The sequence below is a fragment of the Pleurodeles waltl genome, chromosome 2_1 (genome assembly GCF_031143425.1).
Source record: "Pleurodeles waltl isolate 20211129_DDA chromosome 2_1, aPleWal1.hap1.20221129, whole genome shotgun sequence".
Lineage (NCBI taxonomy): Eukaryota > Metazoa > Chordata > Amphibia > Caudata > Salamandridae > Pleurodeles > Pleurodeles waltl.
The window spans coordinates 886,785,632-886,857,720 of NC_090438.1; positions in this window are offsets into that span (position 1 = coordinate 886,785,632).

Below are 72,089 nucleotides of genomic sequence, written 5' to 3' on the forward strand. Positions count from 1 at the left end.
GAGAACAGAATTATGAGCTGATTAGTGAAATATGCAGATAATTTTATTAGGCTTCAAGAGCTGGGAGAATTCCACTCAAAAATTCCTAAAATGCTTTATTGATGGTAAAAAGGCCTGTCATACTTAGCTCCCCCTTGATCTAACCGGAATGTAGCGGAAAGGCTTGGGGCAAGTTATTAATCAGCACAATATAGTCTCTCAGACTGAAGAAGCTAGTATCTAAAGTAGTTGTTGACGTGCTCCTAATAGAATCGGTAGGTCACACAGGCCAGGGGGAATCCCATCAGAATCTAGGGAGTCACAGGCAAAGGAATAAAGTGCAGAGTGCAATCACATCAGATTAGAGAGGTCCAATGATAATGGCCGGAGAAATGGCAAACACTGTGCAAGCTCATTAAACTTGTGAAGCAGATCTATTAACTTAAAATGCATTTTACAACATTGTGTGGCCTATTGGTTTTGGCTCAAACTAATCCTAGCTGTCCTAAAGCAACTAGTTCAAAAGACAGTTGATAATGTATCTAAAACCATTTAATATGATTTCAAGAGCAAGGATGATTCCCAGTCAGACCACAGAGTACTAGTGAGATAGCAATGGGCCAGGCATGTCTAGTCCCGTCTGATCTTAGCCAGACAATAGCAGCTGGGCTGCATGCCATTAGTGGGAGTGGGATTGCATTGGGCAGTGTTTTGGCTTCAGGTAAAGCATGCAGACTATCACTTTTAACTGCCTGCAGGGCTCAAGTTCAGTACTTTATCTCTTCCCTAAAAGCACATGAAGTAATGGTATTGTTACGTTGTTTCATGCCCAAGTGTCAAAATATCAGCTTTAACCAGTAGCAGGTTGGACTTTTCAAACAGGGGGAAATGCAGACAACATGCATCAATGATTCCTGCCTAAAATCGCACAATCTGTAGTATTGTTCAGAAGTGCCTTGTAAGTGCCCACATTTAAATGCTTAGAAAGAAATGAGTCCACATTTCAGCCTCATGAGTTATTTTTTGAAGGCTGGTTTCATATGACTGGCTAGATATAAGACTTTTCCCTGGTCTTGGTGAAAAGTTGCGCAAAATTCTACATGGGCTTTTTACACTAGCCCTTGCCTGTCTTTGTCTCCTGATTTTGTTTTTGCTATTATAACTAGCATTTTGCAGGTTAGCTTTGGAGGCAGGTTTTGATCAAAAATGTTCTGTGTTCCCAAACCTTTGATTGAGTTCCTCACATAGATTTCCCATTGGAGCTTCTTGTCCTGGATGCCATGCCCTGTCAGTTCTTTGAGGTATCCTGTGGGGGCCACCTTGACCTTAGCATAGTAGACCAGAAACTGAGCCTTGAGTATAACTGATTGTTTGCAAAGACCAAAGTCCCTTTGTACTTGAGATGATGAAGTGGCATTAGGAAGATTGAACAGATGTCTGCAGCATTGGTTTGGGTTTATCTAGCCATGTGGTGATATGATGTTTAATATCAATGAGCCCTAAGCCAGGGTTGACATAAATGTGGCCTCAACTACTTTGCAAATGCATGTAAGATCTGGTCCACACATCTTTGCCAATTTATTGAAGCTTATGGTCATCGACAAAGCAATCTCTTTTAGGCTAGTGGGCTGTAGTAAGTGAAAGCCAGGCTGTTTGAAATAAATGCCCAAATACCGGAGGCCCGAAACTTGCTCCAAGTACACATCATTCATTGAAAATGTGAAGTTGTGGGCAGCATTGTTGTTCCTAACTCCACAGACCATGATTTATGTTTTTGAATGATTGACTGCTAATTTGTTTTCCTTGCAATGCATTGTGAGTGCTTCCAAGGATCACTGAAGGCCTATTGCAGTGTGCTCAAATAATATGTTGTCTGCGTACTGGAGGCAATGAATGTGTGTGCCTGCAATTTTGGGAGGAAAGTCATGAGCTGAATCTAGTTTGTCATTTGTATCCACGAGATAAATGTTATACAAAAGTGGGGCTAAGATGCATCCTTGTTTTACACCAATATTGGTCGAAATCTTATGGGTTGTTACTCTGTTTGTTGATATTTTCACATTCATCCATGTCCTGATGTAAAGGCTCGTGATGGCTCTCAATAGGTTTCCCGGGATGCCCCAGTTAGACAACTTCTGCCAAAGTCTTGGTCTACCAACTTTATCAAAAGCAGTGGTAAAATAAATGATGCTACATACAGAGAAGGGGCTCTTTGATGTTAGCGGTCTTGATTATTAAGAAAAAAATGATCAGATTATCCTCAGTGCCATGGCCAAGCCTAAAGCATGACTGAGTAGGGTGGATGAAAGGTTCCAAATTAGCCCAGTCCTCTAGCTCGTTTTTCAAGATTTTTGTGAAACATTTAACCTCAATTTCAAGAAGGACAATTAGCCCAAAATCAGCTGTTTGGAAGCTTACACATGTTTTATGAATTGGAATGAATATAGAGCCTCTCCAACTGTCCAGCACTTCTTTCAACAGGATGCAGTTCTTGAAGAGAGGGCTTAACAGAGAGGCCCATTCCTCTGATGCTGATTTTATTATTCTGGTTGGAATAGTGTTTGGTCCCCGTGCCCCTGCTGATTAATAAAAATCCAGTATTGAGATGATCTTGTCTTTGCTGGACAGTGTTTTGCCCCATTACTCATGGTTTTCATGATAAAGGCCAACTTTGTCAGCCAGAGGGATGTCAAGACCAGACCCTTCTTCTACTGTGTTATACAGATTGGAGATATATCCTGTCCACTTGTCGGCTGAGATTGAAGGGGTAACCTTCAAGCTGTTCTTGCTTGATCTTTTCTGGACTAATCTCCAAAATTTTGCAGAGTTCTTTGTTTCGAGGCCTCATGGAGTTCAATCCACAGTGTTTCTTTGTTTTGCCGAGCAGTTTCCCATACCTTTGCTTTGTGGGTCTTCCTTACATTCTGAACCTCAGCTGCTCTTGGGGGGTGGTGCCTCTGATGTTGTGAACTGTTATCAGGAGCTTGTTCAGTTTAAGTTTGAGAGCTCTCAGTGCCGGGGTGCAGTTACTTGTTTGCTTACTTTCCGCAGTGCTCACCTTCTCAATGAACTTGTTGAGTACGTTTTCCAAGAGCTGGGTCAAATTTGTGGTTGACAGTGCCTGCTCCCTAGCCCGTAGTTTTAAGGTTTCCATCAGTTCTTCCATTTTTATGTCTGTTGGTGTTGTCAACCATTTTATTTTTCACAGTCCCATAGACGCTCTCCTCATCGCAAATTGTTTTAGTTTGTGGGAGTCTGGTAGTTACCCAAGAGAAAATGCAAATTAACCTTGCATGATCACTGGCCAGATTGTCCTGGACTTGAAATTTATTTTCCTGAGGAAAGTTCTGCGTGGATATTCAGATGTAATCAATTAATGAGGCGCTCAAGGTCAGGATGAGAGATGATCCAATATGCCTCTTCCATTTAGGGTTTTACGACCCAGTGAATTGAGAGTGGTGGTAATTCCTTATCTGGCCTCGTCCTTCTTTATTTTTCCCAAAACAATGTCCAGATTATGCCAAGCAATGTCTTCTTCTGGTTGCCATATGAAGGTCTCTGCTGTTCTAAGTAAAGCATGTTGAAGTCTCCCACCAATACCCACATGTCTGCCTGGTATTGTTGCGTTAGAATGTTAATGATTTTAAAAATTTCTCTGGTGTCTATTTTTTTTGGATGTTTACGATTAATGTAGGTACTTCTAGTGATGATTGGAGGTGCCTTCCTACTATGCACTTTATTTGTATATGTTACTTTCACGAAGATATACACCCCCAGGCAACTGGCAAGCACTTCTGCGTCGAGCTTCAAGGATTTATGTGTCAGTATGGAGACTGCTCCGGAAGAGTGTCCCCTTTTAGTGGAGGGTTGAGCTGCTGCTAAAAATTCAAGGTTATCCTGCCAAGTGGTAACCAACTACCACGTTTCTTGGAGACAGATTATGGGCCCTACTACAAGTCTAGGGGTTTCAAGACAGCCAGACTTCCAACGGCGGTAGGACCACTGCGGCTTTGGAGGTCCGACTGCCACATTTTGACCCTGGCAGTCAGACCGCCAAAAGACTGCTGTCTCCGCCAGGATCTTTTATCCCAATGGGAAGACATCAGTTGTGGTTGTAATCAGCCAAGGCAGCGCTGAAATCAGTGCCATTGTGCTGATTACAACCATGTTCTCAACTAGCCTTTGCATGGCAGTTCAACCACCATGAAAAGGCTGGGGGCCCACTTCCCAAGCACCATCGGAATGCACACTGTTTGCTCAGAAGTCAATGCAAATTTTGCGGGTGATAGGGAGGCACCCTGTGCGACGGCATTTGACTCGGCTCCATTAGAGGAGTCCAGTACTCTCACATGTTTTCCACTGGGCTGACTGGCGGAAACCTTGACTTCCACTGGTCAGCCCAGTGTAAAACTGACAATTGGGCTGCTGGGGAGCCCGCCAGCACCGCAGCAGTCTCTTCATCTGGAGTTTAGCGGTCAGGTTTTTCCAACCGCCAATCTCGTAATCAGCCTCTATGGTGGTCATTACAACATTGGCAGTAAAAGCCGCTTACCGCCGTTCAGAAGACCGCCAACATACCGCAGCGGCCGCGGAATTCCGCCACAGCTATTATGACCCACATCTCGAAATCCGACAAAATCCAGACGCCCACACAAGGCCGCCACACCAAAGGTCAGTGATAAACTGCCGAAAACAAAACCTCCACCGTCACACCAACAGAAATATGCCCACGCTATCACGACCCACGAATCCACGCGGCGGTCTTTCAACTGCGGTATTCCATTGGCAGTTGGCCGCGCTCAAAATACACACACTTCTACAAAACTCTGCCACATTGGACAATTCCAAATACACACACCTGATACACATACATACCACTCCCACACACCCATTACAATATAAAACACACACCCACATTACCCAGAAACCCCTACGACCAATATTACAGAGAGAAGGCCAGAGAGAGACACCACCATCCACAAACTAGCATCCACAGGCACTCAACACCATCACCCACACAACTTCCACGCACAAAAAAACCACACACCACTACATATCACCACACTTATCACCACACACACCACCTCACACATCACCTACACCACACCATGGCACGGCAAAGACACCCCAGGTTCTCGGAGGAGGAGCTCAGGGTCATGGTGGAGGAAATCGTCCGGGTAGAGCCACAGCTATTTGGAGCACAGGTGCAGCACACTGCCTCCTCCAAAAACACAAGTAAAAAGCCTCGGCTTTCTGCTTGACCCACGCTTACCTATGGAGCCACAAGCTAAAAGAATCTCCTCGATCTGCTTCGGCTTAATTAGAAGTGTCAGGAAGATTCTTGGACTTCTGCCATTCGCTGCCAGAAGAATTCTTGTACAAGCCCTAGTTCTCTCCCGCCTGGACTACGGGAACTCTCTATATCTTAGTTCTCCAGATTATGTAATAAAGAGGCTGCAGGTTACGCAGAACGCGGCAGCTAGACTTCTCATGAATACCCCAAGGCACCTTTCCGCTAAACCAGCACTTGCAGCTCTTCATTGGCTCCCGATTAAGCAGCGCATTCAGTTTAAAGCTCTGTGTCTTGTTCACAGAGCCTTACACAATAAGGGTCCCCTTTCCCTTAGAAAACGGATCTTTCTTTACTCGCCCCTTAGACCTCTTAGATCTCGTTCTTCTCGACAGGTTTACATCCCTTCGTTCAAGAGATCATGGGGAGGTAATTCGTTCTCCATCAGGGCTGCTCGGCTCTGGAATGCCATGCCCTTTGAATGCCGTCAGGAATCCTCTGAACTTCTCTTTAGGAGGAAGTTGAAAACCATTCTCTTTCCCAGATAATCTGCTTCCCCAAGAAATCGGGACGACATCATGAAGAGGTGGAACGACCTACGGGGGAAGGTGCGTTCTGTGGTCTCCAGACACCACCTGGCGGTTCAGCGGACTGGCGGCGGACCCCCACCTCCTCACCCACAACTAACAGCATGGGAGGAGCAGGTCTTGGCGATTCTGCATCCTGAGGGCCTCGCAGAAGTCGGTGGAGGAATGGACTCTGGTAAGTCAAACCTTTAACTACCATATCCCCCACACTACCTGCATGCTATCACATACCCCCACCCTCGCCCCCTCCCCTATCACTCCAACTCCTCACAAATTTACCAGTATCACAAACCACACTTCCCAACACCAAGCCCTGCATGCAACACCAATGCATGGACACCCATCACTAAAGCATGCCCACTGCACATACCCATACACCCCCCTAAACCAGCATCACACAAGTCCCCACATAGGAATGCAAGCACTGGGGTACACGGTCACCCACCCATTGCCCACCATGATACACACAGATGCAATAATTATGCTTTTCCACCCCTGCAGGACCTATACGCAGCGTCACCAGACAGGAGGGTCCAGACATCTCCACCCCACCCACAGAAGAGGCCCACAGTGATGACAGCAGCTCTGTCCAACTGGATCCAGATGACCAGCTCGGCCCATCGTGGGCCTCGGGACAGTCGGTTCCCCTCACACAGGCACAGGCCACCACAGACCTTCCACCGTCTGGTAACACCAGCACAGCACCCACCCAGCGGGCTCATACCTCCGTCCCCAGGACACGTCAATCAGCTGTGTGTCCACCACTACAGGGAACCCAGGATAACCCACCACCCCAACAACAACAGGGACCTGGGGGCAGTGGCAGTAGGCACACGGTCCAGGGGACGGACGCCCAGGAACACGGGGAACTGGGAGGGCTGCTGTGCGACAGGGGGCGGACAGGCCAAGGGAACCCACTCTCCACGAGGCCCTCTCCTCCATCATGGGAGCATACCACCACTCCCAGGAGATGATGGCAACGGTCCTGGCAAAGTTTCAGGAGACCCAGCGCATGCAGGAGGAGGAACATTATTTGGGGTTCAGGGAGGAACTCAGAACCATCAGCTCCGCCCTGGACACCATCGAAGGGGTGCTGAAGGAAATACTCAACACCAGGAGGGACACTGTGGCACTACAAGGGGCCCCTGACACTAGCATGGATGATGAACTGCCCACCACCTCCGCCGGCGCTAGTGGACAGGAGGCACTGCCACAGGACCACCACACCAGCACCCCACCCCCTGCAGAGGGAGAACCACCCCGCAAGCGGTCCCTGAGAACCAGGAACAAGACAGAGCACGATGCTAAGACCCCCGCCAAGAAATGAGACCACCCTGAATGTCAACCCACTGTCCCACTTTGTCACCCTGTCCATATTGGAACTGCCCCAGCTCCACTTCCTATGCCCATATGGGCAATGCACCTATGAGACAAATAGACTGGACTCTGCCATGGACACTCCTCTGCCATCACCCCTCACCATTTAACTTCCCCCTCCAATATTTTGTATGTCAATAAACACACCTAAAGCACCAAAAGATCTGGAGTCTGTCTGTGATTTTGAAATAGTGTATTTGCAATTACAGTCACAAAATTTCCAGGAAAGAGTAATGTCAACATACCTATGTCACACAGCTCTAGTCCATGAGGAATCTAAGCAGATGACACACGTTGGAATCCACACCTGTGAAACCGTAAGGGAAAGTGACAACTCAGTGACCCTAAACTGGGTGAAATCGACAGACAGGATAGAGGTAGAAGTGTAAAAGTACTTGTAGTAGGCAGGAATGTATTCTCACCTGTGTTTCACTGGAAATATTGCTGGATGACTGAGTCCCTTTTGTCAATGTCTTCTTCCTCTGCTTTCTCCTCATCACTGTCCACAGGCTCCACAGCTGCCACAACACCGCCATCTGGACCATCCTCCTGCAGAAAAGGCACCTGTCGTCGCAAAGCCAAATTATGAAGCATACAGCAGGCCACGATGATCTGACACACCTTCTTTGGTGAGTAGAATAGGGATCCCCCTGTCATATGGAGGCACCTAAACCTGGCCTTCAGGAGGCCGAAGGTGCGTTCGATCACCCTCCTAGTCCGCCCATGGGCCTCATTGTAGCGTTCCTCAGTAGCCATGACAGGTTGGGGTAACCAGAGTCCCCTAATAGCCACACCCGGTGCCTCTGTAGTTGACCCATCACATAAGGGATGCTGCTATTCCGCATGATGTAGGCGTCATGCACTGAGCCAGGGTACATGGCATTCACATGGGAGATGTACTGGTCTGCCAAACATACCATCTGTACATTCATGGAATGATAACTCTTCTGGTTCCTGTACACCTGTTCACTCCTGTGGGGGGGGACCAGAGCCACATGGGTCCCATCAATGAGACCTATGATGTTGGGGATATGTCCAATGGCATAGAAGTCACCTTTCACTGTAGGCAAGTCCTCCACCTGAAGGAAAACGATGTAGCTCCGCATGTGTTTCAGAAGGGCAGACAACACTCTGGACAACACGTTGGAAAACATCGGCTGGGACATCCCTGATGCCATGGCCACAGTTGTTTGAAATGACCCACTTGCAAGGAAAAGGAGCACTGATAGCACCTGCACTTGAGGGGGGATTCCTGTGGGATGGCGGATTGCTGACATCAGGTCTGGCTCCAACTGGGTACACAGTTCCTGGATTGTGGCACGGTCAAACCTGTAGGTGATGATCAAATTTCTCTTCTCCATTGTCGACAGGTCCATCAGCGGTCGGTACACCGGAGGGTTCCGCCATCTCCTCACATGTCCCAGCGGACGGTGCCTATGAAGGACAACAGCGAGCACAGAGTCAAACAACTCAGAGGTATGTACCCACAGTCTACACAGAACACCAATCATACACAAAATCTGGCCTGTATGTGTTTTGAGAGTAGGCCTAGGTATGTGCGACGCAGTTGGTAATTAGGCCATGTGGGCCCCTGAAATGGCGGCTGCCTGACCTCTAAAATGGGACAATGGGATGTGAGGTAACTGCGCTGGCGTTGTACACCATCGCGGTAGGCGGTCGAAGACCGCGGCGCAATGCTGCATTGGTTAACATTGGACCCTATGGGTCCCAGGAGCCAATGTCGATGTACACCGGCGGTGATGGTACGCACTGCCGCGGACGTGACTGCCATTTTCTAACTGTTTAATCACTCGATACCTGATCTTCGACAGGAGGGGACCTACACTGCAAGTGCTGCTGTGACCTCGGTCTGGAAGAGACAATGGCTCGTGCGTCTGGGGAAAGGGCCCTTGCCTTCACTGCAGAGGAGTTGGAGAAGCTCGTCGACAGGGTCTTCCCCCAGTACACGCTACTCTACGGTCCTCCAGACCAACAGGTAAGTACACAGGGAGCATGTTGTATGGGCTATGCCTGTGTGGAGAGGGCTGGTTGTAAGAAGGAAGGGGGCAGAGTTCTGCGTGCATGAAAGACGGTGAATGCATGTGCCACATGGCAAGGGTAGGGATGGGGGCCACTCACTTTGACGGTGCAGTTGGTAATGACTTCTCTTCTTCCCCTGTACATTTCATGTAGGTCAGCGCCCACCAGAAGAAGGATATTTGGCGTACCATCGCCAAGGACGTCCGGACCCTGGGGGTCCACCAAAGACGGAGCACCCACTGCCGGAAGAGATGGGAGGACATTCGCCGCTGGAGCAAGAAGACGGCGAGGCTCAGCTGGGGATGGCCTCCCAACGTGGGAGGGGTGTCTGTCGAACCATGACCCCCCTGATGTTCAGGATCCTGGCAGTGGCCTACCCTGAGTTGGATGGGCGCTTGAGGGCATCACAGCAGACACAAGGGGGTGAGTACACTATCATTCAGCTGACTTTGCGCGCAGTGAAGGCGTCTGGGTGGGGGAGGAGGGCTGTGGGTTCCCCTAGGCCAGTTCCGTAGGCTAGGCCCATTCGTAAGGCATGGCCCTGTGGCCCCCCACACCACCTCTGTAGAGTGCCAAGTACAGCTATTCATGCCCCTGTGTCATCTATGTGTGCAGATGTCGTCCATAGCCTTGTAGGCCATTTCCCAGGATTGCACTGTAGAGCCCAACAGCGCGACGTAGTGCAGGGGGCCGCTGTGTCTGTATTGTCCGCCAACAGTAGCGGTAAGCCATGCACTCAACCTGTCTATCTTCTGTCCCCCCCCCTTTTTTTGCGGTCTCCCTGTTCTTGTGTGCATAAGCATCATCAGGCGGAAGTACAGTGGCACCGAAGCACGAGGGAGCTGCATCCCACATGGGCATGGAGGCCCACACTATGGGCTCTGAATACACCAGTGGGATGGAGGGCGAGGGGAGCACCACGGCAGTCCCAGGATCTGCAACCAGCGAGACAGACTCGTCCTCCGATGGGAGCTCCCTTGTGGTGGCGGCAATATCTGTGCCCCCCACTTCAACAGGTACAGCCGCCACCCCCCCTACCAGCACCACCCTCCCAGCAGCACCTCAGCCTTCGCCCCGTGCCCGCTCACCCAGGAGGGTGGGCATCACCTTCGCTCCAGGCACCTCAGCCCCTGCCCCTGTCTCCTCTGCTGCCCTCAGTGAGGATGCCATTGACCTCCTCAGGTCACTCACTGTTGGGCAGTCTACCATTTTGAATGCCATCCAGAGTGTAGAAAGGGAGTTGCAACACACAAATGCATTCCTGGAGGGCATTCATTCTGGTCAGGCTGCCCTTCATCAAACCCTTCAAACTCCTGCCTCAGCACTGATGGCAGCCATTGTCCCTGTGTCCAGCCTCCCCCCTCCAACTTCCTCCACCCAGACCCAATCCCCTGTACCTCTGCCTATCCCAAGCACACCATCAGACCAGCCTGCACACACCTCACCACACAAGGGAAGCTCAGGCAAACATAAGCACCACACATCCCACAGGCACTCACGCAAGCATCACACACATACAGACACACCAACATCCACTGCTTCCACTGTGCCCCACCCTCGTCGTCTCCCTCCTCCCTCCCAGTCTCATCTACATTCACACCTGCATGCACTACCACTACAGCCACTACATTCCGCACCAGCACACCCACCTCCACAACCCGCTCACGTGCACTCACCATCCCAACTACCATTTACACGTCCGCTGTGTCCTCTCCCAGTGTGTCTTTGACGCCCCCTCCGAAGATACACAAACGCAGGCACACACCCACCCAACAGCCATCCACCTCACGACAGCCTCCAGCGCATGCACCTATACCCAAATCCACAAATGTTACACCTCCTGCAACCACCACCTCTTCCTCCACTCCCAAACCCCCTCCAGCTACCCGTCCCAGTGTGTCTAAACAACTTTTCCTGTCCCCCCTTAACCTATTTCCCACCACCCCCCCGTCCAACTCATAGGTCCCGTACTAGCACCTCAGCCAAAAAATCTCCGGGACCAGTGGTGCCTGTTGTTACAGGTATGTGGAGTGCACCGGCCGCCAGGCCAGCCAGTCTGTCACGGAGCCACAGCACAGCCAGTCCCCACCCTGTGAAGCACCAGAAGTTGGCCAGTGCCCGGCGAGAGGGGGAAGACTCCAGCCAGCCAAGCCGCTCACAGGGGTCCCGGGGGGAGTGTGGACTGAGCTGTGACTCCTCCCAAGGTGGGGAAGGGGCAGAAGAAACCTGCAAAGTCTGGGAGGAGCAGCACGGCGGAGAAGACTGCCATCATCCCCGCTGGCCAGGAGGGCCCTGCCAGCCCCATCGTCGCTGCCCAGGAGGCCACCGCCAGCCCCATCGTCGCTGCCCAGGAGGCCACCACCAGCCCCATCTTTGCTGCCCAGGAGGGCCCCGCAAGCCACAGCCCAGCTGCCCAGGAGGGCCCCGCAAGCCACAGCCTAGCTGCCCAGGAGGGCCCCGCAAGCCACAACCAAGCTGCCCAGGAGGGCCCCACAAGCCACAGCCCAGCTGACCCATGAAGGACCGCCAGCCACAGCCCAGCTGGGCAATGACGGACCGCCAGGGCAAGGACCGCTGAACAGGGCAAGCACCGCTGAACAGGGCAAGGACTGCTGAACAGGGCAAAGACCGCCATGGCAAGCACCACTGAACAGGGCAAGGACCGCCGAACAGGGCAAAGACCGCCAACTCAAGCACCACTGAACAGGGCAAGGACCGCTGAACAGGTCAGAGACCACCAACTCAAGCACGGCTGAACAGGGCAAGGACCGCTGAACAGGGCAAAGACCGCCATGGCAAGCACCGCTGAACAGGGCAAGGACCGCCGAACAGGGCAAAGACCGCCAAGGCGAGCACCGCTAGCCCATGAGCGGCAGCGGCAGTGACGCAACAGGGACCGTCACGGGGTGAGTGCTGCACTCTGGGCACCAGTCCCCCTCCAGAACCAGTGGAGAACAGCATCCACTCTGTCTGTCCTTGGCAGGATGAAGCACTCTGGGAACCAGTCCCCCTCCAGAACCAGTGGAGAACAGCATCCACTCTGTCTGTCCTGCACAGGATGAAGCACACTGGGCACCAGTCCCCCTCCAGAACCAGTGGAGAACAGCATCCACTCCGTCTGCCCTTGGCAGGATGAAGCACTCTGGGCACCAGTCCCCCGCCAGAACCAGTGGAGAACAGCATCCACTCCGTCTGTCCTGCACAGGATGAAGCACTCTGGGCACCAGTCCCCCTCCAGAGCCAGTGGAGAACAGCATCCACTCCGTCTGTCCTGCACAGGATGAAGCACTCTGGCCACCAGTCCCCCTCCAGAACCAGTGGAGAACAGCATCCACTCCGTCTGTCCTTGGCAGGATGAAGCACTCTGGGCACCAGTCCCCCTCCAGAACCAGTGGAGAACAGCATCCACTCCGTCTGTCCTGCACAGGATGAAGCACTCTGGGCACCAGTCCCCCTCCAGAACCAGTGGAGAACAGCATCCAGTCCGTCTGTCCTGCACAGGATGAAGCACTCTGGGCACCAGTCCCCCTCCAGAACCAGTGGAGAACAGCATCCGCTCCGTCTGTCCTTGGCAGGACGAAGCACTCTGGGCACCAGTCCCCCTCCAGAACCAGTGGAGAACAGCATCCGCTCCGTCTGTCCTTGGCAGGACGAAGCACTCTGGGCACCAGTCCCCCTCCAGAACCAGTGGAGAACAGCATCCACTCCGTCTGTCCTTGGCAGGACGAAGCACTCTGGGCACCAGTCCCCCTCCAGAACCAGTGGAGAACAGCATCCACTCCGTCTGTCCTTGGCAGGACGAAGCACTCTGGGCACCAGTCCCCCTCCAGAACCAGTGGAGAACAGCATCCACTCCGTCTGTCCTTGGCAGGATGAAGCACTCTGGGCACCAGTCCCCCTCCAGAACCAGTGGAGAACAGCATCCACTCCGTCTGTCCTTGGCAGGATGAAGCACTCTGGGCACCAGTCCCCCTCCAGAACCAGTGGAGAACAGCATCCACTTGAGAGACTGTGGCTTTGCACTCCCCAGGATGGTACAGTGGGCAAGCCACCCACTGTAGAGACTTGAGAGACTGTGGCTTTGCACTCCCCAGGATGGTACAGTGGGCAAGCCACCCACTGTAGAGACTTGAGAGACTGTGGCTTTGCACTCCCCAGGATTGATCAGTGGACAAGCCACCCACTGTAGAGACTTGAGGGACTGTGGCTTTGCACTCCCCAGGATTGATCAGTGGGCAAGCCACCCACTGTAGAGACTTGAGAGACTGTGGCTTTGCACTCCCCAGGATTGAACAGTGGGCAAGCCATCCACTGTAGAGACTTGAGAGACCGTGGCTTTGGACTCCCCAGGATACAGCAATGGGCATGGTGCCCCCTCGTGGATCTGGCGTTGTGCACTCATCCGGCTGAGGTGCCCCCCCTTCCCTTCCCCCTGAGGTGCCTGTTGTGTTTCTATCTGATGCCCCTGCAGTGTTCTCTCTGTCATGTTCGGGTATCTTGTGTGGGCCTCGCCCATGCATTTTGGGCCCAGTGGGCCACGGACTACGAATGTTGCTTAACCTGGACTACTAATCGTGGTGTATATTTTGTTTATAGTGTATATATATATATATGTATATTTTTGCTTACTGAATTTTGATATATTACAATAGTTACACTAATTTCCTTTTGTCTTTGCATTCTTCCGGGGGGACTCGGGGGTGTTACTGTAATGTATAGATATGCATTGGTGTGTGTGTTGTAGTGGGTGAGGGTCGGGTGGGGGTTGGGGTGTTGAGTGTGTGTGTCCCTGTTTTTTGCCTCCCCCTCCCCTATGTCGTAGGTGCAGTACTCACCGTGGTCTTCGCCGCCGGCGTTGGTGCTCCTCGTAGAGCAGCAGGAAGACTAGCGCTGGGAGAATATGAAGTTCCGGCTCCATGCTGTCCTCCTTCCTCGTGGAGTGTGTAGAGGTGAGCGTTTTCCCTTTGAAATTCCTGTTTCCGCTGTGTTTTTATCTGCGTTGAATCCACCCCGGAAAAGGTGGCGGATTGGCCTGTCATAATAGTGTGGGCGGTATATTGTCTCCCGCCTGTCTGTTGGTGGTGATCGCCGCGCTGTTTGTCTGTACCGCCATGGCGGTCTGAGTGTTAAAGTGGCTGTCTTTGTTGGCAGTTTCCGCCACGGTCGTAATTGCAACATTTTTACCACTGGCCTGTTGGCGTTCTTACCGCCGCTTTAACACCGTCCGCCAGGGTTGTAATGACCACCTATGTCTTTTCTACAGATTTCCTCCATCGGATTGTTGTTGGCCAAAAGGTTGTTTAGGCCTCCAATGTTCCTTGAGCAAAATTGCAGCTCACTGTTATGAATGGGGCAAATGAAAATTGTGTTGCTTTGTGCTGTGATTTGTTGACTTTTAATGGGTGGTGGAAGCAACCAGTCCACTCTTTCGTTAGTCACATGTTTCATTGTGATTAAGATCAGCTTGACTACAGACTGTGGATTTTGTGAGCCTTTGAAGCAGCAAAGGACAGCGTCCTCCAAATGTCAGGTTATCAGCTGTTCTTAACAGAGATATTTCAAAGCTGTTTTTTTTTACAAAATCACACAAAGCATGCATAATGAAAAGGCCAGTCTTGTATTTTTGGGGTCATCACTTTTGCCCCCTCTTTAAAGTGCCCATAAAGGCTCATAAAGTACTCTGTATACAACCATCCTGTCATGTCCCTTAATATTATGGTTTATTCCCAGGTGCTTGAGCAACAGCCATTTCAGTTTTATTAATTCTTCCTTAAAAGAAAAGATGCATTCTGTCTACTGCTTACAATTTTCAACATACTTTGATTACTAGGTGATTTATCATGATGCTGATGACTGAAAGAGAAAGATATAGATGGCTGGTTTAACATTTCATTTTTAAATACTTTTATTACCCACATGCATAGCCTTATAGCCCATATCTGCATTCAAATCTTCCATTCTATTGGTAAATTGTTAACTTTCAAGCGTCTCTTGCAATACATATTCACTCCCCGTCTTCTATCTACAATAAAGGTCCACTCATAGATGCATCTAAGCTCTCAACCACACCCATGTTGCTTTACCAACACTGAAGCCCAACTTAATAGTCATATTCAAGCCATTATCTGTCTCAGATGCCACACTGGGAAAAATCTGTTGAAAGCACCTCTCATGCATGAATGCACAACTTGTGTCCTGAAAGAGTATTCCTGTGCCCCAAAATGTATTCTTGTATATGTACAGTAATAATCTCATTTCTTGTTTGGAGCAGCTTGTGTCCTCTCTGAGAGATACTGGGCAGGGATGAAAGTTATCTGTGTGTGCCCCAGCCTAAAGGGAAAATAACTTGTTATGGCTTAGTTCTGCTCTGACTCACCAACACAACTTCCAGAAACATATCTGCCAGAGCCACTAATGATGCTGTTGTGTAGCTAATCTATGATAAGATCTGCATTCAGAATGTAATCTAACATTTCTCAAAGGGGAGTGTGCAAAATAGTAACATATGTCAGCCCTGCTGATCCTGACTGTATCCCCTGACTAAAATTAATTCTAAAGAACCCACAAACTAAGGGCTAAATGTCAGATGTGAGTCAGGAATAGACAGATTTCTTCATAATGCCTGGGCTTTATCTTTGACCTCTCTACTGAGGACTGGGTGGCCTTCTTGTAAGTCAGTCTTAGTTTTAATTAAGATTTAGACTGCAGCCTTTTGTGTCTGGTGAAGTTTCTGTGGACTTGTGGGTACGACAGGTGCAGTGGACTAAGTTAAATCTTCTAGGCCGATGCAAGGGTTTTCACCATAAGTGCAGAAAAAACTCCAATAGCACTGACTAAAGAGTTGTTGTAACACAATTACACTACTAGTAAGCTATGATGCCATTTGTCTGGGTGATTGTCCAAAAACATCTTAAATATTGTTCAAGGGATTGGTTGACTCATTCTGTTCGTCCACCAATCTGTGGATGATACCTGGTCAAAACAGTTTCCAAAGTGAGATATGAACTGAGCCATACTATCAGATTTTTTAACCTCTGGAACAAATTAAACTGTAAATGTAATTTAATGGGATTATGGGCTATTCAGGAGATTTTAAGATTTTGGTGAGAGACATAAAGGCCCTCATTACAACCCTAGCGGTAAATGCCGCTTACCGCCATGCAGAAGACTGCCAACATACTGCTGCGGCCTCGGAATTCCGCTACAGCTATTACGACCCACAGCTCGGAATCCACCATAATCCAGACACCCACACAAGTCCGCCACACCAAAGGTCAGTGATAAACTGGCAATAACAAAACCTCCACCGTCACGCCAACAGGAATCCACCCACACTATCACAACCCACGAATCCACGCGGCGGTCTTTCAACCGCGGTATTCCATTGGCGGTACACACCGCCGTGCTCACAATACACACACATTTACAAAACACAACCACATTGGACAATGCAAAATACACATACCTGACACACATACACACACCACACCCACACACCCAATCCAATATAAAGCACACACCCACATCACCCACAAACCCTTACTACCAGATTTCTGAAACCAGGCCAGAGAGAGACACTACCATAAACGACACTAGCATCCACAGACACACAACACCATCACTTACACAACATCCATGCACCTCAAACAACACACACCAACACATCACAACACACACCACCTCACACATCACCCACACCACATCATGGCACCTCAACAACACTCCAGGTTCTCTGAGGAGGAGCTCAGGGTCATGGTGGAGGAAATCGTCCGGGTAGAGCCACCGCTATTTGGATCACAGGTGCAGCACACCTCCATTGCAAGGAAGATGGAGCTATGGCGCAGAATTGTTGACAGGGTCAACGCAGTGGGACAGCATCCAAGAACTAGGGATGACATCGGGAAGAGGTGGAATAACCTACGGGGGAAGGTGCGTTCCGTGGTCTCCAGACACCAGATTGCTGTACAGAGGACTGGCGGTGGACCCCCACCTCCTCCCCCACAACTAACAACATGGGAGGAGCAGGTCTTGGCAATACTGCACCCTGAGGGCCTCGCAGGAGTAGCAGGAGGACTGGACTCTGGTAAGTCAAATCTTTACTACCTCATCCCCCCCCTACCTGCATGGCATAACATACTCCCACCCTCACCCTCACCCCATCACTCAAACACCTCACATATGCCCCACTATCACAACCCACCCATCCCAATACCAAGCCCTGCATGCAACACCAAAGCATGGACACCCATCACCAAAGCATGTCCACTACAGATACCCACAGAGACCCCAAACCAAATATCACACAAGGACCAAGACAAGAATGCAAGCACTGGAGTACAGGATCACTCACCCATTGCACACAATGGCACACACAGATGGAATAATCATGCCTTTACACCCCTACAGGGCCCCAACCCAACGTCACCGGACAGGAGGTACAAGACATATCCAGTCCCCCTACAGAAGAGACCCACAGTGATGACAGCAGCTCTGCACAACTGGATCAAGATGATCAGCCCGGCCCATTAGGGACCTCGGGACAGTCGGTTCCCCTGACACTGTCACAAGCCATCACAGAGCCTCCCCCCTCAGGAAACACCAGCACAGCACCCACCCAGAGGGCCCATCCCTCTGTCCCCAGGACACGTCAATCAGCAGTGTGTCCACCACTACAGGGAACCCAGGCAAACCCACCAACCCAAGAAAATCAGGGACCTGGGTGGAGTGACAGTGGGCACACGGTTCAGGGAACAGAGGCTCAGGAAAACGGGGAAGCTGGGAGGACTGCTGTGCGACAGGGGGAGGACAGGCCCAGGGAACCCACTCTCCACAAGGCCCTCTCCAACATCATGGGAGCTTACCATAATTCCCAGGAGACTATGGCAACGGTACTGGCCAAGTTTCAGGAGACCCAGCGGCTGCAGGAGGAACACTATCTGGGAATCAGGGAGGGCCTGAAGTCCATAAACAATACCCTGGTCACCATTGCAGGGGTGCTGCAAGACCTTGTCAACACCAGGAGGGACACTGTGGCACAACTATGGGCCCCTGACACTAGCCTGGACGATGAACAGCCCACCACCTCCACCCGGCGCTAGTGGACAGGAGGCACCTCCACAGGAACACAACACCAGCACCCCACCCCCTGCAGATGGAGAACCACCACGCAAACGGTCCCTGCGATCCAGGAACAAGACAGAGAACATTGCCAAGACCCCGCCAGGAAATGAGACTCCCCTGAATGTCACCTTTTTGTCCCACTTTGTCACCCTGTCCATCCTTCAACTGCCATTGCTCCACTTCCTATGCCCCTTTGTACAATGCACCTATGAAACAAATAGACTGGACCCTGCCATGGACATTCCTCCACCATCCCCCCTGGCCATTTTACAACCCACTCCACTTATTTGCACAGAAATAAACACACTTCAATTACAAAACAATCTGGAGTCAGTCTGTGCTTTCACAAACGTGTAATTGCAATAACCATGGAATATAGCAATGTCAATTTACTTGTGCACATACCGATGTAACACAGCTGTAGGCCAGGAGGAAATATAGCAGAGGGCACAAAGTGGGACCCACATCTGTGAAAAGGAAAGGCAAAGTAACAAGTCAGGGTCCATACACTGAGTGAAAATGACAGACTTATGCTAGCTCCAATCATAGTATGAGATATGGGAGGCAGTGACATCTTACCTGTGTCTCACTGGAAGTATTGCATGATGATGTTGTTCCTGTTGTTGATATCCTCTTCTGCTGCCTCCTCTTCTTCACTGTCCACAGGCTCCACAGTGCCACAAGACCACCATCTGGCCCAACCTCCTGCAGAAAAGGCACCTGGCGTTGTAAAGCCAGGTTGTGCAGCATAGAGCAGGCCACGATGATCTGGCACACCTTCTTTGGTGAGTATTAGAGAGAACCACCTGTCATATGGAGGCATCGGAATCTGGCCTTCAGGAGGCCAAAGGTGCAGTCAATCACCCTTATAGTTCACCCATGTGCCTCATTGTAGCGTTCCTCTACCCTTGTCCTGGGATTTCTCACTGGGGTCAGTAGCCATGACAGGCTGGGGTAACCAGAGTCACCTGCAAATATGGAGGGACAACTGTTAGACACACACTAACCCGTAGGGACAACCCATACCCAGACACCTATTCACACTGTATAGGGTCCTTGTCCTCACCTATTAGCCACACACAGTGCCTCTGGAGTTGTCCCATCACATAAGGGATGCTGCTATTCCTCAAAATGTAAGCATCATACACTGAGCCAGGAAATTTGGCATTCACATGGGAGATGTACTGGTCTGCCAAACACACCATCTGCACATTCATAGAATGGTAGCTCTTCCGGTTTCTGTACACCTGTTCACTCCTGCGGGGAGTACCAAGGCCACATGTGTCCCATCAATGGCACCAATGATGTTGGGGGTATGTCCCAGGGCATAGAGGTCACCTTTCACTGTTGGCAAATCCTCCACCTGAGGAAACACGATGTAGCTTTGCATGTGTTTCAGCAGGGCAGACAACACTCTGGACAACACGTTAGAGCACATTGGCTGGGACATCCCTGATGCAATGGCCACTGTTGTTTGAAAGGAACCACTTGCCAGGAAATGGAGTACTGACAGGACCTGCACTAGAGCGGGGATTCCTGTGGGATGTCGGATAGCTGACATCAGGTCTGGCTCCAACTGGGCATACAGTTCATGGATTGTTGCACGATCAAGTCTGTAGGTGACTATTATGTGTCTCTATTCCAATGTTGACAGGTCCGCCAGGGGTCTGTACACCGGAGGATGCCGCCATCTCATCACCTGCCCAGCAGAAGTGCCCTATGGACGAGAACAGCGAGCAGAGAGTCAGCCAACACTGAGGTATCACAAAATGTCATTTGCACACATTTATTAATCCGCAATGTGCCTGTAACTGTGTGTATTCAAGGCCTACATTGGTGTGACTCAGATAATATTAATGCCATGTGGCCCCCAGAAATAGCGGCTGCCTGACCTGTAAGGTGGAACAAGGGGATATGAGGTAACTGTGCTGGCGTTGTACACCGTTGCGGTGGGAAGTCGAAGACCGCGGCGCAATCCAGCACTGGTTAACATGGGACCCTATGGGTCCGAGGAGCCAATGACGATGTACGGCGGCGGTGACGGTACGCACCGCCGCGGATGTGACCGCCATTTTCTGTCTGTTCACTCACTTGATACCTGACCTTCAACAGGAGAGGACCTACACTGCAAGTGCTGCTGTGACCTGTGTCTGGAAGCGACAATGGCTCATGTGTCTGGGGAAAGGGCCCCTGCCTTCACTTCGGAGGAGTTGTGGAGACTAGTGGATGGGGTCCTCCCCCAGTACACACAACTGTACGGTCCTCCAGACAAACAGGTGAGTACACTGTGAGCATGCTGCATGGGCAATGCCTGTTTGGAGTGGTGTGGATGGAAGATAAATGGGGGGCTGAGGCCTGCATGTGCGAACGGTGAGTGTATGTGCATCAGGGCAAGGGTGGGAACGTGAGTCAATGAGCATGATGCTCCGGACGGGTAATGATATTCCTTTCCCCCTGTACTATTCCTTTAGGTCAGCACCCACCAGAAGAAGGCTATTTGGCGTGCCATCGCTAGGGACGTCCAGACCCCGATGGGTCCACCACAGACGGAGCACCCACTGCCTTAAAAGATGGGAGGACCCACACCGCTGGAGCAAGAAGACGGCGGAGGCCCAGCTTGGGATGGCCTCCGAACGTGGGAGGGGTGCCCGTCACACTATGACCCCCCTGATGTTCTGGATCCTGGCGGTGGCGTATCCGGAGTTGGATGGGCGCTTGAGGGCATCACAGCAGCCACAAGGAGGTGAGTACACTCTCATTCAGCTGACTCTGCGCACATTACGAGGTGTCTGGGTGGGGGAGGTGGGCAGTGGGTTCCCCTAGGCCAGGGCGATCTTGGTAGGCAAGGTCCCTTGTGAGGCAGGCTCTGTGGCACCCCAACCCCACTAGTGGTTAGTGCCATCTACACCTAGTCAGGCTCCTGTGACTTCCAGGTGTGCAGCAATCGGGATTAGGCCTTGTGCCCCATGGGCATGTGATTCATCTAGGAACTATAAGTGCATGGCGAAGTGCAGAGGGCTGCTGTGTCTGTTGTGTCCGCCAACTGTAGTGGTGTTGCATGCACTGAACATGTCTTTCTCCTGTCTCCCCCCACCCTTTTTGTGGTCTCCCTGTTTTTGTGTGCAATAGCATCATCAGGTGGAGGAGCATTGGCACCGGAGCAGGAGGGAGCTGCATCCCACTTGGCCCTGGAGGGTGAAACAACGGAATCTGAAGCCACCAGTGGGATGGAGGGCAAGATGAGCTCCACGGCAGGGACAGGAGCAGAGGCTAGCTAGAGCAACTCCTCCTCTGATGGGAGCTCCCTTGCAGTGGCACCACCCCCCTTCCAGCACCGCCCTCCCAGCAGCCCCTCAGCGTGTGTCCTGTGCCCGCTCACCCAGGAGGGTGGGCATCTCCTTCGCCCCAGGCACCTCAGGCCCTGCCCCAGTCAGCCCTGCTGCCCTCAGTGAGGAGGCTATTGACCTCCTGAGATCCCACACTGTTGGGCAGTCTACCATTCTGAATGCCATCCAGGGTGTTGAGAGGCATTTGCAACAAACAAATGCATACCTGGTGGGCATTCATTCTGGCCAGGCAGCCCAACAGAGAGCATTTCAGGCTCTGGCCTCAGCACTGATGGCAGCCATTGTCCCTGTGTCCAGCCTCCCTCCTCCAACTTCCTCCACCTAGACCCAATCCCCTGTACCTCAGCGTATCCCAAGGACACCATTAGCCCAGCATGCACACACATCAACACACAAGAGTGGCTCAGGCAAACATAAGCACCACGCATCTCACAGGCACTCACACAAGCATCATACACATGCACACATACCAACATCCACTGCCTCCACTGTGTCCCCCTCCTCCACGTCTCCCTCCTCCCTCCCAGTCTCGTCTCCACTCACACCTGCATGCACTACATACTCAGCCACTACCTCCATCACCAGCACGCCCATCACCACACACCGCTCACGTGCACTCACCACCCCACTACCATTCACACATCCCCAGTGTCCTCTCCCAGTGTGTCAGTGAGTCCTCCTCCCAAAGTACACAAACGCAGGCACACACCCACCCAACAGCCATCCACCTCACAACAGCCTCCAGCCCATACACCTTCACCCAAATTCAGCAGACGTACACCTCCTACAACCATTACCTCTACCTCCACTCCCAAACCACCTCCATCTACCCGTCCCAGTGTGTCTAAAAACTTTTCCTGGCTAACATTGACCTCTTCCCTACACCTCCCCCCCGTCCTTCCCCTAGGGCCAGGCTTTTTAGGTCCCAGCCCAGCACCTCAGCCACCACATCCCCAGGCACAGTGGTGCCAGCAACTGCAGGGTCATGGAGTGCGCCAACTATCAGGGCTGCCAGTGTGCCACAGAGCGAGGTCAAGGACATTCCGCCACCTCCCAAGGTGAAAAAGGTGCCCACATCCCAGAGGGAGAAGCCGAAAACACCTGCCACCAAGGGGTCAGGGAAAATGAAAGGGGATAGTGGCAAGACAGCTGCGCCACCATCAAAGTGGGGCAGGGGCAAAAACTGAAGGGCAGGTCAGGAGAGGGCATGGTGGCACTGACTGAGGGACCAGTGTCACACCTTCAGTCCACGTCGACGCCAACCTGTACTGCGGAGAACACCGCCACCAGCACCGCCACAGACCCCGCCGCCAGCACTGCCGCCACAGACCCCGCCACCAGCACCGCCGCCTCAGACCCCGCAGCCAGCACCGCCGCCACAGACTCCGCCGCAAGCACTGCCACGACTGACACCGCCGCAAGCACCGCCAGTGGCCCTGCGATGTCCTCAGACAGTGGCACCACCGCTGACATGGCTACCATCCCCAGTGGTCAGTCGCCCGAGGCTGGTGGTGAGTTCCAGGACCCTGGGTAGCTTCCATGAAGCATCACTGTCATCACAGTTGTCACCTGCATATGGAATGCGAAGCCGCAGTAGTGTGGGGTATGTCTCTGCCTCCATGGCGTATCATGCTACCTGTACCTCGGGAATCTCGTGGCACACACACACAGGCGAGTGTATTGTTCCTGCCACACTGTATGTGGAGCACTCTGGGCACCAAGCACCCACCAGAACCAGTGGAGAGATACATCCACTACCTCAGTCCTTGGCAAGATGAAGCACTCTGGGCACCATGCCCCCTCCGGAACCAGTGGAGAGATACATCCACTACCTCAGTCCTTGGCAGGATGAAGCACTCTGGGCACCATGCCCCCTCCAGAACCAGTGGAGAAATACATCCACTACCTCTGTCCTTGGCAAGATGAAGCACTCTGGGCACCATGCCCCCTCCAGAACCAGTGGAGTACCACATCCACTACCTCAGTCCTTGGCAGGATGAAGCACTATGGGCACCATGCCCCCTCCAGAACCAGTGGAGAGATATATCCACTACATCAGTCCTTGGAAGGATGAAGCACTCTGGGCACCATGCCACCTCCAGAACCAGTGTAGACTGTTATCCACTAGAGAGACTGTGGCTTTGCACTCACCAGGATAAAGCAGTGGGCAAACCACCCACTGGAGAGACTTGAGAGGCTGTGGCTTTGCACTCCCCAGGATAAAGCAGTGGGCAAACCACCCACTGGAGAGACTTGAGAGGCTGTGGCTTTGCACTCCCCAGGATAAAGCAGTGAGCAAACCACCCACTGGAAAGACTTGAGAGTCTGTGGCTTTGCACTCCCCAGGACCAAGCAGAAGCGTTGTGCGTTCATCAGGCTGAGGTGTCCCACCTCCCCTGAGGTGCCAGTATATTTTCTATGTGATGCCCCTCCAGTGTTCTCTCCGTTTGGAGTCAGGTATCTAGTATAGGCCTCGCCCATGCATTTTGGGCCCAGTGGTCCACGGACAATGATTGGTGCATTATCCAGACTTGTGTATTTGGTGTACATAATTGTATATACTGGATTTTTCATTTTGATAATGATATTTCACATAATTACATTTGTTCAAACCATTCCTTTTTTCCTTGCGCTCTTCCAGGGAATTGGGGGGGTGTATATGTAACGTTGCAGCATGTGTTTGTGTGTATGGTGTTGTGGGTGAGGGTGGGGGTGTTGCGTGATGCGTGTGTGTGTCACTCTCTTTTCCCTCCCCCTCCCCTGTGTTGTAGGTGCAGTACTCACCGTGGTCATCGCCGCCATCGTTGGAGCTCCTGATAGAGGAGCAGGAAGACCATTGCGGGCAGTATCTGCAATTCGGGCTCCATGGCGTCCTGGTTCCTCGTGGGGTGTGGAGGGGTAAGTGTTTTCCCTTCTGTGTACTGTTTCTGCCGTGTTTTTATTTGCGTTGGTTCCGCCCAAGAAAAGGTGGCGGATAGGCCTGTTGTGATAGGGTGGGCGGTACATTGTCTCCTGCCTGTCTGTTGCCGGTGTCCTCCACGCTGTTTGTTTGTACCGCCGTGGTGGTCGGAGTATTAAAGTGGCTGTCTATGTTGGCGGTTTCCGCCACGGTCGTAATCCCATTTTTTTCCGCTGGCCTGTTGGTGGTATTACCCCCGCTTTAACACCGACCGCCAGGGTTGTAATGAGGGCCAAAGTGTACAGACTTTGCCAGACAGTACACCTACCTCAAATATGGTAATGTTTTCATTGAATTTGGGAAGGTCTACAATAAAGCCTGTAATGTGTCAAGACCAGGGATCCTTTGCCATGGGTAGGGAAATTAGTAGTCCTACTGGTTTGATATGCATGACTTTTAGTTTGCACAGGTGGCAAACTTGTCAATAACATCTTTCATGGCTTGATTTATCTGAGGGCACCAGATGTCTTTTTTCACAAATTCACATGTCTTTTATATTTCTGATGACCTGGCATTAACTTGGTCAACTAGTAGGAAAAAATCTACCACTTTAATTCATACACAATGGGGTCATGAATACACCCTTGGTAATGAAATTCAATTTCAACATTTATTTATTCATTTGAAAAAAGGACGAAAAATCATTAAAAGCAAGCATCCTCAATTCCAAATCACTGAACAAAAATTCAAACATATATTATCAAAATCCTGAATATCACAAGAGTTATGTACAACATTGCTCTCCCGAATTTACAAACAATGTGGTTGTATCCTCCCATTAATCAATAAGCCACATATTTACGATGGTTTGTACTCTGAGAGACACACATCTCACAATCTGTAGACTCTCCTTCTGAGTCATAAGGAAATGTATGATACAGCCCTTAAAGCTTCAATAAGTCTTTCTTACAACCTCGTAATCTAACACAGATGTCGACGCGTTTCGACCCCTTCATATTTGGCATCATCAGTACAAATGGAGACAGGAATGCCTTTTGTTCTCAGTTTTAATTGCTTCCACACTCTTTAGTCTGAACTTTAGTCAGCAAGTGTGTCTTGGAAAAGTTGTGCAAATTATCATTCAACTACCGTGCATGCATAATGCACTCTGGCGTACTCGCTCCCAAATATCGAAGTTAAATAGTTCACAAAGGATCTAATCCATGTCCAGTCCTTGCCGGCACTGGCAGAAGAGCAGCATGGTAACAAAAGAAAAGTTCTCTCTATAGATCTCTTGCTGAGATGTATGGCTTATCAGTATGTCACAACAAACTTCCAACATTTCATCTGTTCTTCAAATTCCTAGCAATCCATTTTTTATTTAGAAGTGGGTTGCTGCACTTTGCCTTTGTCCATAAAGATGGTTGTCTCATTAAAATAACAATGATCTTTGGTTGCTGTGAAGGGGTTTTTCATTCATTTGTTTGGCGGTGTTATGCATCAGCTTTATTGTGCTGATTGCCACGACAAAGGGCCATGTGGTAATGGAAATGGGAAAAAATATTGAGCAATAGGCATGCTAAGGTTATTCATAGATGCCAGTGCTTTTATGATCTGTCCGACAGTTCTCTGGAGCTCAGCTCTTTCTACATGATTGTTTTCCATGCACTGAATGACTCATTCATGGACAGCAGTTCCTGATCACATATTGGGTAATTCTTCTCTGCTGCATTCCTGTGTGGAAGTGGTATGCAATGAATGTAAAGCAAAATGGAAAGCAGTTATGATTGGATGGCAGTCTGATAGAACAGATCCAGTAGCAAATAAGAACGCTTCTGTCTCTACAATGAAAGGACAGCTATGATCCAGATGTTGCAATAGCTGAAGTATATACATATTTAAGGTTCATAGAGGCTTGTTCTTGAGGAAGTCCCCAGGGAAAAGGGTCCAATTTCATGCTTAACTGAGTCAGTGGAAGAACAGTTTGAGAGAAGTCTTTAACAAAATGCCTGTGAGAGTTAGAGAATCCCAAAAATTACTGGATGCTATGATTGGTAATTTGAAATCTATTAAGCTAGCCTTGTGTTCCACAAATTTACTTTTCTTTGCTGTAGAATTAGGAGAGTGTTTTTAAGTTTTTGCACAACCTCCATCACATGTTAGAAACGGTCCTCTAGAGAGGCAGAGCATATCCAGATGTTTCCAAGATAGATGACTAAAAAAGTCTAAATCTAGGAGGATTAAGATCAAAGATAGAGGATATCTATCCTGTATCTTAATCTGATTCAACTCTAGGAAGTCAACACTTCTATGAAATTCACCTCTTGATTTTGATACAAAGAACATAGGGGCTTTGGGTGAAGAATTTGAGTGAGGAATACAGCCTATACATAGACTTTCTTTAATGCAGCTTCTGAACAAGTGATTTACTTTTAGATTCAAGGAATACATTCTTCTATTTCGTATCTAGGGGCCAGATTTAAGAAAAGTGAGTGGCGCTGCATTTTTGCGCCCTTTAGAGACCCCTAATGCCACCATGTGTGCGTCATATCTAAGATATGGTGCACCATGGAGGTAGTTAGGGAACTAGCATCAGAATTGTTTATGCTAATTCGGAGCTTTGCAGGATTAGTGTCAGAAATGTTGATGGTAATCCTGCAAAGCCCATTGAGGCCCATTGTAAACAATGGTGTGACTCCTTTTAAAGCCTACTCTGAGCAGGCGTTAAAAGTGTTGAAACAAATGACAAAAAGAAATCTTTTAGATTTCTGTCCACCATTTTTTGGTCCTCCTAATGGGGGAATGCCCCCTCTGAATACATTTTGCCTGGTGCAGGCATAATGTAGTACAAAGAATCACAAACTGGCTCAATGCATGCATTGCATCACTTTATACATTTGACACAGCAATTCTAGCCTCGTTGGTCCACATCAGTAAAAAAATAATTATGCTAATATGGTACAAGGAGGCGCTAGGGGCTCTTAAGTCTTCCCCTAATTTCTAGGCACCCCTTCAACTGCACAGTCCCAGGATTGGTGACGGTGCAAGATATCAACTCCTTTCTTAGTGAACATGTCCAAATAGGCCCAAACGCAGTTGGAATTGAAGGTGAATGTTCCCGTTTGCAGGGTTATAAAAGAGGTTGGTGAAAAACAACCCCTTTATAGGTAAATAAGTGGTTGTGGCAATATTGGCTTGAGAAGGTGTTGGTTTATTTGGCCCAATTATTACACAAATTACATAGTCTTGGGAATTCGTAGAACCAGTAAAAAAGCAAAAGCATCAATAATGGGACACATTACTGATTCTACCTTCTCTGTATGGACAGCAATGATTAAAGGGCTAGTTTCTCCTACTACATATCCTAAAGAGTTGTACCATCTATTGCCTAACAACCTTTGCACCTGCTTTCTTATAATGGGGGCATACCAGATCTCTCTTTAAATTCCCAGTCTATAAAGCAAACACAGACCTCACAATGCAATAGACCCACGAGAGAATGAGGAGTATGAGGATTGGACAATGGCAATGAGAGGTATCGAAGTTTTTAGGAAGTGGTGAACCACTATCAACAGGAAGAACACTTCCTGAGTTTACCATTTAAGGCTGAGTATTTTTGCTTCCCAGATGAGAAAGGCAGTTTCCCAAGTAAAGACCAGCTTCAACACAATACATTCCCAAGCCCTCTATGCACTGGCATTCTCATTATTCCTTTGTCAAAAGTTTCCATACATGAATCTATCTGCATAGGTTCTTTGGAACAGAATGCAAACGCTCTTCTGGAGTTATCATTTCAGATCTTCTCTCTGAGATTTTCCACCAGCCTGGCATTGTCTTTGTTGGATGTTAATCTGAAGAGTTAAATCAATTAGGTTAACTCTAAATGCAGGTCCCCTGACCACAGTTGGAAAGGCATTTTAGGATTCCACCTTAAACCCTGGATAAAGGCAGTCATTGCTGCTTTGATGGCCTATTGGGCCTCCAATGTTAATTGATAAGACTAGTATAGATAACTAAGTCAAGTGAACTAGTATAAGCATCTTGTTTTGTCATCTACCATAGATTCAATACAATTGATTCACAAAAGCTGTGCATAATTGGACAGGCAAGAATTGTAAATATTAATTCAAGGGTGTGGGCCAAGTTAGACAGCATATAAGTGGCCTTTGAGTGATCAAAGGTGAAGGCCAGAGATTTTGATATCAAAATGTAATTTGTACTGTGTGAGAATATCTGTACATGTCAGGGTTCACCTAAGAATTTCTCAGGTGGCATCATGTATATGTGTTGTGGAATATAATGCCTAGCATTATCAGCCATTAATGGTTCCATATACCATTGCAGGACCTTGCTACCATTAGGGCCTGTTGAATCAAAAACGGTGTACAATTGGTCAACCAGGGACTCTGATTATTGCTCAAAAGTGAAGCTCAAACTATGTATCCATCATAAGATAGAAAAACATGAATATGATCTTTGAGTGCTCAGAGATCTTTCCATAAGATGAAAAATTGTGCTGTGCTAAAAATGCCTGAAAATGATATAGATCACCTGGAAATTTCTCAGGTGGCACCATGTTTGTCTGTTGTGGAATATAATGCATAGCAACATTAGCTATTTCTTCACCTCGCGGGATGAAATAATGGTTCTCTCTACCATAGAGGGAATTGTGTTACCATTAGGGCCTGCAGATGTCACAGGAGAAAGAAAATAGACCTTAAATCTGAAGAAGACAAATAGGGGGTCAACGGCTTGACCCTTTGGGAGCAGTTCCAATCAAGAGTTCTTGAGTCCTTGAGTGACTCATCTTCTTCCTGCGAGAGTCGGTAATCAGAAGTCATGAGTCTTCTTTCAGCAGGACCTTCTTCTTCATATGGAGTCGTTCTAGAGCAAGGAGTGTTCGGAGGAGCTCGTGGTTGCAGAACCAGGTTTATTGTGTGCACTATCCAGAGATGGAAGATGTTTAACCACATAATCCTAACTATTTACTTTCTCACATCTCCTACCTTTTGCAGTATTTCCTCTTTGCTTTAATGTAAAAATACCTAAGAGGCACTGCTTAAAGATGATACATCCCTGCTGCTACCTGACTGGCATCTCTTCATGTCCTTACCCAGACCTCTGTTTAGAAGAGTATTCCTCCAATCTACCAAGTTGGAGCTGGTTCACTCCTCTACTGAGACTGGTGCCCGACTATCTAGAAGGGCAATAGGGAGCAGTCCCAGGCATCGCCAAGTCAAAAAAGGTAACTCTAAAGTTCTCATTTGTTCTGCCTATTTGATGTTTCTGGGCTCAGAGCAGGCTATTGTCCATTTAACCAGAGTCATTAATTCTCCCAGCCACCTGCCAAGGATATGTATTCCAGGTTTGGAGATGTGATGAGAGACAGAACTGTTTGTGAGCCAGTTCTGGCTCAGGGAGCTAAAAGTAAATTTAACTAAGTTACTTTTCCACTAAAGCTATCAAAAATATGATTCCTCCATTGAATCAGAAATTGTAAAGTCTACGTAAAATTACTTTGCAGCATGTTGCAGTGTTTCAGTAAGCTCCTTTCAGGGAAACCTCTAGCAAAGCCTATACACTGAAATAGCTTTGTGGTTTTATTTCACAATGAGAACACACTAACCCCAATATCTAGTGTGACCTATTTGTTATATGTTAACACCATATCCTATGGGCTTACAAGGAACACTTTAGGGGTGACATGAATACATAAAATAGGCTTTTCCTAGAAGCATGAGTATTTTTCCCTGTAATGTGTCACTGTAAAGCAGTATACCCGCAGCCTAACCAAAGCACAGTGGTACTTCTGGAAAACAAACCATTTGGTCATGTATGTGAGTCGTGTACATATACACTGCACCCCTTGTATGACATTTAACTAACTGGTATATTTTCTACACCTTTGTAATGGTTTATAGGACACTTAAATAGGCCAACTAAATAAAGACAATTGTACCATTCCCATTTTAGTGCCAAAGCAGCACGGTCTGTTTAAGAGTGTCACAAGGCATAGATTCCTAATATCAGCAGCATCCACAAAACGGGGAGTATTTGGCATGCCGATACGGAAAGGGCAAATATGCTAGACGTAATAAAGTATGCTCCCAGTTAAATTAATTAGCTTGGGATAATTGACACGAATCGAAGGGCTAGATGTACAAAGATTAGGCATAGCGATTTCCTAACTGTGATTTGCTTTAAATCACAATTAGCAAATTGTTATTCTTACTGTATGAAACTCTTATGAGTTTCATTAGTGATTCCTAGTGGGTCACAAATAGACCTACCTCATGCATACTAATGAGGTATGTCGCAGTTTGTGACCAACTAGCATTCACTACCATCAAAGGGAAGGTGGCATGCTAGTGTCAGTTCACCAGACCACCATGTCTGTGATTGCTTTTAAATTAAAAAAAATCTTTTTCAAATGCAGCTTATTATCTTTAAAGCAAAACAGGATGCATGTAAAAAGAAAAAAACTAAAAATGTAAGTGTTATTTTTTATGAGTAGATAGTGGTCCATTGAATCACTGCCTGGTCTTAAAATAATTTTCTTCAACCATTCCCAAAGCAGAAGTGGTCCTTTGGGGACCCCTTTCCATTTGTGAATGGGTTACCACCAACTTTGTGTTGGCTATAAATTGTGAATGTGTTGCGACTGCACTTCAGTTGCAAAACACTCGTACATATCACTGCAAATTGGTATTAGGAAGAGATGCCCTAAACATGTCCCTTCCAAACAGTGAATTACAAAACCAAATTGTGATTTCCTAACTAGTTACTGAATCACAATTTGGGCTTTTTACATCAGAGAAAGTATTTTTGTGAATCATGCCTCTTGCTGGCTACTTCCCAAATAAACATGGCATTCTGCATAGAATGGAGAGTTGGGCTCAAGATAATGCCATTATGAGTCCAGTGCAATATGAGTTTCGGGAAGGTCTGGCAACCAAAGGAGCAATATTTAAACTTGCATTTGCTAATTGGCAAGTACAATTGCCAAGAAAGAAACCCCTATACCTTGCATTCATGGACCTCAGTAGTTCATTTGATAGGGTTAATTGCATTAAACTCTGGGGAATGTTACATAAGCTGGGTCTGCCCCACCCTATAGTAGATTGTTTACAGGAGCTCCAATCTGGAGTTAGAGCCTCAGTTAGGTATGGCATTGAGGGTGACTGCACTGAATTTCCTTAACCTTTTTAGGGGAGTTTGTCAGGGGTATGTTTCAGCCACCATTTTATTTATTATTGGTCAGCACTCTTTTTCAGTCTCCCTGTGCAAAAATTAAACACTTGTGAATGGTAAATGCATGTCAGTCCTGTTGTATGCAGATGACATGATTCTACTTTCTCAAATGCCTAATGGTCTAGGGGGAGCTGTTGATGCCTTTGAAAGATAAATGGGCAAACTGGACCTAAAGATTTACAAATCTAAAACACACTATATTGTGTGTGGTAAGCCCCAGAGTAAGCTAGGATCACTCGTAATTAATGGCCAAATAATCAGCCGAGTCCATGAGTTTTCTTATCCGGGAGTAACTTTTGATGCTAATGGAAATTGGTTACCACATATCTCAAAGTGGTGCTCTCATTTTCAGCCTTAGTGGGAGCTGTTTTTGAGCTTGAATCTAGAGCTGGCAATAAGCCAATCCTGTCTTTGTTGGAGGTGTAGAAACTAAAATGTTTACTCAGTCTAACTTTTGGGGCATCCGTTTGGGGATATCAGAATTGCCATACAATTCAGCAGGAACATATTCGATTTCACTGGCGTGTGCTTGGGATTGAGCCTACCAGCCCATACTTTACACTACACAGAGAAATTGGCTTAAACTATGTGGAAGGCCGTGTAAAGCTCACTTTCTTGCTTCTCTGTATCTTGATTTGAGGGAATATGCACCCAGTGCTTAATAGGTAGATCATTCTAGACTGTCTGTCTTGTGACCTGGGTCCGAAAGAACCCTGGCTAAAATATGTCAACAATATGGCCAATACACTGAGCCAACCTGATCTAGTTTAAACTATTGAGCAAAAGGGCCAAGTGGAAGTTCCTGAGATAGTGGTGGCTGCTTGGGAATCAAAGGAATTGGAAAAACCATCTGTGAAAGCCTTTGTTATGGCAGAGACTACCTTTCACAGATCAACAATGCATGGGAGTGGTTGTTCTTAACAAGGTTCCGTTTTGTCACCCTTAGGTGTAATCTTTGTTCCTCTTGGGGCAGTCAATTCAAAATGTATTCTTCTATGTCCATGTGATGATATCTCGCCTCACTTTACCTTGTTTTGTAAATGTTATCAACCTTTGGGTGAAGATTGTTACTACCTATTTTAAAAAGGCAGGGGTTTTATCAGTATAGGCCAGCCTTTTACTTTCTCTGTATGCAAGCAGATGTTACGGTTTTTCTCTTGATGGGAGCTTTTCTCTAAAATGCAACACGTTGGTATAACTTTGTGAAATTTTGATATTTTATTCATTTATGCTTTTTAACCCCTTCGCTGCCAGGCCTTTTCCCCCTCCTGTGCCGAGCCTTTTTTTGGCTATTTGGAGCAGTTCGCGCTTAGGCCCTCATAACTTTTTGTTCACATAAGCTACCCATGCCAAATTTGCGTCCTTTTTTTCCAACATCCTAGGGATTCTAGAGGTACCCAGACTTTGTGGGTTCCCCAGAAGGAGGCCAAGAAATTAGCCAAAAAACAGTGAAAATTTCATTTTTTTAAAAAAATTTGGAAAAATGGGCTGCAGAAGAAGGCTTGTGGTTTTTTCCCTGAAAAGGGCATCAACAAAGGGTTTGCGGTGATAAAATCACCAGCTTCCCAGCTTTCAGGAACAGGCAGACTTGAATCAGAAAACCCAATTTTTCAACCCAATTTTGGCATTTTACTGGGACATACCCCATTTTTACGATTTTTTGTGCTTTCAGCCTCCTTCCAGTCAGTGACAGAAATGGGCATGAAACCAACGCTGGATCCCATAAACCGCAACATTTCTGAAAAGTAGACAAAATTCTGAATTCAGCAAGGGGTAATTTGTGTAGATCCTACAAGGGTTTCCTACAGAAAATAGCAACTGAAAAAGAAAAATATTGAAATTGAGGTGAAAAAAACATCAATTTTTCTCTAAGTTTTACTCTGTAACTTTTTCCTGCAATGTCAGATTTTCGAAAGCAATATACCGTTACGTCTGCTGGACTCTTCTGGTTGCGGGGATATATAGGGCTTGTAGGTTCATCAAGAACTCTAGGTACCCAGAGCCAATAAATGACCTGCACCCTGCAGTGGGTTTTCATTCTATGCCGGGTATACAGCAATTCATTTGCTGAAATATAAAGAGTAAAAAATAGCTATCAAGAAAACCTTTGTATTTCCAAAATGGGCACAAGATAAGGTGTTGAGAAGCAGTGGTTATTTGCACATCTCTGAATTCCGGGGTGCCCATACTAGCATGTGAATTACAGGGCATTTCTCAAATAGACGTCTTTTTTACACACTGTCTTACATTTGGAAGGGAAAAATGTAGAGAAAGACAAGGGGCAATAACACTTGTTTTGCTATTCTATGTTCCCCCAAGTCTCCCGATAAAAATGATACCTCACTTGTGTGGGTAGGCCTAGCGCCCGCGACAGGAAACGCCCCAAAGCGCAACGTGGACACATCACAGAAAACAGACCTGTTTTTAGCAAAGTGCCTACCTGTAGATTTTGGCCTCTAGCTCAGCCGCCACCTAGGGAAACCTACCAAACCTGTGCATTTCTGAAAACTAGAGTCCTAGGGGAATCCAAGATGGGGTGATTTGTGTGGCTCGGACCAGGTTCTGTTACCCAGAATCCTTTGCAAACCTCAAAATTTGGCTAAAAAAACACATGTTCCTCACATTTCTGTGGCAGAAAGTTCTGGAATCTGAGAGGAGCCACAAATTTCCTTCCACCCAGCGTTCCCCCACGTCTCCCGATAAAAATGATACCTCACTTGTGTGGGTAGGCCTAGCGCCCGCGACAGGAAACACCCCAAAGCGCAATGTGGACACATCACAGAAAACAGACCTGTTTTTAGCAAAGTGCCTACCTGTAGATTTTGGCCTCTAGCTCAGCCGCCACCTAGGGAAACCTACCAAACCTGTGCATTTCTGAAAACTAGAGACCTAGGGGAATCCAAGATGGGGTGATTTGTGTGGCTCGGACCAGGTTCTGTTACCCAGAATCCTTTGCAAAGCTTAAAAATTGGCTAAAAAAACACATGTTCCTCACATTTCTGTGGCAGAAAGTGCTGGAATCTGAGAGGAGCCACAAATGTCCTTCCACCCAGCGTTCCCCCACGTCTCCCGATAAAAATGATACCTCACTTGTGTGGGTAGGCCTAGCGCCCGCGACAGGAAACGCCCCAAAGCGCAACGTGGACACATCACAGAAAACAGACCTGTTTTTAGCAAAGTGCCTACCTGTAGATTTTGGCCTCTAGCTCAACCGCCACCTAGGGAAACCTACCAAACCTGTGCATTTCTGAAAACTAGAGACCTAGGGGAATCCAAGGAGGGGTGACTGGCGGGGCTCGGACCAGGTTCTGTTACCCAGAATCCTTTGCAAAGCTCAAAAATTGGCTAAAAAAACACATGTTCCTCACATTTCTGTGGCAGAAAGTTCTGGAATCTGGGAGGAGCCACAAATTTCCTTCCACCCAGTGTTCCCCCAAGTCTCCCGATAAAAATGATACCTCACTTGCGTGGGTAGGCCTAGCGCCCGCGACAGGAAACGCCCCAAAGCGCAACGTGGACACCACCAAAATTTTGGAAGAAAACAGAGGTGTTTTTTGCGAAGTGACTACCTGTAGATTTTGGCCTCTAGCTCAGCCGGCACCTAGGGAAACCTACCAAACCTGTACATTTCTGAAAACTAGAGACCTAGGGGAATCCAAGGAGGGGTGACTGGTGGGGCTCGGACCAGGTTCTGTTACCCAGAATCCTTTACAAAGCTCAAAAATTGGCTAAAAAAACACATGTTCCTCACATTTCTGTGGCAGAAAGTGCTGGAATCTGAGAGGAGCCACAAATGTCCTTCCACCCAGCGTTCCCCCACGTCTCCCGATAAAAATGATACCTCACTTGTGTGGGTAGGCCTAGCGCCCGCGACAGGAAACGCCCCAAAGCGCAACGTGGACACATCACAGAAAACAGACCTGTTTTTAGCAAAGTGCCTACCTGTAGATTTTGGCCTCTAGCTCAGCCGCCACCTAGGGAAACCTACCAAACCTGTGCATTTCTGAAAACTAGAGACCTAGGGGAATCCAAGGAGGGGTGACTGGCGGGGCTCGGACCAGGTTCTGTTACCCAGAATCCTTTGCAAAGCTCAAAAATTGGCTAAAAAAACACATGTTCCTCACATTTCTGTGGCAGAAAGTTCTGGAATCTGGGAGGAGCCACAAATTTCCTTCCACCCAGTGTTCCCCCAAGTCTCCCGATAAAAATGATACCTCACTTGCGTGGGTAGGCCTAGCGCCCGCGACAGGAAACGCCCCAAAGCGCAACGTGGACACCACCAAAATTTTGGAAGAAAACAGAGGTGTTTTTTGCGAAGTGACTACCTGTAGATTTTGGCCTCTAGCTCAGCCGGCACCTAGGGAAACCTACCAAACCTGTACATTTCTGAAAACTAGAGACCTAGGGGAATCCAAGGAGGGGTGACTGGCGGGGCTCGGACCAGGTTCTGTTACCCAGAATCCTTTACAAAGCTCAAAAATTGGCTAAAAAAACACATGTTCCTCACATTTCTGTGGCAGAAAGTGCTGGAATCTGAGAGGAGCCACAAATGTCCTTCCACCCAGCGTTCCCCCACGTCTCCCGATAAAAATGATACCTCACTTGTGTGGGTAGGCCTAGCGCCCGCGACAGGAAACGCCCCAAAGCGCAACGTGGACACATCACAGAAAACAGACCTGTTTTTAGCAAAGTGCCTACCTGTAGATTTTGGCCTCTAGCTCAGCCGCCACCTAGGGAAACCTACCAAACCTGTGCATTTCTGAAAACTAGAGACCTAGGGGAATCCAAGGAGGGGTGACTGGCGGGGCTCGGACCAGGTTCTGTTACCCAGAATCCTTTGCAAAGCTCAAAAATTGGCTAAAAAAACACATGTTCCTCACATTTCTGTGGCAGAAAGTTCTGGAATCTGGGAGGAGCCACAAATTTCCTTCCACCCAGTGTTCCCCCAAGTCTCCCGATAAAAATGATACCTCACTTGCGTGGGTAGGCCTAGTGCCCGCGACAGGAAACGCCCCAAAGCGCAACGTGGACACCACCAAAATTTTGGAAGAAAACAGAGGTGTTTTTTGCGAAGTGACTACCTGTAGATTTTGGCCTCTAGCTCAGCCGGCACCTAGGGAAACCTACCAAACCTGTACATTTCTGAAAACTAGAGACCTAGGGGAATCCAAGGAGGGGTGACTGGCGGGGCTCGGACCAGGTTCTGTTACCCAGAATCCTTTGCAAAGCTCAAAAATTGGCTAAAAAAACACATGTTCCTCACATTTCTGTGGCAGAAAGTTCTGGAATCCGAGAGGAGCCACAAATTTCCTTCCACCCAGCGTTCCCCCACGTCTCCCGATAAAAATGATACCTCACTTGTGTGGGTAGGCCTAGCGCCCGCGACAGGAAACGCCCCAAAGCGCAACGTGGACACATCACAGAAAACAGACCTGTTTTTAGCAAAGTGCCTACCTGTAGATTTTGGCCTCTAGCTCAGCCGCCACCTAGGGAAACCTACCAAACCTGTGCATTTCTGAAAACTAGAGACCTAGGGGAATCCAAGGAGGGGTGACTGGCGGGGCTCGGACCAGGTTCTGTTACCCAGAATCCTTTGCAAAGCTCAAAAATTGGCTAAAAAAACACATGTTCCTCACATTTCTGTGGCAGAAAGTTCTGGAATCTGGGAGGAGCCACAAATTTCCTTCCACCCAGTGTTCCCCCAAGTCTCCCTATAAAAATGATACCTCACTTGCGTGGGTAGGCCTAGCGCCCGCGACAGGAAACGCCCCAAAGCGCAACGTGGACACCACCAAAATTTTGGAAGAAAACAGAGGTGTTTTTTGCGAAGTGACTACCTGTAGATTTTGGCCTCTAGCTCAGCCGGCACCTAGGGAAACCTACCAAACCTGTACATTTCTGAAAACTAGAGACCTAGGGGAATCCAAGGAGGGGTGACTGGCGGGGCTCGGACCAGGTTCTGTTACCCAGAATCCTTTACAAAGCTCAAAAATTGGCTAAAAAAACACATGTTCCTCACATTTCTGTGGCAGAAAGTGCTGGAATCTGAGAGGAGCCACAAATGTCCTTCCACCCAGCGTTCCCCCACGTCTCCCGATAAAAATGATACCTCACTTGTGTGGGTAGGCCTAGCGCCCGCGACAGGAAACGCCCCAAAGCGCAACGTGGACACATCACAGAAAACAGACCTGTTTTTAGCAAAGTGCCTACCTGTAGATTTTGGCCTCTAGCTCAGCCGCCACCTAGGGAAACCTACCAAACCTGTGCATTTCTGAAAACTAGAGACCTAGGGGAATCCAAGGAGGGGTGACTGGCGGGGCTCGGACCAGGTTCTGTTACCCAGAATCCTTTGCAAAGCTCAAAAATTGGCTAAAAAAACACATGTTCCTCACATTTCTGTGGCAGAAAGTTCTGGAATCTGGGAGGAGCCACAAATTTCCTTCCACCCAGTGTTCCCCCAAGTCTCCCGATAAAAATGATACCTCACTTGCGTGGGTAGGCCTAGTGCCCGCGACAGGAAACGCCCCAAAGCGCAACGTGGACACCACCAAAATTTTGGAAGAAAACAGAGGTGTTTTTTGCGAAGTGACTACCTGTAGATTTTGGCCTCTAGCTCAGCCGGCACCTAGGGAAACCTACCAAACCTGTACATTTCTGAAAACTAGAGACCTAGGGGAATCCAAGGAGGGGTGACTGGCGGGGCTCGGACCAGGTTCTGTTACCCAGAATCCTTTGCAAAGCTCAAAAATTGGCTAAAAAAACACATGTTCCTCACATTTCTGTGGCAGAAAGTTCTGGAATCCGAGAGGAGCCACAAATTTCCTTCCACCCAGCGTTCCCCCACGTCTCCCGATAAAAATGATACCTCACTTGTGTGGGTAGGCCTAGCGCCCGCGACAGGAAACGCCCCAAAGCGCAACGTGGACACATCACAGAAAACAGACCTGTTTTTAGCAAAGTGCCTACCTGTAGATTTTGGCCTCTAGCTCAGCCGCCACCTAGGGAAACCTACCAAACCTGTGCATTTCTGAAAACTAGAGACCTAGGGGAATCCAAGGAGGGGTGACTGGCGGGGCTCGGACCAGGTTCTGTTACCCAGAATCCTTTGCAAAGCTCAAAAATTGGCTAAAAAAACACATGTTCCTCACATTTCTGTGGCAGAAAGTTCTGGAATCTGGGAGGAGCCACAAATTTCCTTCCACCCAGTGTTCCCCCAAGTCTCCCGATAAAAATGATACCTCACTTGCGTGGGTAGGCCTAGCGCCCGCGACAGGAAACGCCCCAAAGCGCAACGTGGACACCACCAAAATTTTGGAAGAAAACAGAGGTGTTTTTTGCGAAGTGACTACCTGTAGATTTTGGCCTCTAGCTCAGCCGGCACCTAGGGAAACCTACCAAACCTGTACATTTCTGAAAACTAGAGACCTAGGGGAATCCAAGGAGGGGTGACTGGCGGGGCTCGGACCAGGTTCTGTTACCCAGAATCCTTTACAAAGCTCAAAAATTGGCTAAAAAAACACATGTTCCTCACATTTCTGTGGCAGAAAGTGCTGGAATCTGAGAGGAGCCACAAATGTCCTTCCACCCAGCGTTCCCCCACGTCTCCCGATAAAAATGATACCTCACTTGTGTGGGTAGGCCTAGCGCCCGCGACAGGAAACGCCCCAAAGCGCAACGTGGACACATCACAGAAAACAGACCTGTTTTTAGCAAAGTGCCTACCTGTAGATTTTGGCCTCTAGCTCAGCCGCCACCTAGGGAAACCTACCAAACCTGTGCATTTCTGAAAACTAGAGACCTAGGGGAATCCAAGGAGGGGTGACTGGCGGGGCTCGGACCAGGTTCTGTTACCCAGAATCCTTTGCAAAGCTCAAAAATTGGCTAAAAAAACACATGTTCCTCACATTTCTGTGGCAGAAAGTTCTGGAATCTGGGAGGAGCCACAAATTTCCTTCCACCCAGTGTTCCCCCAAGTCTCCCGATAAAAATGATACCTCACTTGCGTGGGTAGGCCTAGCGCCCGCGACAGGAAACGCCCCAAAGCGCAACGTGGACACCACCAAAATTTTGGAAGAAAACAGAGGTGTTTTTTGCGAAGTGACTACCTGTAGATTTTGGCCTCTAGCTCAGCCGGCACCTAGGGAAACCTACCAAACCTGTACATTTCTGAAAACTAGAGACCTAGGGGAATCCAAGGAGGGGTGACTGGCGGGGCTCGGACCAGGTTCTGTTACCCAGAATCCTTTGCAAAGCTCAAAAATTGGCTAAAAAAACACATGTTCCTCACATTTCTGTGGCAGAAAGTTCTGGAATCCGAGAGGAGCCACAAATTTCCTTCCACCCAGCGTTCCCCCACGTCTCCCGATAAAAATGATACCTCACTTGTGTGGGTAGGCCTAGCGCCCGCGACAGGAAACGCCCCAAAGCGCAACGTGGACACATCACAGAAAACAGACCTGTTTTTAGCAAAGTGCCTACCTGTAGATTTTGGCCTCTAGCTCAGCCGCCACCTAGGGAAACCTACCAAACCTGTGCATTTCTGAAAACTAGAGACCTAGGGGAATCCAAGGAGGGGTGACTGGCGGGGCTCGGACCAGGTTCTGTTACCCAGAATCCTTTGCAAATCTCAAAATTTGGCTAAAAAAACACATGTTCCTCACATTTCTGTGGCAGAAAGTTCTGGAATCTGGGAGGAGCCACAAATTTCCTTCCACCCAGCGTTCCCCCAAGTCTCCCGATAAAAATGATACCTCACTTGCGTGGGTAGGCCTAGTGCCCGCGACAGGAAACGCCCCAAAGCGCAACGTGGACACCACCAAAATTTTGGAAGAAAACAGAGGTGTTTTTTGCGAAGTGACTACCTGTAGATTTTGGCCTCTAGCTCAGCCGGCACCTAGGGAAACCTACCAAACCTGTACATTTCTGAAAACTAGAGACCTAGGGGAATCCAAGGAGGGGTGACTGGTGGGGCTCGGACCAGGTTCTGTTACCCAGAATCCTTTGCAAAGCTCAAAAATTGGCTAAAAAAACACATGTTCCTCACATTTCTGTGGCAGAAAGTTCTGGAATCCGAGAGGAGCCACAAATTTCCTTCCACCCAGCGTTCCCCCACGTCTCCCGATAAAAATGATACCTCACTTGTGTGGGTAGGCCTAGCGCCCGCGACAGGAAACGCCCCAAAGCGCAACGTGGACACATCACAGAAAACAGACCTGTTTTTAGCAAAGTGCCTACCTGTAGATTTTGGCCTCTAGCTCAGCCGCCACCTAGGGAAACCTACCAAACCTGTGCATTTCTGAAAACTAGAGACCTAGGGGAATCCAAGGAGGGGTGACTGGCGGGGCTCGGACCAGGTTCTGTTACCCAGAATCCTTTGCAAAGCTCAAAAATTGGCTAAAAAAACACATGTTCCTCACATTTCTGTGGCAGAAAGTTCTGGAATCTGGGAGGAGCCACAAATTTCCTTCCACCCAGCGTTCCCCCAAGTCTCCCGATAAAAATGATACCTCACTTGCGTGGGTAGGCCTAGCGCCCGCGACAGGAAACGCCCCAAAGCGCAACGTGGACACCACCAAAATTTTGGAAGAAAACAGAGGTGTTTTTTGCGAAGTGACTACCTGTAGATTTTGGCCTCTAGCTCAGCCGGCACCTAGGGAAACCTACCAAACCTGTACATTTCTGAAAACTAGAGACCTAGGGGAATCCAAGGAGGGGTGACTGGCGGGGCTCGGACCAGGTTCTGTTACCCAGAATCCTTTGCAAAGCTCAAAAATTGGCTAAAAAAACACATGTTCCTCACATTTCTGTGGCAGAAAGTTCTGGAATCCGAGAGGAGCCACAAATTTCCTTCCACCCAGCGTTCCCCCACGTCTCCCGATAAAAATGATACCTCACTTGTGTGGGTAGGCCTAGCGCCCGCGACAGGAAACGCCCCAAAGCGCAACGTGGACACATCACAGAAAACAGACCTGTTTTTAGCAAAGTGCCTACCTGTAGATTTTGGCCTCTAGCTCAGCCGCCACCTAGGGAAACCTACCAAACCTGTGCATTTCTGAAAACTAGAGACCTAGGGGAATCCAAGGAGGGGTGACTGGCGGGGCTCGGACCAGGTTCTGTTACCCAGAATCCTTTGCAAAGCTCAAAAATTGGCTAAAAAACACATGTTCCTCACATTTCTGTGGCAGAAAGTTCTGGAATCTGGGAGGAGCCACAAATTTCCTTCCACCCAGCATTCCCCCAAGTCTCCCGATAAAAATGATACCTCACTTGCGTGGGTAGGCCTAGCGCCCGCGACAGGAAACGCCCCAAAGCGCAACGTGGACACCACCAAAATTTTGGAAGAAAACAGAGGTGTTTTTTGCGAAGTGACTACCTGTAGATTTTGGCCTCTAGCTCAGCCGGCACCTAGGGAAACCTACCAAACCTGTACATTTCTGAAAACTAGAGACCTAGGGGAATCCAAGGAGGGGTGACTGGCGGGGCTCGGACCAGGTTCTGTTACCCAGAATCCTTTGCAAAGCTCAAAAATTGGCTATAAAAACACATGTTCCTCACATTTCTGTGGCAGAAAGTTCTGGAATCCGAGAGGAGCCACAAATTTCCTTCCACCCAGCGTTCCCCCACGTCTCCCGATAAAAATGATACCTCACTTGTGTGGGTAGGCCTAGCGCCCGCGACAGGAAACGCCCCAAAGCGCAACGTGGACACATCACAGAAAAAAGACCTGTTTTTAGCAAAGTGCCTACCTGTAGATTTTGGCCTCTAGCTCAGCCGCCACCTAGGGAAACCTACCAAACCTGTGCATTTCTGAAAACTAGAGACCTAGGGGAATCCAAGGAGGGGTGACTGGCGGGGCTCGGACCAGGTTCTGTTACCCAGAATCCTTTGCAAATCTCAAAATTTGGCTAAAAAAACACATGTTCCTCACATTTCTGTGGCAGAAAGTTCTGGAATCTGGGAGGAGCCACAAATTTCCTTCCACCCAGCGTTCCCCCAAGTCTCCCGATAAAAATGATACCTCACTTGCGTGGGTAGGCCTAGTGCCCGCGACAGGAAACGCCCCAAAGCGCAACGTGGACACCACCAAAATTTTGGAAGAAAACAGAGGTGTTTTTTGCGAAGTGACTACCTGTAGATTTTGGCCTCTAGCTCAGCCGGCACCTAGGGAAACCTACCAAACCTGTACATTTCTGAAAACTAGAGACCTAGGGGAATCCAAGGAGGGGTGACTGGCGGGGCTCGGACCAGGTTCTGTTACCCAGAATCCTTTGCAAAGCTCAAAAATTGGCTAAAAAAACACATGTTCCTCACATTTCTGTGGCAGAAAGTTCTGGAATCTGGGAGGAGCCACAAATTTCCTTCCACCCAGCGTTCCCCCAAGTCTCCCGATAAAAATGATACCTCACTTGCGTGGGTAGGCCTAGCGCCCGCGACAGGAAACGCCCCAAAGCGCAGCGTGGACACATCACATTTTTTCATTGAAAACAGTGCCTACCTGTAGTTTTTGGCCTGTAGCTCAGCCAGCACCTAGGGAAACCTACCAAACCTGTGCATTTCTGAAAACTAGAGACCTAGGGGAATCCAAGATGGGGTGACTTGAGGGGCTCTGACCAGGTTCTGTTACCCAGAATCCTTTCCAAACCTCAAATTTTGGCTAAAAAAACGCATTTTTCACACATTTCGGTGACAGAAAGTTCTGGAATCTGAGTGGAGCCACAAATTTCCTTCCACCCAGCGTTCCCCCAAGTCTCCTGATAAAAATGATACCTCAGTTGTGTGGGTGGGCCAGGTGCCTCCAACAGAATAAGGCCCAAAACTTGTAGAGATACAGGGGATAGTACTGCGAGTTTATAAGGACATATTCTTTTATACATCTTTAGACAGACTCTGCTTTGGGGACCCACATACGTGAGGTGTCATTTTATTTGGGAGACTGAGGGGAACACTGGGGAGTAGGAATTTTGTGCTGGAGTGGTGATCGTACGAAGAAAAGTCAGGAAAATATGCTTTTTTTAAGCACATTTTGAGGTTTACAGAGGAGTCTGGGTAAGAAAATGTTGGGGGATCCACGCAAGCCACTCCTCCCTAGACTCCTTGGGGTGTCTAGTTTTAAAAAATGTCTGGGTTTGGTAGGTTTCCCTAGATGAAGGCCGCACACAGGACCAAAAACATAGGTGCCCTCTCCCCCCCCAAACACAGGTAGTTTTGTAATATATCGTTTTGATGTGCCCACATACGTCCGTGATGTGCCAAACACTAAAATTTTGAAAAGAAACACACTTAGGTTATGTGAAAAAGACCCCTCACCCACCAACCAAGTTGGTGGCATGCTTCATCATCGGGGTCCCACCTGAGGCACCTAGCGTGTCATAGGTGTGCTGCGACGCCTGATTACAGCGGAGCAGGTTTGGTCATTTTTACCACACATACTGGTTGGATTTGGCACGAGGGTGAGTGATGGTTCAGTGGATCAAATTTTACTAACAAGAGCTTTCACAAAAATGAAAAGCACTGTTAGTAACTGAAAGGCAAAAAACTGAACCAATGACTCACAGCTCGTGAGCTGTAAAGCCGCGACAAGGCACCAACCGCTTTACAGTCCATTCACACAACTTTCATACATGACACACACAAGGCCATTCACACCGCCAGCCACGGGCCCAGCACATTACAACACTCACATCGACAGACAGCGCCACTCAAGGGCCCATCACTTACATACGCCCACATGCCTGATACAACAATCACACCAGCTGATGGGAGTGTGTGGACTGGTGTTTGGCTGGCAGTGTGTTGCAGTAGCCAACATCAAGTCAATATGTACAGTCTCAGCCAAGCCCCACTCCACACACAATGGCATCATATTTTTTTTTTTTTTTTTAAACAGAGGAACCCCTAACTAAGTAGAAAGAATTACAAAACAACAAACACAAAAGCTCTAACTAACAACATGACAGAAATGCTAACCATGAAACTAAACACATGAAAATACAAAACAGACATGAGTTTACACTCATGGTTGTTCCCAGAAATTCTTCTGGGTGTGGTAATTCTTAAAACAAGCACCGACACACAGCCCAGGCTTTGAAGGACAATCTGGGCAGTACATTCGAGACTCCCTCCGGATACCTCTTCGAAAACACACTCTACATTTCTTAGCTGGAAAGTCTTTTTTGGGTGTGGGAGGAATGTGCTCAGCAAAGTGGCGATCTTTCAATCTAGCCACATCCTCCACCACTGCTTCTCTAGGAACTCTGGCCTGTTCCACCACAATAAGGCTCTCTATCACTGACTCCTGAAATTTCACAAATGTCATCTTTGAGTCTGGAGACCTATCCCTAAACACAATAAAAGCATTGAAGGTTGCTAAGTGGAAGAGGTGAAGTGCTAACTTCTTATACCAAACATAAGACTTATGAATAGCAGTATAAGGTTCCAACCTCTGGTCAACTCTATCTACACCTCCCATGTGCTTATTATAATCTAAAATGCACACAGGTTTGCGCACTTCAGCAACCTGGCCCCAAACAGTCACAGGGGAAGTACTCTCATCATGGATGGTACTTAGCATGTAGACATCCCTCTTGTCTGAAAATGTCAAAGCTAGCAGCTCCTCGTTCCGCAAGGCACAGCACTGTCCCCTCTCAAGTTTTTTACAGACAAGCTCCCTTGGATAGCCTTTCCGGTTAGAACGGATTGTGCCACAAGCAACTGTGTCCACTCTAAACAATTCCTTGAACAACTGCACACCAGTGTAGAAGTTATCTACATACAAATGGTGACCTTTGTTGAACAGTCGTCTACCAAGATCCCACACTATTTTCTCAGTAACTCCAAAAGTGGGAGGACAACCAGGGGGGTCAATATTGGAATCCCTACCAGTGTACACACGGAAACTATACACATATCCTGTCCTACTTTCAGACAGCATATACAATTTAATTCCATATCGTGCCCTTTTGCTAGGAATGTACTGCCTAAAAACCAAACGACCCTTGAAGAGGACCAAAGACTCGTCCACACTTATCTCTTTGCCTGGAACATAGACCTCCGAAAACCGATCTACAAAATGATCAAGGACAGGCCTAATCTTAAAAAGACGGTCAGAATCTGGGTGATCTCGTGGCAAGGCTAATGCATTGTCAACAAAATGCAGCATCCTAAGAAGAAGCAAATACCGATTACGACTCATGGTAGCTGGAAATATAGCTGTTGCCATCAAGGGACTAGTAGACCAATAAGAAGCCAGTGACGGCTTCCTTATCAACCCCATCAAAAAAGTCAAACCCAAAAACTTTTTTAGCTCCTCCAAATTTGTGGGAATCCACTGGGCAGCTCTAGAGTGTGGCCTAAGTCTAGCAGCGTTGTCCCTCAAATGCTGCTCCGCATACAAATTAGTCTGCTCAACAATCTCTTCCAAAAACACATCATCCATGAATAACTCAAAGAAATTGATAGGCATAAAGTTCTCTGTATTGGCGTTACACCCCGGGAGACCAGTAAAGGCAGGCAACTCTGGCTGCTCCATGTTTGGGGCAACCCAGACATCAGGTCTTCTAACGGGAAACCTTTCAGCCCCAGGTTGCTGCACTATTGGCACATCAATGTCCTCCTCTAAAACAGAACCTTCATCTGCACTGAGTGTGGCTTCATCATCAGAAGATTCCCCTCCAACAGAAACATCACTGCCAGAATCTCTGACTTCCTCCTCTGCCTCAGATGCAGAGTCCGTCTCATAGTCATGATCAGACTGTGACTCAAAAAGCATACCAACCACCTGCTGAGCGGTCATCCTGCGGCTAGCCATGATCTCTCCTGCTAAAATTAACTGGACAAATTCCCCACCAACAACCAGCACTGTGTAAGACAAGTAACAAAGTGTAGCTTTGTTAGTAAGAGTTACAAACTCAAAAACTATACTGCTCACTTGCCTGAAAAAGCTTGATTCACCAGCAACTACACAGCAATCACCAATGATATCCCACTAAAAAGAAAGAAAGAAAGGCAAATTAGAAATAAGACAAAACAAATATCATTGTGCACAAACCTAAGGACAATTTCACACACAATCCTGCATTTAGTACACCCCCTACAAACATGTCATTCATGCATGGCAACAATACTCCTTTGGAGTAAATTGTTTTTACTTACCTAAAACATGCAACTGTGCAAACTGCAGGTCAACCACCGCCAAAACCGCAAGGAGCCACAGCAAATAAAGCAAAAGCTTTGAACTAGAACAAAAAGGAGGAAAACATTTTTTATCACAAATGCAAAGACTTCTTCAGTTGACAAACACCCCACCATCAAACATTTTAGAAATTGGTGCCTAAGTGGATTCTGCCATAGGGGCAGATGGGCCTACTAAAAAAATAGGCCTGTCTGCCCCAAGGAAGCCAAAAAATACCTTTAGTACTGTGTCCCCATGGAGAGCGACCCTTGCCAAAGGGGACAGCCCTCAAACAAAAAAAACACACACAACACTATCCCTGGTGCCTAAGTGGCTTCTGCCCCCTTGGGGGCAGGTGGGCCTAAGAAAATAGGCCCATCTGCCCCCAGGGGGTGTAGAAATGGCCAACAGGTCAATGCCCCCCTTGGGGGGGCGCCCCGTGACCAAGGGGACGCCCCCCCCACAAAAATAAACAAATAAAAAAAAATTCCCTGGCGTTCTAGTGGTTTCTGCCCCCCTTGGGGGCAGATCAGCCTAAAAATAATAGGCTGATCTGTCTCCAAGGGGTGCAGAAATGGCCTGGGTACATGTGCCCCCAAAGTGGAAGGCGACCCTTGCCCAAGCCCCCCCCCATCCACTAACACACACACACACACACACACACTATCCCTGGTGTCTACGTGGCTTCTGCCCCCCTTGGGGGCAGGTGGTTCTAGAAAAATAGGCCCATCTGCCCCCAGGGGGGGCAGAAATGGCCAACAGGTCAATGCCCCCCTTGGGGGGGCGCCCGTGCCCAAGGGGACGCCCCCACACAAAAATAAACACATAAAAAAAAATCCCTGGCGTTCTAGTGGTTTCTGCCCCCCTTGGGGGCAGATCAGCCTAAAAATAATAGGCTGATCTGTCTCCAAGGGGTGCAGAAATGGCCTGAGTACATGTGCCCCCAAAGTGGGGGGCGACCCTTGCCCAAGCCCCCCCCATCAACTAACACACACACACACACACACACTATCCCTGGTGTCTACGTGGCTTCTGCCCCCCTTGGGGGCAGGTGGTTCTAGAAAAATAGGCCCATCTGCCCCCAGGGGGGGCAGAAATGGCCAACAGGTCAATGCCCCCCTTGGGGGGGCGCCCGTGCCCAAGGGGACGCCCCCACACAAAAATAAACACATAAAAAAAAATCCCTGGCGTTCTAGTGGTTTCTGCCCCCCTTGGGGGCAGATCAGCCTAAAAATAATAGGCTGATCTGTCTCCAAGGGGTGCAGAAATTGCCTGGGTACATGTGCCCCCAAAGTGGGGGGCGACCCTTGCCCAAGCCCCCCCCCCATCCACTAACACACACACACACACACACTATCCCTGGAGTCTACGTGGCTTCTGCCCCCCTTGGGGGCAGGTGAGTCTAGAAAAATAGGCCCATCTGCCCCCAGGGGGGGCAGAAATGGCCAACAGGTCAATGCCCCCCTTGGGGGGGCGCCCGTGCACAAGGGGACGCCCCCACACAAAAATAAACACATAAAAAAAAATCCCTGGCGTTCTAGTGGTTTCTGCCCCCCTTGGGGGCAGATCAGCCTAAAAATAATAGGCTGATCTGTCTCCAAGGGGTGCAGAAATGGCCTGGGTACATGTGCCCCCAAAGTGGGGGGCGACCCTTGCCCAAGCCCCCCCCCATCCACTAACACACACACACACTATCCCTGGTGTCTACGTGGCTTCTGCCCCCCTTGGGGGCAGGTGGGTCTAGAAAAATAGGCCCATCTGCCCCCAGGGGGGGCAGAAATGGCCAACAGGTCAATGCCCCCCTTGGGGGGGCGCCCCGTGCCCAAGGGGACGCCCCCCCACAAAAATAAACACATAAAAAAACATCCCTGGCGTTCTAGTGGTTTCTGCCCCCCTTGGGGGCAGATCAGCCTAAAAATAATAGGCTGATCTGTCTCCAAGGGGTGCAGAAATGGCCTGGGTACATGTGCCCCCAAAGTGGGGGGCGACCCTTGCCCAAGCCCCCCCCCCATCCACTAACACACACACACACACACACTATCGCTGGTGTCTACGTGGCTTCTGCCCCCCTTGGGGGCAGGTGGGTCTAGAAAAATAGGCCCATCTGCCCCCAGGGGGGGCAGAAATGGCCAACAGGTCAATGCTCCCCTTGGGGGGGCGCCCCGTGCCCAAGGGGACGCCCCCCCACAAAAATAAACACATAAAAAAACATCCCTGGCGTTCTAGTGGTTTCTGCCCCCCTTGGGGGCAGATCAGCCTAAAAATAATAGGCTGATCTGCCCTCAAGGGGGGCAGAAATGGCCCTAAAAGACATGCCCCCCAAAGGGGAGCGACCCTTGCCCAAGGGGGCGCCCCCCCATCCACTACACACACAATCCCTGGTGCCTAAGTGGCTTCTGCCCCCCTTGGGGGCAGATGGACCTAAAAAAAATAGGCCGATTTGCCCCCAAGGGGGGTAGAAAAGGCCAACAGTTCTCTGCCCCCTTGGGGGGGGCGCCCCTTGCCCAAGGGGGCACCCCCCCCCACATAAATACACATAAAAATAAAAAACCCTGGTGATCTAGTGTTTTCTGCCCCCCTTGGGGGCAGATCTGGCTAAAAAGTAGCCAATCTGCCCTCAAGGGGGGCAGAAATGGCCCTAAAGGACATGCCCCCCACAGGGGAGCGACCCTTGCCCAAGGGGGCGCCCCCCCATTCACTACACACACAATCCCTGGTGCCTAAGTGGCTTCTGCCCCCCTTGGGGGCAGATGGACCTAAAGAAAATAGGCCGATCTGCCCCCAAGGGGGGCAGAAAAGGCCAACAGTTCTCTGCCCCCTTGGGGGGGGCGCCCCTTGCCCAAGGGGGCACCCCCCCCAACATAAATGCACAGAAAATAAAAATCCCTGGTGATCCAGTGGTTTCTGCCCCCCTTGGGGGCAGATCCGCCTAAAAAGTAGGCCAATCTGCCCCCAAGGGGGGCAGAAATGGCCGTAACAAATTGCCCCCACAAGGGGAGCGACCCTTGCCCAAGGGGCCGCTCCCCGCAAACAAGAAACCGTAAAGAACAAAAAAAAAAAAAAAATCCCTGGTGTCTAGTGGGCATTCCTGCTGCCCGATCGCAATGCGATCGGGCAGCAGGAATGCTCAAAGAGACACCGGGGGAAAGGAAAAGCCTTTCCTTTCCCCCGGTGCCTCTTTAGCCCAAACCCCCCACCCACCGGGAAGAGGAACTCACCTCTTCTCCGTTCGCCGCACAGGAAGCAAATGGCTTCCTGTGCGGCGAAATCCCCATAATGAAGTCAGCGCGCGATCGCGCGCTGACGTCATTATGGGGGGGTGGGGGGTCGGGGGTGGAAGGGGAAGGGCTTCCCCTTCCATCCCTGACTTTGGGGGGGTGGGGGGAAGCACACAGAGGGAGCGAGAGCGCTCCCTCTGGGCTGTGTGCCGAGGACGTAGTGGTTACGTCCTCGGCACAGCAGCACTGTGCCGCGGGACGTAACCACTACGTCCGCGGCACAGAAGGGGTTATGTCAATTTATTGACATCTGATTCTATATTTTATGTGATATTTGTTCTTTTACGGTTGTTTTTTAATAATCAAATAAAGAGATTTGACTGACTGACTAACACATGGTATGCTCATTTTAAAGTCATTGCCAGGTCAACGGACAGGGATAATTTTTTCAACACAGAAGACTTTTTTTATAGTTTGAAAAGGGTAGCATATATTGAGCAATGCAAATGAAAATGGATTATCTTTCTATCCATTACTAGTACTGACAGCCATTATTAGTAATAGTTTACCCAGATTTTGCTTGTCACTTTAGGTTGTGTCTTTTATTTTAGGTTAATGTACAGCTCGGGCTTGATTCATAAAGATAAACTACAATTTTTGGTAAGTTTACAATTGTTTTCTATTGACAAAGATATTGTATTAGTAGTATCATTATAACTGTAGAGTCTCTGCACATAAAAAGGACAGTTCTATCTTTTTATGTGTGGAGACGTGAAATGTCCTAAATATACTATTAGTAAAATACATTTGTCAATAGCAAACAATAGTAAATGTACATACAGGTTAAAGTTTATTTTTGTGAATCAGGTCCATTGTTTTTTATGATTTAATCTAGTGATGGGAATGTATTTTACAATCCTCAGTAATATCATTATTGGTGTTGTAGAGTTATTTTGTTTTCAAGCACTATAAACTAGTTTGTGCTGCTTTAAAAATAAATTCCATACAAACAGAAATGTAAATATTCTACTGAAGAAGTATGGGACTGGCAATACAAATATTTTTCATTGAAGAAGGAACACTAAATCAGCAGTTGAATGCTCTTTAATTTTATTTTAAATGCTAACATTTTTTATGTAGTCTGCATTTTGTATGGAATGCATACATACAATTTGTGGTCACTGTGACTGTTTGGTACAATAACACAAGGTAGAAGTAGAATGCAGGAAGTACATTGTCAGCTACTGAGAATGCAGGCATGTGAGACAAAAAAAATAACTAAACAGGAACAACAGTGTAGATCAATTAATCATAGCCATTCATTGAATCTTTCAACTCTCAGTTTAAGTACCCTCCTGCATGATGAAACAATTCAGGAGATATTACATAACATTTTATGCACAGAAAGAAGAGGAACATAGGTGTGCAGAAAATACAGGTGGGGTGAGGGAAGGTAATATTTTATTACATTTAATATAAACCATCTGCAAGTATAGAATCTGCATGCATACAAAACCACCCTTTTGTACTCCCACAGTACATAGTCCTGTGCAATCATGTTTACATTCATGTCCGTCCTCTGAGCATCCAAATGATATGCTATCCCTGCTCATAAGGTACAAAACATTATATCAAGTTAAATTATATATTTAAAAACAAGCAAAATACTGAAACTAGAGCTCCACAGATTAGGGGGACATTACTAAAAGGATAAATGGTCTCCGCCCATACAGCATATATGTGAAAATACATGATTCCAAGATACCAGTCCTAAAATTTCATATAATATAACCCAGCAGAATATAAAACATAAAATTAGAGCCCTAACCACTGCATTACTTTTCTTTACTATGCATGCCATCCAGACATCTTGTTAATGGTGAGCTAGGTAGGTACAAGTTACACAGCACAAAATTTTAAATTAGAATACATTGTAACTGGAAAGTCTATTTAAAATTACTACCACGTCAATATTATTCTTAAGAGCACATAAACAAGAACTTACTACATCTCCTTTACTGCTAGAGGCTGACTACTATTAATTTTAAAAAATACTCCATTTTATCCATACATTTATTAAAGTGAACAGACATAACCAGTATTTTCGTTCAGATAGGTTTAAACACAAATTCACAATAGGTGCAAAACATTTCTTGATATAATGAACAAAATCTGCATCTATTTACTAGTGTTGCGATCACCTGTTTTGTCAATGAATTTTGTGAAGCAAAAGTGCCAAATCTTTGCATTAGCCCTATTTTAAAGTAGCAACTATAACTTACAGCTAAATATTTTTGGAGCTGTGGTCTTTTATATGAATTCATGGACATCAAGCTATGACGTTTATTCCTAAGCTTTCCCTGTCCCCTAAAAACGAGTACAACCGTAATTGCTTGTCCACAACTAATTTGAACATATTGGACGATTGGTTTAGTTTCCATTCACTATCAAACTGAAGATCTTTCAATTACAACTACGAACCAATGGTTTTAAGTGCAAAAAAGGCTGTTGTAAATGCACTTAAAACCTTTGGATCCCTAATAACTAAAGTAATAAATAGAAAAAAGATCCTTTGTTCTACCCCTGATGATGGAGTGTGTAGTAGCAGCTCTTTGATGAAGTACTCATTTGCTATGTTGTTTCTCAGAATTTTGATTTCTCCTGCTAACGTTGACAGGACAGAGGTTAATGAAGTTTGTGTTTTTCAACATTGGGTTACCCAGACCTTTATAGGAATAGTTAGGGTGTGCTGTGTGGCCCCCTTTTGCCCCATTTGAGTAGTTTAAGTAATTCCATGACTGTATTATAAATCCTTTCGAAGTAGGAGTTGATGGAGATGATAGATTGGGCCAGAGTCTCAAGCAATGAGATCTGAATATAAAATTTGTTTGACTGAAACTCTAAAGCCCTAACTGTTGCTTCCAGTGTGTTAGATGGAATTTTCCATGTCTCTAGTTTTGACCACCATTTATATATTGTGCTGTCCCAGATCGTTTACTTCATGGTTTAATCTCATCTGCTGTTCTGATGTTTGATTAGTCTCAATATCTGCTGTTAGATCTTGACACTAATAAATTATTTCACTGTTGCACATTCATGTCATCTTCTACTCATGCAGAAGATCTGCCTTTAGGTTTTTAAAGTTCTGATATCCCAAAGCAGTACTTTGTGCAAGCCCAATATCACGACACACATGATTGTGAGAAGCCATTCCTTTATCACTGTTCTGCTCTGTGCCATTAAGGCCAGTTTGCATGCTCAGAATCAGACATTCTTCATATTCAAGTGACATTAATCCCCCCTCTGCACCAGATTGATTGATCTCAAGATCCTTTTGCTTCTAGCAGACCTTCATCTTGTGAGCATCAGAGGTCTATATAAGGGGATAGGTGTTTAATGCTATCTTTCCCTCGGTCCTTTTAGTGTGCATTTCCTTTTATTTCTGGGATTGATCCTCAAAATATAATATTGCTGTCTCAAGTTCGGGTCATGTTCGGCAGAGTAATTCTGGTAATACAAGTCCTATAAGCTATCCTTCTGAAGGAATCTCCTTTCTCTATTTCCACTGTGGGAGAAAGTTTTCAAATACAACAGGAGACTTCTCTCTAGAACAGACAAAGCCTGCCTGTAAAAGTGACTAACTGCAATCTATACCAGTCTTGCTTCACCCTGGACTAAAAATAATCAGAATGTTCAACCTGTGCAACATGGTCAAAATGTGCAAAAAAATTAATAAGAGGAGGGATGTCCTGGCACCTTCCCCAACCCCCTCCATAGCTATTGTTGTCAACAATCTTCAAGCTCAGCCCCTTGTGTCTGAGCCCAGCTCATTCAATCTTAGGAGTTTTCAAGCCGCGCGGGGGAGACTTTGCTGTTGCTGATGGAATCTCCTCTTTCACTGTGTGAGAGTGTGAATTTTCTAATATATTTATTGATGATTTTGGCGTAACTAAATTTATGATGAATTAACATGTAAAACGGATGACTTTTGAAAATAGTTGCCACAGTTCATTTTCTGTTCCTAACTGTGCAAAACTCTAATTAAATGTTGTGGTTATTTCCATAATTCAATGCTGACATAAAAGTGCATTCGAAGTTTAATAGATGTGTCCACAGCGACCCCCTAGTGGGTTGCTGCATTATGTCTTGCAAGGTCATGTTTTAACCGAGCATTGCATAACTTGAATGTTCTATTGTTTGAGAATGTTACTAATAAGTGATTTTTCCTCGAGGATGGAAGTAATGTCGATACTGTAAAAGTTACTTCCTGAAGAGAGACGTGTTTAGACGGAGATGGAACAATGGGGCTATAGGCAAGACGGAAGAGGAAAATAAATAGTTGAAGAAAATGTCCTACTTAATGTAGTATTGTTGTATTTTAGGTTATCAGTTTAGTTGTTGATTGGCTGAAGCGTAACCACCCCATAGATTGACCAATCATAAGCTTTTTAGAATTTAGTATAACAACCTAAGTAGGATGACTAGAGTTGAGACTGACCAAAGAGAATGACCAGAGTTCAGATGACTAGAGTTGAGATATGATTGCAGAGTCCAGTGTTTCCGTAGCAGTGTGGGTTTAACTGTTGGGCCCAATTCTTCTGAAGACATAACTGATGGTGTCCCCTAGCTGAAGTAGACTGCTTGTTGCTATCGATGTAAAGTATGTCATTATAATGTGATATGTGTCTCTTGTGCTTTCAAGGTACCAGCTGCAACTAATGAACTGATTACTGCATATAAATGTTTTTTTTTTATTAACCTGAGTTAAAGAGTTTTTCTAAATTTGTGTTACTAAATTCTTTTCACATGAAGCCCAACATGTTGATGCTAATTTGTGGTTAGTAAGGGAATTAACTTAAAATGCTCATGACTTACATTGACATCTTTTGAGTGTTGTACTAATGTATACTTTGCCATTATTACCAGTCTTGGTACTATTAATAAGTGTGATTCTCTTGGAGATTATTTGTTTGGTTGTCTTAATTAAATTGAGATATATAAGAAGTTCTAATCAACCATTATTAATCCTATATGCTTACCATTTGTGTTTGAGAGTTATTTTCGTGACATAAACATTGTTAATCTACCGAAATACATTTTATAATTCTTCTTCATAAACAGGTGTGGTTATTGACTGAGGTTTGATATTATTGATTATGTTGATTATTATTGATGCTCACATTACTCATTTATGACATCCCCTCAAAACATATGTCACTTCGATCCATCGTCCTCTAGTGCACAATCCACTATTCAGTGTAAATAATAGCTAGGATTCCGTGGCACTGCAGCAGTTTTTGGTACCAGATTACAGTTACGTCATTGTTTTGAAGATGTCATGATGAGGTTAATATAAAGTTCCTTTGGTGACAATAAAACTGTTTGGTTTGTTGGGTTTTCTTTTTCTAAAATGATATTCGGATTTAACTAGATGAGTTGCTAGTTGCCTTAAGTGACTTTACCTGGTTTTTGGAGACCCCTTAGCCTGAAGAGTATGTTCCTAGAGGTGTTTGGTTGAAATGAGTGGAGTGATTTGCACTTGCACAGCTTTAGCTAATTTGCAGATGCTTGAGATGAATATGAGTTTAGAGGACTAGAGATACTCAAGTAGTGTTAGATGGAGTGGGCGTACTCCTGTAGGCATGAGAGTAGGGAAGCGGTGTTCTTCATTTGAATGTGGCGCTTGATGCAGGAAAAAATTAACCACGTGGTTGTTGATGACAGACCTAAGGAGAGAGGTCTGGGACTTCGAAGTATATTGACAAGTGTAGAGAAACACTTGATATATGTTGTAATTCGTTCATTTAATTGACCGATCTGACGTGATTGGTAAGTCGAGTTTGTCAGAAATTGGAGTGATTGGAACTATACTGAAGACTTGGTGAGTATTAAGTACACTAGAAAATAGTCCAAAGATCAGTTGAGAAGTGAAATTTGCAGGTGGAATTTTACTCATGATTGTGGGAACTGTGAAAAAGAGTAGAAGAAGGCTGAAGGTTACTTTGAAACGTTCCGAAGCGATTGTATTACCCTACCTGTAGTAAATGAGCAAAGTTATTTTCTCATTTTTTGGTTTCAGTTAGCTTGCAAATTAATATTGCGTTGATTTTAGGTGTGGGTTGTGAAAGAAATTGGTATGATAGGCTTTGTCAGCATCTCAGCGAGTGTGCTGAGGAGGGATGAATGTGTTAGTGTGACGTAAGTGATGCCGTGCTGGGATTGGTTGATTAGTGAGAAGAGTTGCGCATGGATTCGTTAATGAGCCCAACAATAGAGTAACAAGATTGGAAGGCGAGGGGGTCAAAGAGAATTGTGGGATTGTGGTCACTTTCCATGATTGGTTGTTCTATCTTTACTTTTGTTTACTATTTGTACTTGCTTAGATTAACTGAGTTTGTAAATAATTTTTGTTGTAGACATCAGGTTTAAATAAAATTCAGTAGAAAATGAAGTTTTTCAAAGCTTTGAGAAGTGCGCTGAGGGGTGATGAGTATATTCCGGGACTTAAAGGAGAGGTTTGTCTGCCAGGAAATACTCCTGCATATGCAGGAGCATGTCTCTGGTTGAAACATTGCATCAAAATTACAAAGAAAGAAGATTGTTTAGCTTTCCCAGAACATGGTACATTCAATTTGAGAATTTTGGAAAATTTGAGGTCAAAGATGAACAGTTTAAAACCTTCACCGAGGCCAGCACAATAGGAAGCTTTAGCGATGTGGGAGTTGGTAGCTAGACAGCAACAGGCATTAAAATTTGAAAGGAAAATGAGGAGAGTGGAAAAGACGTTAGCGGAAGCTAAATGGGATGAAGAGGAGAAAAGGTGAAGAGTAGAAACATTGCAGGGGATTCGATTATTTCCTCCAAGAACGAAGGAGGTAGAGTCTGAAAGAAAAGATGGTAAGAAAAATAAAAAGGGTTCAACAGAGACTAAAGAACAAAATTTGAAAGACTTGAAAAGAGTCATGTTCAATGATGATGAAGAGATGGGTGAAGATGAGATAATTTCTCAGATTTTAAAGACTTATCCTCCACCAAATGTGAATCAGAGTTGTGATAATAGATTGAATGGGAGTGGAATTAGTAATACAATTCCTATTGCACCATCAATTTCAGAATCATCAAGGAATTTTCTGGACAATGAGAGAGTTAGGATGCAGAGTAATTTCAATGATTCATTGAGCAACAGACAGCAGTTTGAAATGAACATTCCTGAAATACAGCCACAGGCTCAAATTTTGAGGACGACTACTAATTTAGTGTTGTCACAAGGTCAGCAAGGGATGAACTTAAGAGAGCCTGTTCAAATACAGATTCCACAAATGCAGAGCATGGGTGCAGGACAGATGCAGAGGGTTGGATCCTTGACTAATCCAGATGCAATTACTGTACCTATTACGATGGGTCTGGTAACTCCATTATATGCGCTTGTAGAGAATAGTGGAGTGAGCTCGTTAATTAATGTGCAGAATAGACAAGGTCCAAGTTTGAATTAGACTAATTCTTTAATAGATTTGTCTCCTGTTGAGAATTATGGAACTATATTCTGTAATAATTAGGGTCAGAGAGCAATGGTTCTGCAACAATGTGCAAGTTCAGGACAAGAGCGAGATGCAGGTGCACAAGCTAATGAGGTTTCATTGAAAGGTTTGACTGCACAAGAAATAACAAAGTGGTTGGAAGATTTAAGTAATTCAAAACCACAAGAGAGAAAAGATATAGAGGAAGAAACAACAAACAGAGTGAGATTGAACATGGAAGGAAATTAACTGTTAGAAGGGACCATGGGGGTGAACAGACTTGAGTCCTATACTGAAGCTCAGTTGAGCTATCTATGTAAAATAATTACAAGAGGAGCAGACATGGTTTATCAGTGGTTACAAGAAGTGGCAGACGATTATGACATTGATTTGTCAAAAACGAAAACTCTGAAAATAAGTTACAGATTAAACATGGAGGAGGAAGATTTTATACACATGAGATCTACAGGGATGAGAACACATCTCAGAGAATTACTTGAGAAAGCACAGGTTTGGAGAGCATTAGACAAATGGGAAGGCAGATGAGTCAAGAAAAGAGAAAGACCAAAGAAAGATGATGTGATACAGGCAGAAGAGTCAGTGAAGATGCTGTAAATGAGAGAACCACCAGGAGGGAATTTTGTACATGTACTTTGGAGTAGGAGTGATATTGTAAGTTTTACAGATGATTATCTGAGGGAGAGAGAAACTGATGGAGTGGTTCCAGCAAACAGAAAGGTTTGTGAAACTTTCGAAGTGTCTGTGGGAAGATCTGAATACACTTTTTGATATTATTGTTCCAGCAGATTTGTGGATTGAATGCAAGAGGAGTGTTGATTGGCCAACGAGTGAACTGCAAAGAGATTTGAAAACAGGTGTGCCATCTCCTGAAGCAATGAAACCTTACTATAAGGTTATTGAGTTTCTGAAAACGAGAATTTTGCTGGAAAATGTTGATTGGCAAAGCATAGATAGAACATCACAGGAAGGAAAGGAATCAGTTCATGCATATTATGAAAGGTTGTTGAAAGTGTTCAAGCAATTTAGTGGTGTAGAAATCATTGAGAAAGAGAGTATGAATCATTTGGTGTTCAGATTTGTTGAAGGGTTGAAACCAGAATTAAGTCAAATGATTAAGAATCACTTAATTGCTGGCAAGCAAAGCCGATTGATGAGGTGTTGCAGTATGCTAAATACTGTAGTGATGAAATTGAGCTGAAGCAGAAAAAGTTGAAAGAGAAAGCGATGGTGATGCAGATTAAGGCTGTACAGACAGGATTGCACGGACATTTTCAGTAGCTGCCAGAGGGGAATGGTTTGTTTCCAAAACAAGGTTGAGGCAGAGGTCAAGGTGGAATGATGAATCCAGTAGTCAATAGAAATGTGGATTTGAGTTCAGTGGTGATTCAGGACGAGCAGCAAAGACGGAATGTGTTACCTTGTCATATTTGCGGACATTGGAAAAGACAGTGCCCGATGTTAAATCAGGGAGGAATTGTACAACAAACAAATGGTGTCAATTCATATCAGAGCATGAGAGTCCTTAGGATGGGAGGTCAAAACCAGAATTTCCAAAACAATGTGAATAATATGCAAGATTTTCAGCCTTTACAGCCAGTACAACAGATGCAGAATGCACAACCTAAGGTACAAGAAGTACAAATGTCACAAATCTATCAAATGTAGCCACAGGTGCAGTTGGTGCCTGTACAGCAAACACATATACCAAGACAGGTTCAAATGATACAGAGCCCTATAGAGCAGCAACAAGTAATGCTTTTGCAAGTGGTCACAAATCAGAGTAAAAACAAAAGTGTAAAAAACAGCTGAACAATTTCCTTTACACAGTGAGAATGAAATAAAAGCTGAATGGCCATTGGATAGTTCAGATGAGGAGGAGTATATGATGGCCGCATTATTAGAAGTGGATTCAAGGGGTCCTTATGTGAAGGGTGAAGTACATGGTCATAAGGTTAATATTCTTGTTGATACAGGAGCAACACGCTCAATGATGAGATCTGTAGAAGTTCCAGACATACCAGTTTCAGAAAGGACAGTGCAAATAGTAGGAGTTGCAAAAAAACATTTGGTCAACACTCTTACAGAACCAGTTCTTGTGAAAATTGGTAATTGTAGAGACTACCATAGTTTTGTTGTTTGCGATTCCAGTCCATTGTCATTGTTGGGAAGAGACTTAGGGGGTCATTCCGACCCCGCCGGGGCGGGAAGCGCCAAAACACCGCACCGCGGTCAAATGACCGCGGCGGTGATTCCAACTTTCCCGCTGGGCCGGCGGGCGATCTCAAGAACATCGCCCGCCCGCCCAGCGGGAAAGCCCCTGCAAAGAGGAAGCCGGCTCCGAATGGAGCCGGCGGATTTGCAGGGGTGCGACGGGTGCAGTGGCACCCGTCGCGATTTTCAGTGTCTGCAAATCAGACACTGAAAATCATTATGGGGCCCTGTTAGGGGGCCCCTGCACTGCCCATGCCAGTGGCAGGGGCCCCCAGGGGCCCCACGACACCCGTTCCCGCCATCCTGTTCCTGGCGGTTTAGGATTCCCTGGGCCAGGGGTAAACCGGCGGGAACCGCCAGGGTCAGAATTACCCCCTTATTGTGGAAAATAAATTGTTCGATTTTGTATTCAACGACAGGAATTAAAATTGAGACAAACAGTGATGAAGAAAAAGATTTGTCAGACGATGTTTTGTAAGTTTGGCTTTGTTGGATGTCGATGATCAGACAAATTAAAAAATGAGCAGGCAAATGAAGATTACAATTTGGAAGACTTAATTAATTTCTTTCCAGTATTTGAAAAGAAAGATCTGCCGATCGATTTGCAGGAAAGAGTTAAGTAAAAAGTCTGGGACTTCACAGGCAAAGACATTGGTTTGATTAAAGGAGTCGAAGGGGTCAAAGTGGCAGTGAAAGAGAATGCAGAGTTTCCTCAAACTGCACGATACCCAATGGCAAATGAGGAAATTGAAGGGATATGACTCTTGATAGAGCAGTTTTTGGAACAGGGGGCTTTGAAAGAAGTGATGAGCAGTCCGTGAAACTCACCAATAATGGGTTTGAAAAAGCTGAATGGGAAAATTCGACTTGTTCAGGACTTGAGGAAAATAAATGACATTGTAGTGAAACGTTCTCCAGTTGTGCCAAATCCAGCAGTGATACTATTTCACATTCCATGTGATGCAGAATGGTTCACAGTAATTGAATTGTGCCAAGCTTTCTTTTCAGTACCTCTACATGAGGACAGCAGACATCTCTTTCGTTTCAAGTTCTTGACCAGAGTCTATTGTTGGTGTAGAATTCCTCAAGGGTTTTCAGAATCACCATCAATTTTCAATCAGATTTTGAAAAAGAACCCGGAGTCATTGGTAATTCCTTACCAATCAACATTAGTACAGTACATTGATGATTTGTTAATTGCATCGAAGACAAAGGAAGGTTGTAGAGAGGATACAATTGCATTGTTGAACTTTTTGGGAGACAATGGTCATAAAGTATCTCCTACTAAACTGCAGTACTGTCAATAGAAGGTGAAATATTTGGACATATAATAGAGAAAGGGTTGAGGAGAATTTCAAGAGAAACAGTAGCAGCAATAATGAAAATGAAAATTAAAAAAAATGCAGAATGAGTTAAGGACGTTCCTGGGAATGGTAGGATATTGTCGTCAGTGGATTCCAAATCTTTCAGCTATTTATAAGCCACTGCAGAGACTGACACATAAGGATGTTTCAGATCCCATAATTATGGATGAGGAATGCATAAGAGCATTTACTGAATTGAGAGAGAGTTTGTGTCAAGCTCCAGCCTTAGGTATGCCTGATTACACAAAACCGTTCTTGTTGTTTTGTCATGAGAGAGATTGAAGTTCTTTGTCTGTCTTGACACAAACACATGGTGGCATATTAGAAGCTTCATGGCTTAAAGGAGTAATTTCTGCACAAGCCGCAGAATTGGTGGCTCTTACTGGAGCATGCCTATTGTCAGACCAGATGAAAGTAACGATCTACACTGATAGTCAGTATAGATTTGGTATTGTACACGATTTTGGGCAAATGTGGTCGCAAAGGGGGTTCCTGACATCTTCAGGATCACCTGTGAGAAATGGAGAAAGGATACATGATTCATTACAAGCTGTACAGAAGCCTGAGAAAATTGTCGTGGTCAAATGCAGTGCACACCAGAGAGGATAAGATTATGTAACATTAGGAAATGCTTATGCAGACCAAGTTGCAAAATGTTGTGCTCTAAATGGGATTTCATTCAAAGGAAATTGGGAATTCATATCTAAAAATGACGAGGTATATGCAAATTTCATCATGCATATTATTGAGACATTAGATAGGTTGAAAGCGATACAGAACAATGTTCTGTAGTGTAGCCATTTTTAAATGTAGCGTTATGCGCGTTAGCTTAATGTATTAGTCCTCTGTGCACTTTGCCCTAGATGCATTTTATTCAACCTCGCACTGTTATTTTACAATATCAAGTTTCACGGTCTTGTTTTTATTTCATTCTATCACACTGTTTAGCTTACTTCAGCACTGTGTTCTCAAACAATACATTCTTGCTCGCTCTGTGCTTCAGTCAAGGCTACAGTCTGGTACATTGCCGGTAAACGTGGTAGGAGTTTAGTCTTTAGTGTTCTTACAAAGTACACATCCTTACGTAGGGACATTTCTTAGAACATCTGCTTGTTAGTTATAAAAACACTTTCTAGTCCTGGTACACGTTAGAGGGAGATTCCGACCAGGAACCTACAACTAGACGCTGACTGCCCCGTTGCAGATGCTGATGCAGATTGCAGGCCTTTGCTCAGGTATGAGGGTTGATGTCCTCCCGGGGGAACCTGAAAGGCAGGCTTAGAGCTTCACATGCTGTGCTCAGAATATAACTTAGAGAGAACATAATTTAGTTGCACTATGATAGCCTTATTCTTGTGCTTCACTCTCATCGTTACTATTTTAATCCTACTGTGTTGTATAGTTCAGGTTACTGCAGCTCACGCTTTGTTATCTAAAATGCAGTCGTTTTAGTAAACCAATCTTTAAAACTTAAACTGCCTTTGTCATTTATATATGAGACCGTACTGTGTATGAGAGATCTGGTTGCGACCTGAGTGACCATGACTTCCCTGGGAAGTACTAAGATGTCATGCGCTCGGCTGCCCAATTGTCTCTTCCCTTTGGGAGAGATGAGGCACTGCTAGTTAGCCGGAGCGAAACCGGATTTGGGGTGACAAGGGTCCTTCACCGTGGGTCAGACTTAGTCCCCCACACTGCGAACGATCTTGCCGCCCAAAAATCCAGTAGTCTCATAAGGATAATGAGAGCCTACGCGACAGTTCCAGAAGAAGAGCGTAGGGGTTGGATGAGACATCGCTGCAATCAAAAGGAGGATGAAATTTGGGTGACAGTGAGGGGAAAATAGTCTTACCAAACAGTTTGTTGACACAAATGGCTAGATACTACCATGGTCAAATGCACTTAGGGAGAGATGCAACGATGAGGAGTTTTAAACAGTTTTGGTACAATCCAAAATGTAAACAGGTGGAAGAGCTGGTTTGCCATAGGTGTGTAGTTTGTCAACAGATGAACGTTGGCAAAAGAACAATTGTCAACATGGGACACAGAGGTATGGCAGCAGGTCCATTCAGTAGAATACAAATGGATATCATTGAGATGCCTGCATGTGCTGGTTTGAAATACGTGTTGGTGATTGTGTGCATTTTCAGTCATTGGATTGAGGCATATCCAACAAGGAGAAATGACAGTCTTACGGTAGCTAAATTGCATTTATGAGAACTAATTCAATGTTTTGGTTTTCCGGTTTCAATTGAATCAGATAGAGAAACACACTTCAATAATGAGGTGATAAAATTGCTTTTTTCTGCATTAAACATTCAGCAGAGACTACATTGTAGTTACCGCCCAGAAGCTTCAGGACTCGTAGAGCAAATGAATGGAACATTGAAATCACGATTGGCAAAAGTGTGTGCATGAACAAATTTAAAATGGCCAGATGCTTTACCACTAGTGCTAATGTCAATGAGAAGCACTCCTGATAAGAAGAATGGGTTGTCTCCACATGAGATTTGGATGGGGAGAGCAATGAGATTGCCAGCAACACCTACAAATGCACATGTGAATATTACAGATGATATATTGCTGGATTGTTGTAAAAGCCTGGCTGATGTGGTTTGGTCCTTTTCTCATCAGGTGGAAACAACAACAGTACAACAAACGCAAGGTCAAGGCCAGAGCTTGAGAGCTGGAGACTGGGTGCTTCTACGGAAGCACGTAAGAAAATCTTGCCTGGAACCAGGGTGGAAGGGACCTTATCAGATCGTGCTCACAACAACGACAGCTGTGAAATGTGCTGGTTTGCCTAATGGGGTGCATGCGAGCCATACGAGGAAAGTGCATGATCCAATAGAAAGAGAAGAGGAGCTGTTAAAATTACCAACAGTTGAAAACACTGGGAACAAAGAGAAAGAAATTGAGCAGAACATAGAAAATGACAGAGATGTGCCTACTCCTATAACAGACGAGAAAGAACAAAATACTGAAGAAAATGAACAAACTCTAAAAGGATTGGAAAAGTCAGTCCAAGAAGAAAAGGAGACTGATTCCGATCCGAGGAGGGTATCCTCGAATGAGAGTGAACAGAAAGAATCGACAGAAAGAAGATCTGCTCAGAGGAGGGTGTCCTCAGATGCAGGTGGTTTGACATACCAAACTGAAGAAAGGACAGACCCCATTGGGAAAGGAATTGAGGGTAGTACTGCCCAAGTGGATTATACTCTTCCAGTTGTGGGAACGTCAGAAGAAAAAGGTTCAAAGGCAAGTGAAGACTCAATTTTGTGGAGATTGTTGTCAAAAAGGCATTGAAAGGAGACAATTGGCCAGAGAAAGCTTCAAAGAGTGGAAAGATGAATGTAGTTCCACCAATTCAAGAGGAAAAAGAATTGAATGAAGGGGAACATACTAGTGGAGAAGAATGTGAAAGTGGCAGATGACCGAAAGGAAAAGAGTCGCAAGCAAGAGATATGGAGGACCAGAATGGGCGTACTTAACTACAAATGATTAGCAGGTAGAATATTTGAGCTATTGTTTTGACAGAGACATTAAAAATTTTAACTTTGGAACATGAGAATTGTAAGAAAAGACATTGGGAAAATCAAATGAAAAGGCGTGCTTAAAAGGTCGTACTTGAGACATACAATAATACTTACTGGAATAGACAAATGAATAACTGGATTTGTCAAGCTGCTATACTGAAATTGACAAAGAGACTGTCCGGAGTGAATACATTATTTTGAATGAAGAAAAAACAAAATAGTAGGAGGGATTTTTGAGTGTTTGTTTTGAATTGTTTTTTTTTTTATTTTTTTTATTTTTTTTTATTGTAATTTTTTTTTCAGAATATAGATAATATGACTAACTCACATAACCAAAACAGTAGAATAAGTTGTTGTAAAGTGTTAAGTATTGGATTGGCGATAGTGAGTGTATTAGTATGCTTACTGTTATTCGTAGGAGCGTCTGTTTATGAGATGGATGGAGCTAGGCAGACTGTGAAGTCTGATAGTTCTTTAGATCTGACTGATATGTCACTTATGAAAGAGAAGTTTAGAATAGATGCCAAATACTTACATGAAGAGAAAGAGCTTTCTTCTAATGTTTTCTATCGCTTATTGCATGAGTATGTTGAGGTGATGGATGCAAAAGATTGTTATGTATGTACACAAATTCCAACTTCAGTGGAAAAAGGAACTACTCATCTTATCTGCCTGTAACTTACGCTATAAGTTGTAGTCATTTGCTAACACATTTCTATTATCAAGAATATATCCAGTATCTCTATTCAAACTATGACATGGTGTTGTCATTTGTACCTGTCATAGGTTATTTGAATAGAATAGCCAAAGAGAATAACATAGTTATTATGAGAGATTTCTTTGAGCCTACTTTAACCTTTGGAACTGCTTTTGCCCATAGAAATAACCTAATGTGTTTACTAACCCCTGTAGAAAAGAAATTCCTAGATAACACAGAATATAGTAGAAGAGAAATAAAGGCAAAGATAGATAAGGGAATAATAAGTATAAAACCTGGAGTTGATTATACTTATGCTGACATTACTAAACACAGAAAATTAAGTTGATTACGCTTATACTGACATTACTAAACATGGAAAATCAACAATAGATGCTGAACATGTAGGAAGACTTTGTATATATGGACCTTGGAGTAAGAAAGATAGAGTACTTGTTGGTAAGTGTGAGTGTAGACATGTTTTTATGTTCAGGAGTAAGTGGGATTTCATGATGAATGGACAGGATCCTCCAGTACCTGGGATTTACTATATCTGTGGGAGAAATGCATATTACTGTCTTCCTAGAGGATGGTATGGAACATGTTATTTGGGAATAGTCTTTCTGAAAATCTATCATTTGGAAGACTTGAGTAAGAATCCCGAAACGATGAAATTTCAAACAAGACACAAGCGAGAATCAATTTCTAGCATTGTAGGGGACATTTTTGGGGCTATAATTCCTTCAGTGGGAGAAGTCTTGAATTCAAGAGGGCGGAGTTTGTAAATTACTTGGTTCAAATCATTGTTGTTCATTCATACTGACAATTCAGGTACAGTTAAAGAGCTGATTAAAAATGTAACAATTACTAATAAGGAAGATTGAAAATAATTAACAGAAACTACAAGGGATTAAAGCTGTGGGAAATTGGTTTAGCAAGGGAAGAAATATTATTTTGACAATGGCAAAATATGTGTCAGTAGTTGTATTTTGTCTAATTGTAATTTGGGGAATATATAAAATGATAAAATGTTTTAAGAGAAGAAAATTGGAAACGAATATCCAATATTTTGAGATTCAAATGAATAATTTCTATAGAGAAAATAAAAAGAGGAAGATAAATAATGTGAAGGTAAATGAGAGTAAATTTTTAAATTGATGATAATAAATGAATTTATTATAGATTTGTTGGACTTTTTTGCTTATGCAGGGTCATCCCCAATCTTTTTGCCTCCTGCCTCCTATTTTTTCTGACCTGTTGCTGTTGGCTTTTGAACTCTGAGCACTTTACCACTGCTAACCAGTGCTAAAGTGCATATGCTCTGTGTAAATTGTATGTAATTGGTTTATCCATGATTGGCATCTTTGATTTACTAGTAAGTCCCTAGTAAAGTGCACTAGATGTGCCAGGGCCTGTAAATCAAATGCTACTAGTGGGCCTGCAGCACCGGTTGTGCCACCCACATAAGTAGCTCTGTAATCATGTCTCAGACCTGCCACTGCAGTGTCTGTGTGTGCAGTTGTGACTGTAAATTCGACTTGGCAAGTGTACCCACTTGCCAGGCCTAAACCTTCCCTTTTCTTACATGTAAGACACCCCTAAGGTAGGCCCTAAGTAGCCCCAAGGACAGGGTGCAGTGTATGGTTAAGGTAGGAAATATAGTAATGTGTTTTATATGTCCTGACAGTGAAATATTGCTAAATGTGTTTTTCACTGTTGCAAGGCCAGTCCCTCTCATAGGTTAACATGGAGGCTACCTTTACATCTGATTAAAGTGTAGATTCCCTTTGGGAGCAGAAGGACATGTGGAGTTTGGGGTCTCTGAGCTCACAATTAAAAAATACATCTTTTAGTAAAGTTGATTTTAAGATTGTGTGTTTGAAAATGCCACTTTTAGAAAGTGAGCATTTTCTTGCGTATACAATTTCTGTGACTCTGCCTGTTTATGGATTCCCTGTCTGGGTCAGTTTGATAGTTGGGCTGGTTGCACCTCACACTAGACAGTGACACAAAAGGAGCTGGGGTGTAGTCTGCATTCCTGATGAGCCATCTGTACTAGGAGGAAGGGGAGGAGTGGTCACTTACACCTGAAAGGGCTGTGCCTGTCCTCACACAATGCAGCCTCTGACCCCCTAGTGAGTGTCTGGGGCCTGGCCTGGGCAAGGCAGGATTTCACATTCAAATGAGACTTTACTTTGAGGTAGGCCTACTTCAAAGGAGAAATTGGGTATAAGAAGGGCATCCAAAACCACAGACTTTAGAAAACTCCTGGAAACAAGAGGAACCTCTGCCTGGAGGAGAGCAGAATGCTGAGGAAGAAGAGCTGCCCTGCCTGTCACTGTGCTTTGTGGAGCTATCCTGCAGTTACTGCTTCTGCCAGAGTAAGAGGGCGAAGACTGGACTTTGTGTGCCTTCCATCTTGTGAAGAAATCTCCAAGGGCTTGATTTAGAGCTTGCCTCATGTTCTCTCTGCCAGCACCTGGAGTCTCTGGAGAGACTCCTGCTCTGACAAGTGGTGCCCTATCTAGTCCCTGGGCCCTTGAAAGGAAAGCTGGTGGAAATCCAAGGAAATCAACTTCGGACGACTTCGGACCGACGCTGCTGCTGAATCCGGTAACGCCGCCTGCAACCGACTCTGTGATCTTCACTGGAACGCGACGACCTTCGCAGGCCCGACGCCGCTGCAGCCCCGCTGAAGTCTGCGACTCCGTGGAAGTCGCCGCACCACGTCGTGACCGACACCGCTCGAAGTGCGCGGATTCAACATTTCGCACAGACGCTGCGATCTCCCACTTCGCGCATGAACTTGTTTTTACTTTTCACCAAAGATACTGTACTTGGGGGTCTGCACGACTCCGTGTCCGGCGCCACTGGTGTCGGCTTGTTGGGAACGACTCCATCACGATGCTGTGTTAACACCTCATCGCATTTTGTGTTTCTAAGCGCTATTTTTGAGTTTAATCTTGAAAAATTCATAACTTGACTTGTGTTAGTCGGATTTTTGTTGTTTTGGTCTTGCTTTGTTTAGATAAATATTTCCTATTTTTCTAAACTGGTGTGTCATTTTGTAGTGTTTTCATTTAGTTACTGTGTGTGTTGGTACAAATACTTTACACCTAGCCCTCTGAAGTTAAGCCTACTGCTCTGCCAAGCTACCAAGGAGGTAAGCAGGGGTTTGCTGAGGGTGATTCTCTTTTACCCTGACTAGAGTGAGGGTCCTTGCTTGAACAGGGGTTAACCTGACTGTCAACCAAAGACCCCATTTCTAACAAGATTGATGTGATGACATAAATAGTCAGCAGAGGAGGGATTGTGAGAGTGTGAATTTTCTAATATGTTTATTAATGATTTTGGCGTAACTAAATGTATGATGAATTAACATGTAAAATGGATGACTTTTGAAAATGGTTGCCGCAGTTCATTTTCTGTTCTTAACTGTGCAAAACTCTAATTAAATGTTGTGGTTATTTCCAGAATTCAATACTTACATAAAAGTGCATTTGAAGTTTAATAGAGGTGTCCACAACTACCCCTAGTGGGTTGCTGCATTATCTCTTACAAGGACATGTTTTAACCGAGCATTGCATAAGTTGAATGTTCTATTGTTGGACCTGGCCCTTTTACAGGGTCATTCCCCAGACTTTTTGCCTCCTTATTTTTCTGACCTTTGTTGGCTGACGTTTTGACTCTGAGCACTTTTTCAATGCTAACCAGTGCTAAAGTGCATGTGCTCTCCCTTACAAAATTGGTATGATTGGATTATACCTAATTGGCATATTTAATTTACCTATAAGTCCCTTGTAAAGTGTATCCCTATACCCAGGGCCTGTAAATGAAATGCTACTAGTGGGCCTGCAGTGCTGCTTGCGCCACCCCCTGAAGTAGCCTGTCAAACCTAATCTAAGGCCTGCTAGCACAGTGCCTGTGTGCGCAGTTTTCTGCCACAGGGTCCTGGCATCTAAATTTACTTGCAAGGCCCAGAACTCCACTTTTACTACATGTAAGTCACCCCTAAGGTATGCCCTAGCTAGCCCTATGGGCAGGGTGCCATGTATGTAGAAGGCAGGACATGTGCTATGTTGCTTGGCCTGTCCTGGTAGTGGCAAACAGCCTAACTTGGTGTAAGGGGTATTGTCTGATGTTATGAGGGGTAGCGTAGGCATGTTTGTTATGGTTGTGATAGTGGTGAGAAATGCTGCTTACTGGTGTAGGTGTATTTTTTATTACTATCACAGAAATGCCACTTCTAGAAAGTGCACATTTATCTGTACTTATGACTGTACTTATGACTTTGGTGTTTTGCAGCTTGTCTCCAATCCACGTCTGGGCAGACTGACAGTTGGGGCTTTGTGCATACTTTTCAGACAGCCTGAACACAGGGAGGGTGGGGCGGTGTCACAGAGGTGCATTTACATATTGTAAGCCTTCCTGGGCTGAGAGAAGGGAGAGGCGGGCACACCTGCATTTGTAAAGGCTGTGCCCTGGCCTTGCATAATAGGGTTGTTTACCCTCTACTGATGTTTGGAGCCTGTGCTGGAGGAGAGAAAGGGCACTCCCAGAACCAGTTGTAACTGGTTGGAACCCCTCTCCTCCCCATTGTAAAACACACTGAAAACTTAGTATAAGTACAGGGGAATTTTCCCCACAATTGAGGCATCATTTGTGTGCTGGCCTGTAGCTGGGTACGCCAGCCCTGCACCCCTTCTTCATTGTCTTTGTCTCCAGAGGCAGGGTGCCATTGCCCCTGACCTCTGTAAACTTACTCTTGCACAAAGGAGGGCTGTTTTGAGGATGAAGCACTGGAAGAGCGCTCCTGAGTGCTCTGTACGACTTTAAAGTGCTTTTCCTGGCCCCAAAATCACCACCACAGCCCGGGATCACAATTGTGCCCCTCGCGCTGTTTTTAGCGCTATGTTGTGCCTGAAAATCTCCACTGCCGCGACTCAAGGTCACCTGCGCTGAAAAAGCGCTCCATTGTGCTGCCGGGATTCACCGCCGCAGCCCGGGGAGTGTTGTGGCCAGAGCGCATCGCGCTCTATCTAGTGCCCCCAGGACACCAAGGAAAGAAGAACCGAAGCTTGCGCGCTCCAACAATGCCGCCAGGGTGAAGCATGCTTTTTGACGCGCCCTCGGGGTACCTGCAGGCACCATCCTTGGTGCCTGCCCCACGCGACAGCCCAGGTCGGGCCGAAAAGCAGCTTGCGCACCGGACCGGGTGCGGACGCGGTGGGTAGCGGGAGGGAAGTCACATCAGAGGCCCCTGCTTCCTTCCCTATTCTTGGCAGCTGCACCGGGGACGAGGGTGGCTGCCTACGAAGGACACGGGCGGAAAGGGAGTTCCCTTTCCCCCGGTCGCTGCCTTAGAGGGGCGATCGCCCTAGTTACTTAATTCTTGTTGGTTTGGGCCCCCCTCTGGGAGAGGGCCATTAGAGGCCCGGGGGGGCCCCACAAAGGTTGCCTGTTCAGGCCCGTTCCATTTTCAGCCAGGAGAGGGTGCTGACTGCCCCTCTCTCCCAGGAGCACTGCGTGGCCCCTGTTGAGCGCACAGGAGCACCGGGGGCCCCCTATGCTCCTCCTTCTAGGCACTAGGAGTGGCCCCTTTCTCCAGGAAAACAGGTACTTTCAAGAAAGTATTGGCTCAGTGAGCCAAGTATGAACCTTGGGGGGGTTTTATAGATTTCCTACCTACTTTCCTGCCCTTACATATATGTGCTGATGTTCCTTTAATGGGCATGACATGCTGATATGTATTTTTATGACTTGTGATATGTTCTCTAATGTTCCTTTTATGGGTAGATATGAGGTATTCATGCAAGTGCATATAATTCTTACTGTAATTCATGACTACTGCTTATGCTGCAGATGTCAGAGTCACCAGATCCTCGGGGTCTGCGCACGTTCCCAACACGTCCACCACTGAACAGCTCCAAGACTCTGATAGATAAATCACAGAGGCTAAGAGAGTTCAAGAGGGGAAGAGGGGATTAGGAAGGGAAACAGCTGGGAAGGAGACCTGTAGTAAGAAAAAGGTTAGAACATACAATATGAAAATTATATCTCCTGAAATCAATACTAGACTATGATTCTAAACATAGTCACTCTGAAAACATGAACAATCTAAGAATTAAGTTTAAATTGACTAAGTTCAAGATGGCCGGATACCTGTAAGGGAATCAAGATGGATTAAATGAAAACTTTCTTATTCAAGTACTTTCCTTTACATGAGAATCAGAAAAACATTCTAACTAAATTTTAAACCAATCATATAAATCCTTTTTTTTTTAGAATGCATACTAGAACCATACAATATTGCATCTAGAAACTCTGATCTTCTGTGTACTCTTAAAATGTTTCAACACAAATTGCGCATATTGTAGATTTATATATATATAGATATAGTAAACACCATAAAAGGAATGTGCACCATGAATAACACAATATGGATTCAGGAAAACAAATCACATAA